Source organism: Bombina bombina, chromosome 1, assembly GCF_027579735.1.
Source record: "Bombina bombina isolate aBomBom1 chromosome 1, aBomBom1.pri, whole genome shotgun sequence".
NCBI lineage: Eukaryota > Metazoa > Chordata > Amphibia > Anura > Bombinatoridae > Bombina > Bombina bombina.
The window spans coordinates 160,447,198-160,519,286 of NC_069499.1; positions in this window are offsets into that span (position 1 = coordinate 160,447,198).

The window sequence follows — 72,089 nt, forward strand, 5'->3', positions numbered from 1 at the left end:
TGCCACATAATACATCCGTCCCAGTTTGTAAAGTGCCATTTGCAATCCTGCAGCCATCTTAAAAGGTACATTACAAGACATATGGTGAATCTCTACACATTCTTCCTGCTGATTGAAATCATATGGAATTCAGCTGGTCTATGAATAAAGAATTGGAATGAAATCTATCACTTCACAAATAACTGTGTGATTCACCCAGCATGTGCATTTGCACCCTTTGGATAAACTTTGGTTCTGTTTAAAATTTAGTTTGCAGAGATTCTATCTCAAAGTAGGTTCAGCTATCTCTAATTAGGTTCAGCTATCTCTAATTAGGTTCAGCTATCTCTAATTAGGTTCAGCTATCTCTAATTAGGCGATTCTGTTTAAAAGGGCATGCAAGTCAAAATTAAACTTTCATGATTCAGATAGGGCAAACAATTAAAAAAAACAACTTTCCAATTTACTTCTATTATCTAAATGTGCTGTGTTCACTTGCTACCCTTTGTTGAAAAGCATATTTTGGTTGGCTCAGGAGAAACCATGCAGTACTGGGAGCTGGATGCTAATTTGTGGCTACATGTATAAGCGTCCTGTCATTCGCTTACCCAATGTCTTCAGCTAGCTGGTAGCGCATTTTAAGTTTCATGTCTTTTTGAGAGACATGTGAAACTGCTTTTATATTGATTTGCTAAAAACACAAATTATTATACTTGTTATTCAGTATGGAACAGCAAAAATTTCTTTTTCAAATAAACAAACCAAGGCCTAGATTTGGAGTTTTGTCGGTAACGACCCGCGTAGCTAATGCTGGCTTTTTTCTGGCCGCACCATAAAAATAACTCTGGTATTGAGAGTCCACAAAAAGGCTGCGTTAGGCTCCAAAAAAGGAGCGTAGAGCATTTTTAACACAGCTTCAACTCTCAATACCAGAGTTGCTTACGCAAGCGGCCAGCCTTAAAAACATGCTCGTGCACGATTCCCCCATAGGAAACAATGGGGCTGTTTGAGCTGAAAAAAAACCTAACACCTGCAAAAAAGCCGCGTTCAGCTCTTAACGCAGCCCCATTGTTTGCTATGGGGAAACACTTCCTACATCTGCACCTAACACCCTAACATGTACCCCGAGTCTAAACACCCCTAGCCTTACACTTATTAACCCCTAATCTGCCGCCCCCGCTATCACTGACCCCTGCATATTATTTTTAACCCCTAATCTGCCGCTCCGTAAACCGCCGCTACTTACATTATCCTTATGTACCCCTAATCTGCTGCCCCTAACACCGCCGTCCCCTATTTTATATTTATTAACCCCTAATCTGCCCCCCACAACGTCGCCTCCACCTAACTACACTTATTAACCCCTAATCTGCCGAGCGGACCTGAGCGCTACTATAATAAAGTTATTAACCCCTAATCCGCCTCACTAACCCTATAATAAATAGTATTAACCCCTAATCTGCCCTCCCTAACATCGCCGACACCTAACTTCAAACATTAACCCCTAATCTGCCGACCGGAGCTCACCGCTACTATAATAAATGTATTAACCCCTAAAGCTAAGTCTAACCCTAACACTAACACCCCCCTAAGTTAAATATAATTTTTATCTAACGAAATTAATTAACTCTTATTAAATAAATTATTCCTATTTAAAGCTAAATACTTACCTGTAAAATAAATCCTAATATAGCTACAATATAAATTATAATTACATTGTAGCTATTTTAGGATTAATATTTATTTTACAGGCAACTTTGTAATTATTTTAACCAGGTACAATAGCTATTAAATAGTTAAGAACTATTTAATAGTTACCTAGTTAAAATAATTACAAAATTACCTGTAAAATAAATCCTAACCTAAGTTACAATTAAACCAAACACTATACTATCATTAAATTAATTAAATAAAATACCTACAATTACCTACAATTAAACCTAACACTACACTATCAATAAATAAATAAATTAAATACAATTCCTACAAATAACTACAATGAAATAAACTAACTAAAGTACAAAAAATAAAAAAGAACGAAGTTACAAAAATTAAAAAAATATTTACAAACATAAGAAAAATATTACAACAATTTTAAACTAATTACACCTACTCTAAGCCCCCTAATAAAATAACAAAGACCCCCAAAATAACAAAATGCCCTACCCTATTCTAAATTACTACATTTCAAAGCTCTTTTACCTTACCAGCCCTGAACAGGGCCCTTTGCGGGGCATGCCCCAAGAAATTCAGCTCTTTTGCCTGTAAAAAAAACCATACAATACCCCCCCCAACATTACAACCCACCACCCACATACCCCTAATCTAACCCAAACCCCCCTTAAATAAACCTAACACTAAGCCCCTGAAGATCTTCCTACCTTGTCTTCACCCTACCAGGTTCACCTATCCGTCCTGAAGAGCTCCTCCGATGTCCTGATCCAAGCCCAAGCGGGGGGCTGAAGATGTCCATGATCCGGCTGAAGTCTTCATCCAAGCGGAACTGAAGAGGTCCATGATCCGGCTGAAGTCTTCATCCAAGCGGGAGCTGAAGAGGTCCAAGTTCCGGATGAAGTCTTCTATCAACGGCATCTTCAATCTTCTTTCTTCCGGATCCATCTTGCAGACCTCCGACGCGGAACATCCTCTTCTCCCGACACCTACTAGCCGAATGACGGTTCCTTTAAGGGACGTCATCCAAGATGGTGTCCCTCGAATTCCGATTGGCTGATAGGATTCTATCAGCCAATCGGAATTAAGGTAGGAATATTCTGATTGGCTGATGGAATCAGCCAATCAGAATCAAGTTCAATCCGATTGGCTGATTCGATCGGCCAATCAGATTGAGCTTGCATTCTATTGGCTGTTCCGATCAGCCAATAGAATGCGAGCTCAATCTGATTGGCTGATTGGATCAGCCAATCGGATTGATCTTGATTCTGATTGGCTGATTCCATCAGCCAATCAGAATATTCCTACCTTAATTCCGATTGGCTGATAGAATCCTATCAGCCAATCGGAATTCGAGGGACGCCATCTTGGATGACGTCCCTTAAAGGAACCGTCATTCGGCTAGTAGGCGTCGGGAGAAGAGGATGTTCCGCGTCGGAGGTCTGCAAGATGGATCCGGAAGAAAGAAGATTGAAGATGCTGTTGATAGAAGACTTCATCCGGATCATGGACCTCTTCAGCTCCCGCTTGGATGAAGACTTCAGCCGGATCATGGACATCTTCAGCCCCCCGCTTGGGCTTGGATCAGGACATCGGAGGAGCTCTTCAGGACGGATCGGTGAACCTGGTAGGGTGAAGGCAAGGTAGGAAGATCTTCAGGGGCTTAGTGTTAGGTTTATTTAAGGGGGGTTTGGGTTAGATTAGGGGTATGTGGGTGGTGGGTTGTAATGTTGGGGGGGGGGTATTGTATGTTTTTTTTTACAGGCAAAAGAGCTGAATTTCTTGGGGCATGCCCCGCAAAGGGCCCTGTTCAGGGCTGGTAAGGTAAAAGAGCTTTGAAATGTAGTAATTTAGAATAGGGTAGGGCATTTTGTTATTTTGGGGGTCTTTGTTATTTTATTAGGGGGCTTAGAGTAGGTGTAATTAGTTTAAAATTGTTGTAATATTTTTCTTATGTTTGTAAATATTTTTTTATTTTTTGTAACTTAGTTCTTTTTTATTTTTTGTACTTTAGTTAGTTTATTTCATTGTAGTTATTTGTAGGAATTGTATTTAATTTATTTATTGATAGTGTAGTGTTAGGTTTAATTGTAGGTAATTGTAGGTATTTTATTTAATTAATTTAATGATAGTATAGTGTTAGGTTTAATTGTAACTTAGGTTAGGATTTATTTTACAGGTAATTTTGTTATTATTTTAACTAGGTAACTATTAAATAGTTCTTAACTATTTAATAGCTATTGTACCTGGTTAAAATAATTACAAAGTTGCCTGTAAAATAAATATTAATCCTAAAATAGCTACAATGTAATTATAATTTATATTGTAGCTATATTAGGATTTATTTTACAGGTAAGTATTTAGCTTTAAATAGGAATAATTTATTTAATAAGAGTTAATTAATTTCGTTAGATAAAAATTATACTTAACTTAGGGGGGTGTTAGTGTTAGGGTTAGACTTAGCTTTAGGGGTTAATACATTTATTATAGTAGCGGTGAGCTCCGGTCGGCAGATTAGGGGTTAATGTTTGAAGTTAGGGGTCGGCGATGTTAGGGAGGGCAGATTAGGGGTTAATACTATTTATTATAGGGTTAGTGATGCGGATTAGGGGTTAATAACTTTATAATAGTAGCGGTGCGGTCCGCTTGGCAGATTAGGGGTTAATAAGTGTAGGCAGGTGGAGGCGACGTTGTGGGGGGCAGATTAGGGGTTAATAAATATAATATAGGGGTCGGCGGTGTTAGGGGCAGCAGATTAGGGGTACATAGCTATAATGTAGGTGGCGGCGCTTTGCGGTCGGCAGATTAGGGGTTAATTATTGTAGGTAGCTGGCGGCGACGTTGTGGGGGGCAGGTTAGGGGTTAATAAATATAATACAGGGGTCGGCGGTGTTAGGGGCAGCAGATTAGGGGTACATAAGTATAACGTAGGTGGCGGTCGGCAGATTAGGGGTTAAAAAAATTTATTCGAGTGGCGGCGATGTGGGGGGGCCTCAGTTTAGGGGTACATAGGTAGTTTATGGGTGTTAGTGTATTTTAGAGTACAGTAGTTAAGAGCTTTATGAACCGGCGTTAGCCCAGAAAGCTCTTAACTACTGACTTTTTTCCTGCGGCTGGAGTTTTGTCGTTAGATTTCTAACGCTCACTTCAGCCACGACTCTAAATACCGGAGTTAGAAAGATCCCATTGAAAATATAGGATACGCAATTTACGTAAGTGGATCTGCGGTATGGAAAAGTCGCGGCTGAAAAGTGGGCGTTAGACCCTTTTTTGAGTGACTCCAAATACCGGAGTTAGCCTAAAACCAGCGTTAGGAGCCTCTAACGCTGGTTTTCACGGCTAACGCCAAACTCCAAATCTAGGTCCAAGAGAACAAAGCAAAAATTATAATTGGAGTAAATTACTGATTATCTTGTATCTAAGCCTCTGCAGACTGCCCCCTTATCTCAGTTCTTTTGATAGACTTACATTTTAGCCAATCAGCGCTGACTCATAAATAACCCCAGAGGAGTAAGCACAGTGTTATCTATAGGGCACACATGAACTAGCAGTGTCTAACTGTCAAAAAATGCCAAAATGTACTGAGAGAAGAGGCGGCCTTCAAGCAAATTAGCAAATGAGCTTTCATAGGTTTAGCTTTCAAAATAGAATACCAAGAGAACAAAGCAAATTTGATTATAGAAATCTCAAAAGGCAACCTCTCTCTGCTTATCCTCCTTGATCTGTCCGCAGCCTTTGATACTGTTGACAACCCTCTTTTGCTCCAAACTCTCCAATCCTTAAGCATTTGTGAAACAGCCCTCTCATGGTTCTCTTCCTACCTGTCAAACTGTACCTTTAGTGTAGCCTTCTCTGGGGCCTCCTCTGCCCCATCACCGCTTTCTGTCGGGGTACCGCAAGGTTCTGTCCTCTGTTATCATTAGGTTCTCTAATTAAGTCCCACGGTTTCCAATATCATTTGTATACAGACGACACCCAAATCTACTTCTCTGCACCAGATCTATCTCCTTCCTTGCTAACCCGTGTCACTAACTGTATTTCTCACATCTCTTCCTGGATGTCCTCTCACTACCTCAAGCTAAATCTCTCCAAAACTGAGCTCCTTATTTCCCCCTTCTTCCAAAATCTCCACCCCCAATCTCTCTATAATTGTTGAGAACTCCATCATTACCACTACCCCGCATGCCCGATGTCTTGGGGTCACATTTGACTCAGATCTTTGTTTCACTCCTCACAATCAGTCCTTGGCTAAAGCCTGCAGTTTCCATCTTTAAAACATCTCTAAAATTAGACATTTCCTTATACAAGACACAACTAAGATTTTAATCCACTCTCTCATCCTTTCCCGCCTTGATTACTGCAACTCTGTCCTCTCTGGTCTCCCCAGCTGCCGCCTAGCTCCTTTACAATCCATAATGAATGCCTCTGCCAGGCTCATATTCCTTCTCCTCTCTGCCAATCCCTTCACTGGCTTCCTCTTGCCTCTAGGATTAAACACAAAATTCTCACTCTTACATACAACATTAACTGCACTGCTCCCCCCTATCCAGATACTCCCCCCCCCCATCCCCTTCGCTCTGCTCATGACCTCCTACTCTCCTCCTCTCTTGTTACCTCCTCACACTCCCGTTTACAGGACTTCTCCAGACTGGCTCCAATCTTGTGAAACTCTCTGCCTCACTCCACAAGACTCTCCCCTAGTTTTGAAAGCTTCAAGTGCTCCTTAAAGACTCTACTGTTCAGGGATGCATACAACCTACACTAACCTTTCTTTATACCAGTTCCTCTCCTCCATTGCTATCCCCTGAACCCCCTTAGCATGTAAGCCTAAGAGTCCAGCTGTTTGTAGATCACCTTCTTAAGAGCTGACTACAACAGTGCGACTCTTGGCAGGACCCTCTACCCGTTTGATCCCTATAAATGTTTTGTTGTACTCCACATTCGTTTATAGTGCTGCGGAATCTGTTGGCACTCTACAAATAACCGATAATAATAATTGGAAAACTGTTGAATATTGCATGTCCTATCTAAATTATGGAAGGTTAATTTTGACTAGACTGTACCTTTAACCTTTCCGGGAGAAACTGTTACTATTTTAGAAGCCCTTTTGGGGCAGAGATTAGAAAATCCTGTGCCAACTTCCACCTAAAACTTTCTTTCAATGATGACCTTGCCCATTGAAAACGCAGAAGCAATGTTTCTTCTTACTATCTTGGCAATGATAAACCATTTTGCTGTTTTTATATAAATAGCTGCCCAGCAATTAAATTTTATTTTGGCTTTTAACACTACAAGTTATATAAAATGCAAAGGTGCCCTTTATCAAGCCTAGAATTGTACCTTGGATGTGTAACAATATAACTAAGACAATTCAGATAAAACAGTGGTTTTATACAATGACTTTAAAAATTCATTAATCTGGCACCATAAAGAATATAATATTGTAATTGTATAGACAAGTAAACTGACAAATTTTCTTATCCAGGCAAATTTCCTTCCTTATTCCAAGAATCGCATATGCATTTTATTAAAAATGAATACTGTTTATTTCTAGGTTAGTTTTTGGATGATTTCTGCTCAGCTTCACATGTGTCTAAATCCTGTTGTATAAATAGTTTCTTAAAGTGTTGGAATTTATCTTGGCAACAACAGAAGAGAAAGAGTTATTTAGTATGTCGTGGTCTATTAAGAATGTTTAATTCAGTACACATTATAAGAAAATTCTGGGAATGAAAAATATCATAGAAGCTGGTATACTTATAATTTTTTGCAATGTAAAAATCTTTTTTTTTTTTTTACATTGGGGTATGTTCTATTTCAGTTACAAAGCATACCAAATAGGTTATTATAGACTTTAATACTGTAATATAAAATGCTTAATCATGTGTATTAAAAAAAAAACTTTCATTATCTATTTTGACAGAGATTAGAAAATCAATACCTAGGTTTCAATATGGCAACACACATTACTTTATAGAAACTAAAACTTTACAATTTTTTTTTTCATCATTAAAATTCATTTGCATACTATTCTCAGGCTACTCTTTAATTTGAATACATTTTATCTAGCATGTATTTACTGTTTATTGCCCATTTAACGGTGACATTTGTAGCAAAGAGTTAAAGGATTACTTTCTGTTATAATTTTTAAGCCAAACAACTAACATATTAAAGTTAATAAACATTAATTAAAACCTACTGACCTATATTTTCTCCAAAACGGAGTTTCATAACGTTATAAAAGTTATATCTTTTATTCCCCGATGATGTCACGTTATCCTGCCCACTATTTTCAGCACTGCGTGTTCAAAATACTTAAACCAATGAAATTGTGTTTAAAGCGCCATTTTGAAACCTAGGTATTGTAAACGGATTGGTACAGAGCAAAGGATACCCACAGAGTGGGTTTGGAAAACAATTAAATTTGCAGACAAGATTTCTGATATACGGTAGAGATATGTTAATGAAATGCTATAGATAAAAAGCGTATTTGGGGTAGTTAGTTAGTAACAGGCATAGAAAATATTTACTTACAGTGGCCCTTTAAGCAAAGAAAAACCTTTCAGTTGATAGGTGGTAAAATATAAAACAAGAACCTATTTGGAACTCTTGAAAACCAATATTGCGGCTACAAACCTCCAGCAAAATATTCTTAACATGTTTTTTTTATTGGTATTTGAATAATTAAACTGCCTTTAATTTAAAAAAAAGGCAAATGGATACACTATGTACATGGTCTTGTGATCTCCAGCAGAGCTGTTCTCAGAAAAGCAAGTGCATAGCTCAGCTGTCTCCTAGACAACAAGCAAGCATCTTGGTAAGTCTCATAAGAGGAACATACGTCTGCTCTTTCCAAAACATTTGCAGTCCTGCAATTCAAAATGTTTTAGGTTCACATTTATTTAGCTTTTTGTTCAGTTTTGGGCATTGGCTAAACAATAAATTAAAACGAAAGAGGGAGCGAGTTCAGATTAAAAAACCATTTAATATAGTGGCCCCTACTGATAAGAAGCTACTCACAAGATAACATTCAAACAATAGCATATAACAATATGTGACTGTCAACACAATATATGTTGCAGAGCAAACCATGGAGAAGACTGCAAGCAGGAGCGTCTGGAACGTCTGGTGGAATCAGCTGTCTCCCTGTTCCTCTCTGTCTCTGGCTTGTCTTTATGCGAAAATGAGTGTCTGTGAGAATATTCCTTCCGTCAGTCCACAGTTTAAGGTCCGGTGATAGGTATTGTATAATGTCCGTGACTATATGCAGTGACACACAACGATGTTTGCTAGCAGCGTCCCTCGGCTCTCTCCTTACCCGCACACATGCAGACAGAATAAAAACAACAAAACACTCGACGTACGTTTCGTTCCTGTCTGTATGTTCTAGCATCATTTTCCCCAAACTTATTCCCTTCATTTAGAACTAGTGTATTAGGAATAATAGGGGAACCCATTCCTATTCGTTAAAAATAACCACACTAAATGTATAAAAGTATATATGTAACAGCTGAGGAGAAATACTTTTTTGCAGCTTTTGTATAAAGAAAAAACAAAAATGGAAAGAGTATAAACAAAAGAACATAAACACAGAGCTCTAAAGTTCCCTTTCAGCCAATGAATATAGGATAACCAAAATCAACATAAAAATTAAAATCACAAATGCGAAATTATACCAAAAGTATTGTAACTAGTAAGACCAAGATACTGTGAAATCAGGTTAAGAAACATATATATAGGGGCCAAATTATCAAGCTCCGAATGATGCAGTTATGATGCAGCAGTCTTAAGATGCTGCTCCATAACAGGTCAATCTGCTCTGAGGCTGCGGACATCAATCCGCCCTATACGATCAGGCTGATTGTCACCCCCTACTGTCGGCATTCATTGATATCTGTCGGACATAATCCGCTGGTCGGATCATGTCAGACAGATTGATGATAAATCAGCCCCATAGTGTCTCTATATACTTTCCTCCAGGGAATATAGATCGAAGCGTTCACTAGGATCCCATATGCTGGATTAAGTTATCATCTTTTCCTGATTTGGAGTCTTTTCATATAGAGATGTCTTATAGCGAGTTGAAGTTAGATCCTGCTCTCAAAAAAGAAGGTTCCATTCTTTTCCATTTAAATATAAAGATACACTATCACGTATACGGACAGGAACTCTCTGGGTTATCTTCATACAAGATTCCATTGGATACACCTGTTATGGATGTGGTACCTAACCGAGTGCATAAAAGACATCATATGGTCCACATATTCACTCTTGAAAAAGTTCCTAAGTACAGGAATGAAACGTACGTCGAGTGTTTTGTTGTTTTTATTCTGTCACTGGACCTTAAACTATGGACTGATGGAAGGGAAATTCTGTCTAACAGAGACTCATTTTAACATAAAGACGTGCCGGAGACCGAGAGGAACAGGGAGACAGCTAATTCCAGACGTTCCAGACGCTCCCACTTGCAGTCTTCTAAATGTTTTTTTCTGTCACATATGTTGTGTTGACAGTCACATACTGTTATATGCTATTGTTTGAATTTTATCTTGTGAGTAGCTTCTTATCAGTAGGGGCCATTATATTAAATAGTTTTTTAATCTGCACTTAGATGCACTGTGTTTTTTGCGCTCTCTCCCTCTTTCGTTTTAAGTTTTGTACAGATGGTCGAGTGGAACCTTCTTTTTTGAGAGCAGCATCTAACTTCAACTTGCTATAGGACATCAGGAAAAGACAATGTATTCTTTATATGAACTTTATCCCGCATATGAGATCCTAGTGGACGCTTCAATCTATTTTCCCTGGAGGAAAGTATATAGAGACACTATATATATATATATATATATATATATATATATATATATATACAGGGAGTGCAGAATTATTAGGCAAATGAGTATTTTGACCACATCATCCTCTTTATGCATGTTGTCTTACTCCAAGCTGTATAGGCTCGAAAGCCTACTACCAATTAAGCATATTAGGTGATGTGTATCTCTGTAATTAGAAGGGGTATGGTCTAATGACATCAACACCCTATATCAGGTGTGCATAATTATTAGGCAACTTCCTTTCCTTTGGCAAAATGGGTCAAAAGAAGGACTTGACAGGCTCAGAAAAGTCAAAAATAGTGAGATATCTTGCAGAGGGATGCAGCACTCTTAAAATTGCAAAGCTTCTGAAGCGTGATCATCGAACAATCAAGCGTTTCATTCAAAATAGTCAACAGGGTCGCAAGAAGCGTGTGGAAAAACCAAGGCACAAAATAACTGCCCATGAACTGAGAAAAGTCAAGCGTGCAGCTGCCAAGATGCCACTTGCCACCAGTTTGGCCATATTTCAGCATCACTGGAGTGCCCAAAAGCACAAGGTGTGCAATTCTCAGAGACATGGCCAAGGTAAGAAAGGCTGAAAGACGACCACCACTGAACAAGACACACAAACTGAAACGTCAAGACTGGGCCAAGAAATATCTCAAGACTGATTTTTCTAAGGTTTTATGGACTGATGAAATGAGAGTGAGTCTTGATGGGCCAGATGGATGGGCCCGTGGCTGGATTGGTAAAGGGCAGAGAGCCCCAGTCCGACTCAGAAAGCCAGCAAGGTGGAGGTGGAGTACTGGTTTGGGCTGGTATCATCAAAGATGAGCTTGTGGGGCCTTTTCGGGTTGAGGATGGAGTCAAGCTCAACTCCCAGTCCTACTGCCAGTTTCTGGAAGACACCTTCTTCAAGCAGTGGTACAGGAAGAAGTCTGCATCCTTCAAGAAAAACATGATTTTCATGCAGGACAATGCTCCATCACACGCGTCCAAGTACTCCACAGCGTGGCTGGCAAGAAAGGGTATAAAAGAAGAAAATCTAATGGCATTGCCTCCTTGTTCACCTGATCTGAACCCCATTGAGAACCTGTGGTCCATCATCAAATGTGAGATTTACAAGGAGGGAAAACAGTACACCTCTCTGAACAGTGTCTGGGAGGCTGTGGTTGCTGCTGCACGCAATGTTGATGGTGAACAGATCAAAACACTGACAGAATCCATGGATGGCAGGCTTTTGAGTGTCCTTGCAAAGAAAGGTGGCTATATTGGTCACTGATTTGTTTTTGTTTTGTTTTTGAATGTCAGAAATGTATATTTGTGAATGTTGAGATGTTATATTGGTTTCACTGGTAAAAATAAATAATTGAAATGGGTATATATTTGTTTTTTGTTAAGTTGCCTAATAATTATGCACAGTAATAGTCACCTGCACACACAGATATCCCCCTAAAATAGCTATAACTAAAAACAAACTAAAAACTACTTCCAAAACTATTCAGCTTTGATATTAATGAGTTTTTTGGGTTCATTGAGAACATGGTTGTTGTTCAATAATAAAATTAACCCTCAAAAATACAACTTGCCTAATAATTCTGCACTCCCTGTATATATATATATATATATATATATATATAAAGTATATGTTTCTTAACCTGATTTCACAGTATCTTAGTCTTAGTAGTTACAATACTTTTGGTATCATTTCGCATTTGGGATTTTGATTTTGATGTTGATTTTGGCTATCCTATATTCATTGGCTGAAAGGGGAATTTAGCACTCTGTGTTTATACTCTTTTGTTTATACTCTTTCCATTTTTGTTCTTTCTTTATACACAAGCTGAAAAAAAAACATTTTTTTTAAGAATTTTCTAAGGATTTCTCCTCAGCTGTTACATATATACTTTTATACATTTAGTGCAGTGGCGTATTTAGGTTTTGTGCTGCCCTGGGCACACAAAATTCTGCTGCCCCCAACCCCCCACCCCTCCCTAGGTTTTATTTTTTGGTCAGGGTATAATGTGACTTTCAATAAACCTGAATACACCCAGGTAATTTTATATATATGTATATATATATATATATATATATATATATATATATATATATATATATATATATATATATATATATATACACACACACACACACACATATATATATATATGTATATATATATATATATATATATATAATATTTAAAGCACTGGACCCAAAAATAGACCTGGGCATTTTAAGGCAAAGCACCCCACCCCCCATATACATGCACACACACACTGATATGCACACACACAAGCACACCACACTGCAAGCATTGACAAATACATACACACACACACACACAAAAACATCCAGTTATAGTTGTGAATGCTAGAAGACAAACATCTAAAGAAGTGAACGTTTTAAATATTATTTTCTTATTTAGCCAGAAGCAGTTTCTTTTGTTAGATTAGAATTATGGTGAAATTCTCTCCAAATGCTGTGTTATAGATCACCAAGTGCATGAGAGGAGGAAGAGTATGTTTGTTACTCTAGTAGTACTGAAAGAAGCATTTTGTAATACTTGTGTTATAGATCACCAAGTGCACAAGAGGAGGAAGAGTATGTTTGTTACTCTAGTAGTACTGAAAGAAGCATTTTGTAATACTTGTGTTATAGATCACCAAGTGCAGAGGAGGAAGAGTATGTTTGTTACTCTAGTAGTACTGAAAGAAGCATTTTGTAATACTTGTGTTATAGATCACCAAGTGCAGAGGAGGAAGAGTATGTTTGTTACTCTAGTAGTACTGAAAGAAGCATTTTGTAATACTTGTGTTATAGATCACCAAGTGCAGAGGAGGAAGAGTATGTTTGTTACGCTAGTAGTACTGAAAGAAGCATTTTGTAATACTTGTGTTATAGATCACCAAGTGCATGAGAGGAGGAAGAATATGTGTGTTACTCTAGCATTAGTGAAAGAAGCATTTTGTAATACTTGTGTTATAGATCACCAAGTGCAGAGGAGGAAGAGTATGTTTGTTACTCTAGTAGTACTGAAAGAAGCATTTTTTAATACTTGTGTTATAGATCACCAAGTGCATGAGAGGAGGAAGAGTATGTTTGTTACTCTAGCAGTACTGAAAGAAGCATTTTGTAATACTTGTGTTATAGATCACCAAGTGCATGAGAGGAGGAAGAGTATGTTTGTTACTCTAGTAGTACTGAAAGAAGCATTTTGTAATACTTGTGTTATAGATCATCAAGTGCATGAGAGGAGGGAGAGTATGTTTGTTACTCTAGAAGTACTGAAAGAAGCATTTTGTAATACTTGTGTTATAGATCACCAAGTGCATGAGAGGAGGAAGAGTATGTTTGTTACTCTAGTAGTACTGAAAGAAGCATTTTGTAATACTTGTGTTATAGATCACCAAGTGCATGAGAGGAGGAAGAGTATGTGTGTTACTCTAGCATTAGTGAAAGAAGCATTTTGTAATACTTGTGTTATAGATCACCAAGTGCATGAGAGGAGGAAGAGTATGTTTGTTACTCTAGTAGTACTGAAAGAAGCATTTTTTAATACTTGTGTTATAGATCACCAAGTGCATGAGAGGAGGAAGAGTATGTGTGTTACTCTAGCATTAGTGAAAGAAGCATTTTGTAATATACTTGTGTTATAGATTATCAAGTGCATGAGAGGAGGAAGAGTATGTTTGTTACTCTAGTAGTACTGAAAGAAGCATTTTGTAATACTTGTGTTATAGATCACCAAGTGCATGAGAGGAGGAAGAGTATGTTTGTTACTCTAGTAGTACTGAAAGAAGCATTTTTTAATACTTGTGTTATAGATCACCAAGTGCATGAGAGGAGGAAGAGTATGTGTGTTACTCTAGCATTAGTGAAAGAAGCATTTTGTAATATACTTGTGTTATAGATCACCAAGTGCATGAGAGGAGGAAGAGTATGTTTGCTACTCTAGTAGTACTGAAAGAAGCATTTTGTAATACTTGTGTTATAGATCACCAAGTGCATGAGAGGAGGAAGAGTATGTTTGTTACTCTAGTAGTACTGAAAGAAGCATTTTGTAATACTTGTGTTATAGATCACCAAGTGCAGAGGAGGAAGAGTATGTGTGTTACTCTAGCATTAGTGAAAACGCATTTTGTAATATACTTGTGTTATAGATTATCAAGTGCATGAGAGGAGGAAGAGTATGTTTGTTACTCTAGTAGTACTGAAAGAAGCATTTTGTAATACTTGTGTTATAGATCACCAAGTGCATGAGAGGAGGAAGAGTATGTGTGTTACTCTAGTAGTACTGAAAGAAGCATTTTGTAATACTTGTGTTATAGATCACCAAGTGCATGAGAGGAGGAAGAGTATGTGTGTTACTCTAGTAGTACTGAAAGAAGCATTTTGTAATACTTGTGTTATAGATCACCAAGTGCATGAGAGGAGGAAGAGTATGTTTGTTACTCTAGTAGTACTGAAAGAAGCATTTTGTAATACTTGTGTTATAGATCACCAAGTGCATGAGAGGAGGAAGAGTATGTTTGTTACTCTAGTAGTACTGAAAGAAGCATTTTGTAATACTTGTGTTATAGATCACCAAGTGCATGAGAGGAGGAAGAGTATGTGTGTTACTCTAGTAGTACTGAAAGAAGCATTTTGTAATACTTGTGTTATAGATCACCAAGTGCATGAGAGGAGGAAGAGTATGTGTGTTACTCTAGCATTAGTGAAAGAAGCATTTTGTAATACTTGTGTTATAGATCATCACGTGCATGAGAGGAGGAAGAATATGTGTGTTACTCTAGCATTAGTGAAAGAAGCATTTTGTAATACTTGTGTTATAGATCTCCAAGTGCAGAGGAGGAAGAGTATGTTTGTTACTCTAGTAGTACTGAAATAAGCATTTTGTAATACTTGTGTTATAGATCTCCAAGTGCAGAGGAAGAAGAGTATGTTTGTTACTCTAGTAGTACTGAAATAAGCATTTTGTAATACTTGTGTTATAGATCACCAAGTGCAGAGGAAGAAGAGTATGTTTGTTACTCTAGTAGTACTGAAAGAAGCATTTTTAAAACCCAAAATAATCAGACAAATGATTTAATGTTGTGTAAGAAGTATTAGTGTTACTGTACATTATATCCATCACTTATGCATTGTCCCTTATTGTGATCTAGATGTTTCATGTTGACATTCAATTCAGGACAAATATACAATTTTGCATTTTTTAATTTAATTTATTTTTTACTTTTTATTTAAAGACCGATTACAATTATGAGTTAAGTCTATGAATACAGAGCTAAGGTTAGAAGTACAGCGTTATTGCGGTTATACCCTCCCGAGTCCCTCCTGCTTACCTGGTGGCATCAGCCACATTCCTAACGAAGAGGGAAGAGTTGGGTGGACTGGCCGCAAATATCTAGACATGACACGGCAGGAGCCGGACAGCCATGAATCTCAGACAGGACTCAGTCTGAATCCCGCGGAGGTGTAAGAAGGCGTTGCGTCTGGCCTCAGGGAGGTGACGGTGGGTGTGAGATGAGGGCTCGGTAGCCATACTTGGTTTTGGCAAAGATTGAATTTTTTTTTTTTTTAATGACCGCATATTCAGTGCAGCCACGGCAAGTACTGCCCCCCAAAATCTGTCGCTCTAGGCACTGGCCTTGTTGGCCTATGCCTAAACACGCCCCTGATTTAGTGTGGTTATTTTTAACGAATAGGAATGGATTCCCCTATTATTCCTAATATACCAGTTCTTAATGAAGGGAATAAGTTTGGGGAAAATGATGCTAGAACATACATAAAACGTTCCTCTAATCTGTTAAGGGATAGTGTAAATTCTGGTCCCAATGATAACCCTATAGAACCTTTTAGAGATTTTGAGAAACTACTTCTAAAGGATGCAAAAGAGGGGCAGGATCTGGTCCTCTTGGATAACTATATTTTACATAATATAATACCAAGGGGGATACAAATTTTTACATTTCTGGCATTTGATCTTGATGAGGTAGAGTACCAAACTGAATGGGAACAGATTTTACATAAATGCTCAATCTCTCTGATTAAACTCTTGATCAAATACCGGGAATCTAAACTGGAACATCTAAAAACAGAGATAGATGAAGTTGTAGAAAAAATCCAACCTTATCAATCGATTGAGAAATGGAGGAAAAAATAACATAGAAAAAATAAGATAAACAATTTTTCAAAAGAATTAGAAATAAGTTAACTTAAAAAACATAAAAGAGATCTGGAAGATTTTAAATCTGACCAGGTATATACATATAGACAACAAAAAGAAAGGGGACCACAAAAAGAACAACCACAAGTTGATGAGATTAGACCGAGAACCATAGGAGATTATAAAAATGAGGATAACTCAAAACATATTAACAAACACCTAGACTACGAGTTTTGCATTCGTGCTTTAACCCGGAAAAAAATTACCATTTCAGCGTTAAAACAGCAACGCAGCCATTACGAGTCTTGTCGGTATAGCTCTACTGCAAGCATTTTAGCCTGTAACGCAACGTCAGTCTCGCACTAAATTTTTTAAATTTTTTTGCGTGGAATTTCCATAGCGCTGCCATTACAAGTTTTGCGGTGAGGCTGAAAAGCTTGCGTTACAGCCTATACCGACACGATCCGTTCCGCAAACTGAGACCACTAGTTATGAGTTTTGCGCAACAAAACTGTTACACAAAACTCATAACTAAACTGTTACAAAGTATACTAACACCCATAAACTATCTAGTAACCCCTAAACTGAGGTCCTCCCGCATCGCAAACACTATCATAAACTTATTAACCCCTAATCTGCTGCTCCCAACATCGCCACCACTAATACAATTTATTAACCCCTATTCCGCTGCTCCCTGACATCTTCACCCCTAATATAAAGTTATTAACCCCTATTCCCCTGCACCCTAACATCGCCCACACTATAATAAAGATATTAACCCCTATTCCGCTGCTCCCTGACATCGCCGCCACTAAATAAAGTTATTAACCCCTAAACCTCTGGCCTCCCACATCACTGCCACTAAATAAATCTATTAACCCCTAAACTGCCAGCCCCCCATATCACAAAAAACTAAATTAAACTATTAACCCCTAAACCTAACAACCCCCTAACTTTAAATTAAAATTATAAGATCCCTATCTTAAAATAAATAAAAACTTACCTGGAAAATTTAAAAAACCTAAGTTTAAACTATAAATAAAACTAACATTACTATTATACTAAAATTAAAATAACTATCAATTAAATAAATTAAATTACTCATTAAAAAACCTAACACTACTAAAAAAAAATGTACAGTTACAAAAAGTTAAAAATACTAAATTACAAAAAATAAAACGTTCCAGGGACTCTCCCGCTTGCAGTCTTCTCCATGGTTTGCTCTGCCACATAGGTTGTGTTGACAGTCACATACTGTTATATGCTATTCTTTGAATTTTATCTTGTGAGTAGCTTCTTATCAGTAGGGGCCACTATATTAAATTGTTTTTTAATCTGCACCTAGATGCACTTTGTGTTTTTTTGCACTCTCTCCCTCTTTTGTTTTAAGTTTTGTACAGATGGTCGAGCAGAACCTTCTTTCTTGAGAACAGCATCTAACTTCAACTTGCTATAGGACATCAGGAAAAGACAATTTATTCTTTATATGAACTTGATCCAGCATATGGGATCCCAGCGGACGCTTTGATCTACAGTACACATATTAACACATACATATATATGTATATAAGCATATATATTTATAAATGCTGCCATCGCTGCGCTACTTACCCCCTTTGCTGCGCTTAATGTCTGTGCCGTCTTTGACGGCATCAGAAAAATGTGGCTCCCATTGGAGCCTATTGAAGCTCTCTCGTGAGCACAATGCTTCACAGCAATGAAAACGCGAGCTTGCGTTCGCAGTTGCAGTCAAATTGTAATACCAGTGCACATTAGCGTGCGCTGGTATTACAAAGTGGAGCGCTAATATCGCTTTCATGAAAGCGATATTTAGCATTCCACTTGTAATCTGGCCCATAATAAATAGTATATATTTGCTACAGCACCATACAAAACAATATCTATAACAACTCCATAATCCCTGCTGCTATAAATCTACTGCACGTTTTAATTTATTTTTCTAGCTGACTTTACATTTTTATATATATACACACACACATACACATACATACTTTACACATATAGACACACATATACAAAAACATACACACATATACATACATATATAACCACACACATATACACACACAAATAAACACAGTGCATATACACTTTACACACATTCACACACCACACAACACAACTGCTGCTCACACACTACACACACACACTACACAAATACTGTTCTCGCTCTCTTAAACACACACAAACAGATCTGTATTTCTATTTACCCACGTAAAGTAAGTCAATATACACTAAACTCCTACATTGTAAGGGTAAAGTAATAAGAACAATGAGGCGTACTTAGCATCAGCAGTAACAATGTAATCTGATCAGCTCACTGCTGCTAAAGTAATCTTTCAGGTAGTGTCTGTGCACTGATCTTTAACCTCCAAGTAGGAAAAATATATGAAGCCCTCTGCAGCAGGACACTGGTGAGGCCCAGACAGTGACCAACTGTCTTATTCACAATGCAACACAGAAACCCAGGAGGTATCTTTAGCTTTTGTTCAAAAGGAGGTGAGAGCTCTGGTTATTTATGTGAATAGAAAGGAGATATCCCCCAGGAGAACCCTTCACATTGTAATGCAGAAAATTATATGTGAAGGGCTGATCCACCTTTTGCGCCCGGCTTTCCTGTCTACTAATTTACTTTCATAGACACTGCTTAAAACTTTGACATGCATCTATTATAAAAAAAAAAGTTTAATACCATCACTTTATTAGTAACTACTGTCTCTCAGGAGAATTATTCTAACCCTCCAATGTGTCTTTCATTACTTCAAAACACATTAAAATGACTGATACACATATTTGCTCCATTGTGCAATCAAACCTGACTTTGGCTACTGTTCATAAGCTTTACAACCATATCACACATTCAGTAGATACTTAACTTTACTTGTTCCAGGTTAAAAGAACTTAAAATCTTTGCATTGCAAATACCTTCAAACTGTAACATCTACAAAAATAAATAAACCAGTGCGCCACATGGCATAATATCTTCTAACGCAAATCACAAAGTTAAAAAAATGAAGGGCTCAATCATAAAATAATTGCACCTCCAGGTGCTATATACACAGGCTAGGGTTTTGCAGATGCTTAGCTTGACAGAGTATATAGATCCCTCAAGGGTCTCTCCGGTCTCACCGACACTCGAGTAAAACTGCTCCACTGGTGTAAATCCGAAACTCTCAAGGGCAGATTAGATAGCCACTCAGAGATTAGTGTTTAGTTATGGTTAATATATGGTTAATTAAATCATGATCCCTAGCATTATTGGGACTGTCTTGAGATATACTTACATCCAATGATTCTAGCAGAGGCCTAGTTGATGTTAAAGGGACACTGAACCCAAATAGTTTCTTTCCTGATTCAGATAGAGCATGACATTTTAAGCAAGTTGTTGTTTTTTTAATGGGCAGCATAAGAGCTGAATGCAGTTTTAAGGGCAATGCACATCCAAATGCCCTTTTCAGGTCACGATGTAGATTAGGTTTTTAGATAGTGTTTTTTTGTTTTGGGGGTGGGGTGTTAATGTTAGAATGTGTTTTTTTTTTAAAAAGAGCTGATTCGCTTTAGGGCAATGCCAAACTTTACTTTAATTACTTTGCGATGTGGGGGGATGGCGGTATAGGGGTTAATAGTATAGTTTAGGTATTGCGATGTGGGGGGATGGCAGTTTAGGGGATAATAGTTTATTTATATAGTTTGCAATGTGGGGGGATGGCGGTTTAGTGGTTATTAGTTTATTTAGATAGTTTGCAATGTGGAGGGATGGTGGTTTAGGCGTTAATAGTGTAGTTATGTCTGTTTCATCTGGACAATCTCTTTATGCGAACTTTGAAGTCTCGTAAAATGTTTGAGCGGTAAATGTAATTGCGCTTGCATGATTACATTTACTTTCAACTTATACTATGAGCACAAATTCGAAGTCACGCTATAGTGACGAAACGCGTCGGTGGGCGTGTCCTAGAGGCGCGCATGTTATGAACTAAACTAACGGCTTGTTAAACTTTAGCTCCTCAGATTTCCATATAGCCCAAATTATGCTTAATGATTTATCGGTTTGAACCTAATCGTAGCAAATACAGCATGTATATTGTAGATTCATTGCATATTTAAGAACACTTGACTAAGTCTATACCAGGCTATTTAAATATTGGTGTCTGTTGGCAACTATTGAACAAGAAACACTATAAGATACAAACTAAATGCTTACTAATGTGGGTGTCAGACAGTGATAACTGTTGACACATTGTATCTATACGTCAATTATACAAGCCTTTCAGAGCTTTTTGAGCATAATTTGTAACAATATAATGCTGCTAATATGCAGTATAACAGAGTGAATCCCTGTTATGTGTGTGACTTTTAGTGACAGGGAATTTATTTAGCAATCAGCTGACTGGGTTCAATCCCAGCAGTACGCAGGCAGGAGGACGCCTTTGAGCGCATAGTCTGTGAGATTTGTGTGATTGAATCTATCCCTGTATTCACTATAGCTCATTTTGCTCTTATTCACGTTCATTTACATCGCCACCTTAGGATACATAGTCCTTTTTAAATGTTTTTATTAATCTGTTGGATCAGTTACGCATGATTATAGATAAGTGGATGGTGATTCCCCACCTATACCTATCTGATCCAATTATAGATATAATTGTTTGTCTTTGCATAATTGTTAAATAAAGTGTATATTTTAATTAATCTTTCTAACAATAATAGTGTAGTTATGTCTGTTTCATCTGGACAATCTCTTTATGCGAACTTTGAAGTCTCGTAAAATGTTTGAGCGGTAAATGTAATTGCGCTTGCATGATTACATTTACTTTCAACTTATACTATGAGCACAAATTAGTGCTTTACGCTACCTATAGAAAATATGGAGAGCGTAAATTACCACGAGTTTGAACAAACAAATTTGCCGTCATTTTGATAACACATATATGTATTTAAATGTAAAGAATACTGCAACCTCGTGATCGAGTTTACTCTTCTAGCGCTAAGAATAGAGTGTTCTTGTAATTTAGCCCTTAATATTTATTCATACTTAGATTAAAATATTCCCTAGACAAACTGTTATAATGTTATATGAAGTTCTTATAACTTTGGGATATCGCCCTTAAAACATATAAAAAGCTATAAATGACAAATTCCAAAATTAATATAGTATAAGGTACCTTACTATTGTATAACAAAAATAGAAAAAAAGTGATTCCACAGTGATTTGGGAAAAAGAGAATATTTATCTTCTCCCGACTGACCTTGTTATCTAGATTGAAGAAAAAGGTAGCTGGTCAGGAGTGTGCTTAGATCATATTATTACATTAACATTAGAAAAATGGTCCTATTATTATATTAATTTAGGGGGTGTTAGGTTAGGGTGCTTAGTCATTAAATAATTTTTTTTGCGTTGTGGGGGTAGGTGGTTTAGGAGTTAATAGGTAAATTAGGTTTAATGCGTTGTGGTGGGGGGTTTGCAGATTAGGGGTTAATAGATGTATTAGGTAGTTTGCGATGTGTTTGGTGGATTTAGGGGTTAATAATTTTATTGGGTATTTTTTTTTCGTAATACTTTGTGCGGGTGATTAGTTTATTTTTTTCTTAATAGTACGTACAAGCGGTTGGTTTTTTTAAAAAAATACTTATTGCGGGCGGTTATTTTTTTTTATTATTACTTATTGCAGATGGTTATTTTTTTTTTTTATACTTATTGTGGGTGGTTATTTTTTTTTTTTTGTAATGCTCCGTTTGCCTTCGCTGCATCCCGGTGGTTTAAGAAAATGGCAGGGTGGTGAAAGAGTCCACCCTGCCATGTTTCGCTGCATCCAGGTAAATTCTATTGACTGCGCACGCATCCAACATTCCTTTGAGGATGCGGGCACAACTGCCGACGGCGACGGATGTGTTACAAACGCGATTATAGTATAGATATATAAATATACATATATATATGTAAATATGGGGAGCCCGACGAATGGTTTAGTAAGTGGCCCAAACATTTCTAGTGGTGTATCTGCCCTTGTCTGAATCCTTGAATAACACGCAGGAAATAGTGTCTGAAAAAATTAATTTGACCTTTATTTTGGAAGTTTAAAAAAAAAATTGTGCTATTTATAATTAATTCTGCAGTTACATTTTGTCTTCTTCTTAATTGGAAATCTATTAAATTAAATAAACAGAAAAACCTTAGATTTCACAAAAACAAATGCATTGTATATTGCTGGCAGAGACTGAGTCTGAATGAATAACCAGATATTAATGCACTTTCCACATTTCTGAGTGCTCAGTTTTCTTCTCTTAATACATTTTTGTGAAATTGCCTCTCAAATATTGTCTTAAAGAATTTCTAAAGGAGACAGGCAGGGGGTCATTGGAATGTGTGGAATGCAGGCTCTGTCAGGGAACAATGACTTCTACTAATATGAGTATGGGGACAGACCTCTGGTCAAAATAAGTGCAGCTTACACAGGGCTAAAAGACATTGTTGTGATTAATAGATATAATATTGACCATTAAGCACAAAGAAACTAATGCTGACATTATATAAAACTTTCTTTTATTTTGATTTCATGAAGACTTTCTACATTTTTTTTAAAAATAATCATTTACAAAATCTTAGCATATAGAATTATTGATGTTTATTTTAGTTTTCTCTGAAAAAAATGCTTTAAAGGGGCTGTGTGTTCAATCTAGAGACAATATCTATTCATTAGGTTAAGCACTTGATTTGCCCTCTGGCAAACAAAGCTTTTATTAGAACTGACTAGTCGAATCCAGAAAAAGATGACTCTTGCACAGTTGATTCTTTAGTCCTTGATACAAAACACTCAACCTACCCCCATTATAAAAAAAGAATAGAAAAGTGCTTGTGAAATAACCAAAAAATAAAACAAAACTCTTTAAATCAGTTAGTACATGCCCCCCAAAAAAGTAAGCACAAGTAGAGAGTGCATGTCTGTAAGTGAAGACCCCATAACTACCTCTTTTTTACAGTCCAATCTTCCATGAGGTTTCTCCTGTATTGGCCTATAAAAGTACCTCCTAAGCTAACAGACTACCTTGCTAAAAAAACTTTATCAAGTCTGTCCTCCACCAAACCCAAAGTCTTATGCAGTCGTTTCTTAAAAATCATGAAGCAGCTCAAGGTCTAGCTATTTAAAATAAATACAATATTGAGGGAAAATCTAATTTAACTCATCAAACCTTCAACACTTAATCACAGGACAGTTCCAAAATTGAAAAGCAGATTATTATTATTTATTTGCATAGCGCTGCAAGATTCTGTAATGCTGGGTACAAAAAAGGGGTATACAATTAAATGGATTTGTGATAAAATATAACAACTAAACAAATCTAGTACAGAAGGAAGAGGGCCCTGCTCCAGAGAGATTACAGTCTACAGGTTGAGGGTGTGGAGACATAAGGTTTGGGGTAGCTTGTTACATGGATTGTAGTTGCAGCAGTGAGTTATGGAGTTCAAGAATTACTTTGGTTCGGCTGAGAGATGGAGGAGATATGGTAAGCATCTCTGAATAGGTGTGTTTTCAAGGAGTGTCTGAAGCTATACAAGGTTGGAGACAGTCTTAAGGAGTGAGGTAGAGAGTTCCAGAGCCCAAGAGCAGCATGTGAGAAGTCTTGGAGGCGGGAGTGGGATGTAGAGATAATAGGAGTTGAGAGACATAAGTCAGAGGTTAATCTAAGAGGATGCGTCGGAGTGTATTTGGAGATGAGAGAGGAAATATAGTTGGGAGTGAGGTTGTTGAGTGCTTTGTAAGTTAGGGGTTAGTACTTTAAATTGTATTCTGGAGTGTATGGGGAGCCAGTGTAGAGACTGGCAGAGCTGAGCTGCTGAATGGCGACTTAGGTGGATGAGTCTAGCAGAAGCATTCATAATAGTGGGAGGAAAGGCAGTGTTTTGAAAGGCCATTTAGACGTATATTGCAATGGTCAATGAGTGACAAAATTAGGGAATTAATTAGTATTTTCGTAGTTTTTTTGAGTAATGAAGGGACGAATTCTGGAAATGTTGCGTAGGTGTGCATGGCAGCATTTGGTAAGTGCTTTTATATATGGGTTGAATGTGAGTTCTGAGTCAAGTGTGACCCCAAGACAGTGAACCTGGGGTGAGGTGTTGCGAATAGAGTCTCCGACCATCAGAGGAATGTCAGGTGTCGGATGTCTGGAAGAGGGGGGAATAAGAAGCAGCTCAGTTTTGGACAGATTTAGTTGGAGGTAGTGTGAGGACATCCAAGAGGAAATTGCAGAGAGACAGTTAGAAATCTGGTTGAGTAAAGAGGGAGAGATATTAGGGGAGGAAAGATAGATTTGGGTATCAGCAGCATATAAGTGGTACTGAAAACCAAAGGAGGCTATAAGTTTTCCAAGGGAGGATGTAAAGAGCGAGAAAAGCAAGGGACCCAAGACAGAGTCTTGTGGTACTCCAACTGAGAGAGACAAAAGATCAGAACATGTGTTGTTAAAGGAAACTGAAAACGAGAGGTTTGAGATATATGAAGCATACCAGGAGAGGACTGTGTCTCGGATGCCAAATGAATGTAGGATAGGTCAAGAAGAATTAGTAAGAAGTAGTGGCCCTTTGTTTTAGCTGATAACAGGTAATTTGTTTGTCTTTAGTAAGAGCAGTTTCTGTTGAGTGTTTAGGGCGGAAACAAGATTGTAGTAGATCAAGTAAGGTGTTAGTTGTGAGAAATTGAGTTATAGACCAGTCGTTCCAATAATTTGGAAGCAAAGGGAAGTAAGGAGACTGGTCGATAGTTAGAAGGGGTGGAGGGGTCAAGCAAAGGCTTTTTTGGATTGGTGTGATTGATGCATGCTTGAATGTATCAAGAATTGTGCCAGCAGCGAGAGACTGTTTAAAGAGGTGAGTTAGGATAGGGGTTAGTAAAGCAGAGAGAGAGGGAAGAAGTTGTGAAGGAATAGGATCAAGTGGGCAAATTGTGAGATGAGCTGAAGATAGGAGTTATAGTGAGCTATAACAAGGGAGGAGAAATATACTTGTTCGACCAGGCTGAGGGCAGAATTGTATGACATAAGGATGACTTAATAATGTAGGAAATCAGAACAGGTGTGTGATTTCTTCCACTGCTGTTTAGCAGTCCGTGAACATCGTTGAAGATATTGGGTCTGTTTGGTGTGCCCATGGTTGTCGTTGAATGATTGATTTACGGCAAACAGCGGGGGTGCAGCTTTGTCAAGTGTTGATTTTAGTGCTGAATTATACTGTAAGGCTACAAGGTTTGGACAAGAGAGGGATGAAATTTCAGAGATCAGAGAATACAGTTTAGTGGAGAAGTCTGTGAGATTCAAGTGATTTAAATTCCTTTAAGGTAGCAGTTTCCAAAAGATGCAGCAAGTAGAGTAAGAGAGAAAGTTAGTAGATGGTGGTCAGAGAGAGGAAAGGGGAAGTTAGAGAATTTGGAAACAGCACAGAGAATGGTGAAGACCAGGTCAATTGAGTTGCCTTCACAGTGGGTTAGAGATGTTGTCCACTGGGACAGGCAAAAATAGTTGGTAAGCCTGCAGGCATGTTAGGATTGTCAACAGGTATGTTGAAGTCAACTAAGATGAGAGAAGGGACGTTACAAGATAGAAAGTGTGGAAGACAGGCATCAAAGTGGTCCAGAAATTGTGATGCTGGGCCAGGAGGGCCCCATAGATAACAGCAACACGAAGAGCTACTGGGGAGAAGAGGCGAATAGCTTGAACTTCAAAAGATGAGAGAGTAAGAGATGGTGGTGAAGGAATGCAGTGGAAGGTACTGTGTGGAGGCAGGAGAATTCCTACTCCCCCACCTTGTTTGTCTCCTGGCCTGGGAGTGTGACTGAAGTGCAGGGCCGCCATAGAACAGAGAGGCTACAGCAGGAAAGCCAAGTTTCAGTGAGGGCTATCAGGTTAAGTGAACGTGAAATGAAAAGGTTGTGAATAGATGTAAGCTTATGCATGCAGAGTGTACATTCAAAGGGCACAAGAGAATTGTGTTGTACTAACAGAAGTTCAGTTAATGAGGTTGGAGAGGGTAACATGGAGAATGTTTATGAGGTGTCATTTGGGTTAGTGAAAAGTGGAAATCAGAGGGTGGACCTGGGTTAGGTGAGACATCCCCAGCTGCAAGGAGAAGAAAGAAGATGAGAGAAAGAAGATGTGAGTGTTTAAGTTTAGAATCAGTGAAGCATGGCTGGCTGAGGGATGTGAGATAGGAATAGAGTTCATGTGTGTTATAAAGGGGGGAAGGTAGAAGAGAAGGAGAAATATGAATTGTCTTAGTGTTGTTTGTAAAATGAAGAGTTGTGACTTTAAGGAGAAGGGAGGAGAAGGTAAATGCATATAGGAGAAAGTGTAGCATTGTAGCAGATCAGTTGAGGGAGTTTAGAAACAATTGTTTCTATGTTGTCCACTCCTTTGTCTAACTCCTTGTTATAACTCCCTACGCTTATAAACTAACAAACTTAGAGAACTACGCACATGATGAAATAATCTAACAGCTAGCTTGATGTAACAAGCTCAGGTTATTCAATTTATAAGTAATAACATTCACATGCTCCTCCTAATTAACAAAGGTCATAAATCACAGCAGGCTGAAACAAGGCATAAACAAACAATGCATATGACACTTTCTTATCAAAAGTGGAAGACAAAGAAAGTTATTAGGGTAATAAAAATTATACCATAAATGTAAGATTTGTTAAAAAGAAAAATAGTAATTATATTCTGTGGTACAGAAAGATAGACAGGGTTAAAGTTGATTTTGTCCTGTAGCACATACCATAAATGTAAGATTTGTTAAAAAAGAATGACTCAGAGGGGTCATCCCAAAAGAAAGAAAGCAAAAAAACAAATACCATTTAGTGTGGATAAAATGAACAACTTGTTTTTTCCTTTTACCACTTGCCAAATGTATCCACTTCCTCATCACCTAGCTAGCTGATTGTATTGTCCTTTTATTTGGTTTACAATCTATAGCTACCATAAGACTAAAACATGGCATTTGCAGCTGTCCCGGTAAAGAACCCAAACAATTGAAGAATTGTATGCTTCTGCTTGACCTGATGCCAAGCCTTCTTCTAAATTTGTACCCTCTGTATCAGGGGCGCATTATGGTCTAGGCCAAAAAGGCAGGTGCCTAGGGCAGCATAAAGTGCGATAAAGTGCAGGCTTTTACAGAGAAGGACAAGGCACATGTGCTGATTTAGGTTACAGTTGCTTCATTTAGAGCCGACAGCATTTTTGCAGTGGAAGCATTGTTAATGAGATAACTAGACCGGGGATATGCTAACAAGGGTGAGGCTGGAGGAGAAAACCTTGTGCAGATATACTGACTCCCCTTATCAGCTGTGGTGGGTATGCGAGCGCAGTGCTTATTGCAGGTCTTAGTTACTAACAGACTGGATGCGTCTGTGCACTGCTTAGATCAGCTTGTGATGTCTAATCGTAAACTCTCAGTGCTAATGTATGTTAAGCTACTAATAGTTAGGCTTTCTCTGCATTCATGTGATGGCTAATCATAAACTCTCAGTGCTAATGTATGTTAGCTACTAATAGCTAGCTTTCTCTGCATTCATGTGATGTCTAATCATAAACTCTCATTGCTAATGTATGTTAGCTACTAATAGCTCGCTTTCTCTGCATTCATGAACCCATGGAGTAAATAGGAACAGACACTTAAAAAGTTTCATTACTTGAATAATGGTAATAAATGTATGTTGTTGCATGTAAAGGGCAGTGATTGTTTAAAAGTGTTTCTTCTTTCCCTCCATTCCTCTCTCCCTTCTTTACCTTTCTCCATCCCTTCCTCCCTCAACTCACTCCCTCCCTTGACTCACTCCCTTCTTTACCTCCCTCCCTTCTTTCTCTCATCTCCCTCCCTTGCTCTCTTCTTTCACTCCTTTCTTTCCCTCACCACTTTTCTGTTCTCTCTCTCTCCCATCCCTTCCTGCTTTCCTTTCCCTCCCTTTGTACACTCCCCTTCTTTTCTCTCCCTTCTCTCAGGAAAAAAATAGTATGAAATGCATGCAATTCAACCCACCTGTATGCAAGTGTTTTGCTAGCCCATTTTCTTTTTATTTGTTATTAAAAATAATAATATAAAAAAACAGTATACACAATGACCCCAAAAAATATTTAGTTGAAAAAAGGCTAAAAACCTTTGGGGGGGGGAAGCAGAATTTTGAGTGCCTAGGGCAGCACAAAACATAAATACGCCACTGCTCTGTATCTAGTTACAGAGTCCTCATACTTAAGTCCCTACCAAGATGAGAGACCTAAAGATGCTGTTACTAGATTACACTACTATACTCTTCCTGAGAAACTATTGCGTGCCATCACTAGAGGGACGTCCAGGTGTGGAAGATACAACGGACCTCCAGGTCCTTTCCTGATTTGTTGCCTAATTCCCTATAATTAGGTAAAATTTATGCAGACTTTACTAGCTTTCTAGTAGAACAAGGACTAAAATAATGATGGGGCTTCCCCTTTCACTTTTTCATCACTAGGGAAAGTCAAACAATATGTAAAATTATCCCCTCAGCAAGTGAAAGAGCTGTCCAGAGGTGGGATCTCTTTCCAGAAGATATGGACCCTTTCCCCACACTTATATCACACTTTTTGCTGCTGCAAACTTTAGCTTCTGATCTAAGCAGGCAAAGAAGACCCCCCCCATTTTCTCCTGTAAATATAAAACCTAATTTTTCCATTGATGAGCTTGGTTCTCATCAGTTGCCTTCACTGATGGTTGAACCTAAAGGGGGATACCTATCAAGCCGTCAACTTTGTTGCATTCGCCGGCACCAATACGCTCTCCTTAGTTATGAAAAAAGCCAGCAAAAAGACACGCATCAAGTACGTCTATTCAGATTTTTCCAAACTTTATTTATTACCCTGTCGCTAAATGCCGCCACTATACTAAAATGTTTAACCCCTATCATTGCTGCTCCACGACCCCCGGGATAGGGATGTTGTAAATTTTAATTTAAAGTTAGTGGGTGGGTTGTTAGGTTTAGGAGTTAATAGCTTCATTTATTTTTTGGTGATGTGGGGGGGCTGACGGTTTAGGGGTTAATAGGTTTAGTTAGTGGTAGTGATGTGGGAGGCCAGAGGTGTTTAGGGGTTAATACATTTATTTAGGTTGAGGCGGGGTTGAGGAGCTGTGGGATGGGGTTAATACCTTTATTTATGTTGCGGCAGGGTCGGGGGAGCGGGCAGGATATGGGTTAATATGCTTATTTAGTTGGCAGCGGTGTCGGGGAGTGGCGGGATAGGGGTTAATAACATTATTTAGGTTGTGGCGGTGTCGGGGAGCGGCGGAATAGGGTTTAATGCATTTTATTTAGGTTGCAGCATTGTCAGGGTGGCAGATTAGGGGTGTTTAGACTCGGGGGTTTATGTTTGGATGTGATATAGGAATAGAGTTCATGTGTGTTATAAAGGGGGGAAGGTAGAAGAGAAGGAGAAATATGAATTGTCTTAGTGCTGTTTGTAAAATGAAGAGTTGTGACTTTAAAGGGACATTATACACTCATTTTTTCTTTGCATAAATGTTTTGTAGATGATCTATTTATATAGCCCATAAAGTTTTTCTTTTTTAATAAATGTATAGTTTTGCTTATTTTTAAATAACATTGCTCTGATTTTCAGACTCCTAACCAAGCCCCAAAGTTTTATGTGAATACCATCAGCTACCTTCTCCAGCTTGCTCCTGTTTGTGTAAAGGGTCTTTTCATATGCAAAAGAAGGGGGAGGGGTGTCTTATTTGCCACTTGCAGTGGGGCTTTCCAACTACCTTTTCAACAAAGCTAAACTGAGAGCTTCTAAGTAAGTTTTTAAACAGTTTATATACTGGATTTTTATATCAGTATCTGTGCATCTTATTCTTTATAGTAGTGTCTATTACATGCAGTTATATGAAAATGAGTGTATACTGTCCCCTTTAAGGAGAAGGGAGGAGAAGGTAAATGCATATAAGAGAAAGTGTAGCATTGTAGCAGATAGTTGAGGGAGTTTAGAAACAATTGTTTCTATGTTGTCCACTCCTTTGTCTAACTCCTTGTTATAACTCCCTACGCTTATAAACTAACAAACTTAGGCCTAGATTTAGAGTTGGGCGGTAGCCGTCAAAACCAGCGTTAGAGGGCTCCTAACGCTGGTTTTTACCGCCCTCTGGTATTTAGAGCCAGTCATTAAAGGGTCTAAAGCTCACTTTCCAGCCGCGACTTTTCCATACCGCAGATCCCCTTACGTCAATTGCGTATCCTATCTTTTCAATGGGATCTTTTCTAATGCCGGTATTTAGAGTCATGGCTGAAGTGAGCGGTTAGAAATCTAATGACAAAACTCCAGCCGCAGAAAAAGTCAGTAGTTAAGAGCTTCTGGGCTAACGCCGGTTTATAAAGCTCTTAACTACTGTGCTCTAAAGTACACTAACACCCATAAACTACCTATGTACCCCTAAACCGAGGTCCCCCCACATCGCCGCCACTCTATTAACATTTTTTAACCCCTAATCTGCCGAACCGCACGCCGCTGCCACCTACGTTATCCCTATGAACCCCCTAATCTGCTGCCCCTAACACCGCCGACCCCTATATTATATTTATTAACCCCTAATCTGCCCCCCTCAACCGTCTCCTCCACCTGCCTACACTTATTAACCCCTAATCTGCGACCGGGACCGCGCCGCTATTATAATAAAGTCCCTAACATCGCCGACACCCTAACCTTCAAACATTAACCCCTAATCTGCCCGACTGGAGCTCACGCTATTCTAATAAATGTATTAACCCCTAAAGCTAAGTCTAACCCTATCCCTAACACCCCCCTAAGTTAAATATAATTTTTATCTAACGAAATAAATTAACTCTTATTAAATAAATTATTCCTATTTAAATCTAAATACTTACTTGTAAAATACATCCTAATATAGCTACAATATAAATTATAATTATATCTTAGCTATTTTAGGATTAATATTTATTTTACAGGCAACTTTGTAAATTATTTTAACCAGGTACAATAGCTATTAAATAGTTAATAACTATTTAATAGCTACCTAGTTAAAATAATTACAAAATTACCTGTAAAATAATCCTAACCTAAGTATACAATTAATTAGTGTAATTAGTGTAATTAGTGTAATTAATTGTGTAATTAGTTTAAAATCGTTGTAATTTTTTTCTAATGTTTGTAAATATTTTTTTATTTTTTTGTAACTTAGTTCTTTTTATTTTTTGTACTTTAGTTAGTTTATTTAATTGTATTTATTTGTAGGAATTGTATTTAATTTATTTATTGATAGTGTAGTGTTAGGTTTTAATTGTAGATATACTGACTCCCCTTATCAGCTGTGGTGGGGTCTGCGAGCGCAGTGCTTATTGCAGGTCTTAGTTACTAACAGACTGGAATGCGTCTGTGCACTGCTTGTGATGTCTAATCGTAAACTCTCAGTGCTAATGTATGTTAGCTACTAATAGTTAGCTTTCTCTGCATTCATGTGATGGCTAATCATAAACTCTCAGTGCTAATGTATGTTAGCTACTAATAGCTAGCTTTCTCTGCATTCATGTGATGTCTAAATCTAAAACTCTCAGTGCTAATGTATGTTAGCTACTAATAGCTCGCTTTCTCTGCATTCATGACCCATGGAGTAAAAAGGAAACGGACACTTAAAAAGTTTCATTACTTGAATAATGGTAATAAATGTATGTGTTGCATGTAAAGGGCATTGATTGTTTAAAAGTGTATTCTCTTTCCCTCCATTCCTCTCTCCCTTCTTTACCTTTCCTCCATTCCCTTCTCCCTCAACTCACTTCCTCCCCTTGACTCACTCCCTTCTTTACCTCCCTCCCTTCTTTCTCTCATCTCCCTCCCTTGCTCTCTTCTTTCACTCCTTTCTTTCCCTCACCACTTTTCTGTTCTCTCTCTCTCCCCTCCCCTTCCTGCTTTCCTTTCCTCCCTTTTTACACTCCCCTTCTTTTCTCTCCCTTCTCTCAGGAGAAAATAGTATGAGATGCATGCAATTCAACCCACCTGTATGCAAGTGTTTTGCTAGCCCATTTCTTTTTATTTGTTATTAAAAATAATAATAAAAAAACAGTAAACACAATGGCCCCTCATTTTTAAAGGCCCAGGTGGAAGCCACAGCTCTAGTAGAATGAGCTGTAATCCTTTCAGGAGGCTGCTGTCCAGCCAGTCTCTTAGGTCTAAACGTTTTATGCTACGAAGCCAAAAAGAGAGAGAGGTAGCCAAAGCCTTTTGACCTCTCTCTGTCCAGAGTAAACGACAAACAGGGAAGAAGTTTGACGAAAATCTTTAGTTGCCTGTAAATAGAACTTCAGGGCACGGACTACGTCCAGATTATGCAAAAGTCGTTCCTTCTTTGAAGAAGGATTAGGACATAATGATGGAACAACAATCTCTTGATTGATATTCCTGTTATAAACCCAGGTTTAGTACGCAGAACTACCTTGTCTGAATGAAAAATCAGATAAGGAGAATCACAATGTAAGGCAGATAACTCAGAGACTCTTCGAGCCGAGGAAATAGCCATCAAAAACAGAACTTTCCAAGATAAGCTTGATATCAATGGAATGAAGGGGTTCAAACGGAACACCTTGAAGAACTTAAGAACTAAGTTTAAGCTCCACGGCGGAGCAACAGTCTTAAACACAGGCTTAATCCTAGTTAAAGCCTGACAAAAAGCCTGAACGTCTGGAACTTCAGCCAGACGTTTGTGCAAAGAATAGACAGAGCAGAAATCTGTCCCTTTAACGAACTAGCAGATAAGCCCTTTTCTAAACCCCTTGTAGAAAGGACAATATCCTAGGAATCCTAACCTTACTCCATGAGTAACTCTTGGATTCGCACCAATATAAATATTTACGCCATATCTTATGGTAAATTTTTCTGGTAACAGGCTTCCTAGCCTGTATTAAGGTATCAATAACCGACTCCGAGAAGCCACGCTTTGATAGAATCAAGCGTTCAATCTCCATGCAGTCAGCCTCAGAGAAATTAGATTTGGATGGTTGAAAGGACCCTGAATTAGAAGGTCCTGTCTCAGAGGCAGAGACCATGGTGGACAGGACGACATGTCCACTAGGTCTGCATACCAGGTCCTGCGTGGCCACGCAGGCGCTATCAGAATCACCGAAGCTCTCTCCTGTTTGATCTTGGCAATCAAACGAGGAAGCACGGGAAACGGTGGAAACACATAAGCCATGTTGAAGACCCAAGGGGCTGCAGAGCATCTATCAGCACCGCTCCCGGGTCCCTGGACCTGGATCCGTAACAAGGAAGCTTGGCGTTCTGGCGAGACGCCATGAGATCCAGATCTGGTTTGCCCCAACGATGAATCAGTTGAGCAAAGACCTCCGGATGAAGTTCCCACTCCCCCGGATGAAAAGTCTGGCGACTTAGAAAATCCGCCTCCCAGTTCTCCACGCCTGGGATGTAAATCGCTGACAGGTGGCAAGAGTGAGACTCTGCCCAGCGAATTATCTTTGAGACTTCCAACATCGCTAGGGAACTCCTGGTTCCCCCTTGATGGTTGATGTAAGCCACAGTCGTGATGTTGTCCGACTGAAATCTGATGAACCTCAGTGTTGCTAACTGAGGCCAAGCTAGAGAGCATTGAATATTGCTCTTAACTCCAGAATATTTATTGGGAGGAGTTTCTCCTCCTGAGTCCATATCCCTGAGCTTCAGGGAGTTCCAGACTGCGCCCCAGCCTAGAATGGAATGAAGGACACGGCAAGCATTTAGAAGTTTTAAACCTGGCCTCTGTCAGGTAAATTTTCATCTCTACAGAATCTATAAGAGTCCCTAGAAAGGGAACTCTTGTGAGTGGTAATAGAGAACTCTTTTCCACGTTCACCTTCCACCCATGCGACCTCAGAAATGCCAGAACTATCTCTGTATGAGACTTGGCAGTTTGAAAACTTGACGCTTGTATCAGAATGTCGTCTAGGTACGGAGCCACCGCTATGCCTCGCGGTCTTAGTACCGCCAGAAGTGAGCCCAGAACCTTTTGTAAAGATTCTTGGAGCCGTAGCTAACCGAAGGGAAGAGCTACAAACTGGTAATGCCTGTCTAGAAAGGCAAATCTTAGTACCGATAATGATCTTGTGAATCGGTATGTGAAGGTAGGCATCCTTTAAGTCCACTGTGGTCATGTATGACCCTCTTGGATCATGGGAATGGTTCGAATAGTTTCCATTTTGAATGATGGAACTCTTAGAATTTGTTTAGATTTTTAAGTCCAAGATTGGTCTGAAGGTTCCCTCTTTCTTGGGAACCACAAACAGATTTGAATAAATCCCTGCCCTTGTTCCGTCCGCGGAACTGGGTGGATCACCCCCATTAGTAGAGGTCTTGTACAAGCGTAGAAACGCCTCTTTCTTTATTTGGTTTGCTGATAACCTTGAAAGATGAAATCTCCCTTGTGGAGGAGAAGTTTGAAGTCCAGAGATATCCCTGAGATATGATCTCCAACGCCCAGGGATCCTGGACATCTCTTGCCCAAGCCTGGGCGAAGAGAGAAAGTCTGCCCCCCACTAGATCCGTTTCCGGATAGGGGGCCCTCTCTTCATGCTGTCTTGGGGCAGCAGCAGGTTTCTGGCCTGCTTGCCCTTGTTCCAGGACTGGTTAACTTTCCAGCCCTGTCTGTAACGAGCAACAGTCCTTCCTGTTTTGGAGCGGAGGAAGTTGATGCTGCTCCTGCCTTGAAGTTACGAAAGGCACGAAAATTAGACTTTTGGCCTTTGATTTGGCCTGTCCTGAGGTAGAGCATGGCCCTTACCTCCGTAATGTCAGCATAATTTCTTTCAAGCCGGGCCCGAATAAGGTCTGCCCTTTGAAAGGAATATTAAGCAATTTAGATTTAGAAGTCACGTCAGCTGACCAGGATTTAAGCCATAGCGCTCTGCGTGCTGGATGGCGAATCCGGAGTTCTTAGCCGTTAGTTTGGTTAAATGTACACGGCATCAGAAACAAATGCTTAGCTAGCTTAAGTGCTTTAAGCTTGTTCATAATTTCATCCAATGGAGCTGTGCGAATGGCCTCTTCCAGAGACTCAAACCAGAATGCCGCCGCAGCAGTGACAGGCGCAATGCATGCAAGGGGCTGTAAGATAAAACCTTGTTGAACAAACATTTTCTTAAGGTAACCTCTAATTTTTATCCATTGGATCTGAAAAGCACAACTATCCTCCACCGGGATAGTGGTACGCTTAGCTAAAGTAGAAACTGCTCCCTCCACCTTAGGGACCGTCTGCCATAAGTCTCGTGTGGTGGCGTCTATAGGAAACATTTTCCTAAATATGGAGGAGGGGAAAAGGCACACCGGTCTATCCCACTCCTTGCTAATAATCTCTGTAAGCCTTTTAGGTATAGGAAAAACGTCAGTACACACCGGTACCGCATAGTATCTATCCAGCCTACATAATTTTCTGGAATTGCAACCGTGTTACAATCATTCAGAGCCGCTAATACCTCCCCTAGCAATACGGAGGTTCTCAAGCTTAAATTTAAAATTAGAAATCTCTGAATCCTCTCCCTGGATCAGATCCGTCACCCACAGAATGAAGCTCTCCATCTTCATGTTCTGCAAACTGTGACGCAGTATCTGACATGGCTCTCACCTCATCCGCGCGCTCTATACTTAAACCAGAGCTATCGCGCTTGCCTCTTAATTCTGGCAATTTAGATAATACTTCTGTCATAACATAGCCATGTCTTGCAAAGTGATTTGTAAGGGCCTCCTGATGTACTTGGCGCCACAAAATCACGCACCTCCTGAGCGGGAGGCGAAGGTACTGACACGTGAGGAGAGTTAGTCGGCATAACTTCCCCCTCGTTGTCTGGTGATAATTTCTTTACATGTAAAGATTGACTTTATTTAAAGTAGCATCAATGCAATTAGTACACAAATTTCTATTGGGCTCCACATTGGCCTTTAAACATAGTGAACAAAGAGATTCATCTGTGTCAGACATGTTTAAACAGACTAGCAATAAGACTAGCAAGCTTGGAAATACTTTTCTAAATAAATTTACAAGCAATATAAAAAACGCTACTGTGCCTTTAAGAAGCACAAAAAGCTGTCACAGTTGAAATAACAATGAACCAAAATAGTTATAGCAACCAATTTTTCACAGTAAATGTATTAATTAGCAAGGATTGCACCCACCAGCAAATGGATGATTAACCCCTTAATACCCAAAAACGGATAACAATTTAATAATTAACGTTTTTCTCACAGTCAAACACACTGTCACAGGTCTGCTGTGACTGATTACCTCCCTCAAAATGAATTTTGAAGACCCCTGAGCTCTCTAGAGACGATCTGGATCATGGAGGATGAAGTAGACAGATTGTGACTGAATTTTTACTGCGCAAAAAAGCGCTAAAATAGGCCCCTCCCACTCATATTACAACAGTGGGGAAGCTCAGAAAACTGTTTCTATGCAGAAAACCAAGATGGCCATGTGGTAAAAATCATGCCCCAATAAGTTTTATCACCAAGTACCTCACAAAAAACGATTAACATGCCTGTAAACGTTTTAAACATACATTTGAAAAGTTATGAATTGTTATTAATAAGCCTGCTACCAGTCGCTTTTACTGCAGTTAAAGGGACATGCCACCCACATTTTTTCTTTTATGATTTAGAAAGAGAATGCAATTTTAAACATCTTTCTAATTTACTTATATTATCTAATTTGTTTTATTCTCTTGATATTCTTTGATGAAAAGCATATCTAGATATGCTCACTAGCTGCTGATTGGTTGCTGCACATAGAAGCCTCGTGTGATTGGCTCACCATGTGCATTGCTTTTTCTTCAACTAAGGATATCTAGAAAATGTAGCAAAATAAATAATGGAAGTAAATTGTAATGTTGTTTAAATTTCTATTCTCTATCTGAATCATGAAAGAAAGATTTTGGGTTTAGTGGCCCTTTAAGGCTCATACATTATTTCAGTATTAACAGTATTTTCAGAGTCAATTCCATTCCTTAGAAAAATACATTCAGTGTACACACACTCATCAGCCTAATACCAGTCGCTATCACTGCATTTAAGGCTGAACTTACTTTACATTGGTATCAGCAGTATTTTCTCAGTCAATTCCATTCCTCAGAAAAATAATTACTGCACATACCTCATTTGCAGGGGGGCCCTGCATGCTATTCCCCTTCTCTGAAGTTACCTCACTCCTCAGATGAGAACAGCCAGTGGATCTTAGTTACGTCTGCTAAGATCATAGAAAACGCAGGCAGATTCTTCTTCTAATGCTGCCTGAGAATAAACAGCACACTCCGGTGCCATTTAAAATAACAAACTTTTGATTGTAGAAATAAACTAAGTTAAAAAACACCACAGACCTCTCACAGCGACCTATCTTTAGTTAGGCTGCAAGAGAATGACTGAATATGACATGTGAGGGGAGGAGCTATATAGCAGCTCTGCTTGGGTGATCCTCTTGCAGCTTCCTGTTAGGAAGAGATATATTCCATAAGTAATGGATGACCCGTGGACTGACTACACTTAACAAGAGAAACATAAATACGCCACTGCTCTGTATCTAGTTACAGAGTCCTCATACTTAAGTCCCTACCAAATGAGAGGCCTAAAGATGCTGTTACCAGATTACACTACTATACTCTACATGAGAAACTATTGCGTGCCATCACTAGAGGGACGTCCAGGTGTGGAAGATACACGGACCTCCAGGTCTTTTCTGATTTGTTACCTAATTCCCTATAATTAGGTAAAGCTTATGCAGACTTTACTAGCATACTAGTAGAACAAGGACTAAAATAATGATGGGGCTTCCCCTTTCACTTTTTCATCACTAGGGAAAGTCAACAATATGTAAAATTATCCCCTCAGCAAGTGAAAGAGCTGTTCAGAGGTGGGATCTCTTTTCAGCAGATATGGACCCTTTCCCCACACTTACATCACACTTTTTGCTGCTGCAAACTTTAGTTTCTGATCTAAGCAGGCAAAGAAGACCCCCCATTTTCTCCTGTAAATCTAAAACCTAATTTTTCCATTGATGAGCTTGGTTCTCATCAGTTGCCTTCACTGATGGTTGACCTAAAGGGGGATATCTATCAAGCCATCAACTTTGTTGCATTCGCCGGCACCAAACGCTCGCCTAGCAACGCCTAACATCACGTCTGCGTATCTCAATACGCTCTCCTTAGTTATGAAAAAAGACAGCAAAAAGACGCGCACCAAGTACGTCTATTTGGCTTTTTCCAAACTTTATTTATACCCTGTCACTAAATGCCACCACTATACTAAAATGTTTAACCCCTATCTCGCTGCTCCCTGACCCCGGGATAGGGATGATGTAATTTTAATTTAAATTTAATTGGTTGTTAGGTTTAGGGGTTAATAGCTTAATTTATTTTTGGTGGGGGGGGCTGACGGTTTATGGGTTAATAGGTTTAGTTAGTGGTAGTGATGTGGAAGGCCAGAGGTTTAGGGGTTAATACTTTTATTTTGGTTGAGGCCGGGTCGAGGAGCGGTGGGATGGGGCTAATACATTTATTTATGTTGCGGCGGGGTCGGGGAACTGCGGGATAGGGGTTAATATGTTTATTTAGTGGCAGCGGTGTCGGGGAGTGGCGGGATAGGGGTTAATAACTTTATTTAGGTTGTGGCGGTGTTGGGGAGCGGCGGAATAGGGTTTAATACATTTTATTTAGGTTGCGGCAATGTTAGGGTGGCAGATTAGTGGTGTTTAGACTCGGGGGTTTATGTTAGGGTGTTAGGTGTAAACAAAACTTGTTTTCAACCATAGAAATCAATGGGATATCTGGCAGCATCGAACATAAGCTTTCGGTGCTTTCAGACTCCCATTGATTTCTATGGCATTTGCGGCCTTCAGGATGGCTGATTAAAAAAAAACAGGTACGCTGGGCCGGAATAGCCGCGAGCGTTCCTGTTAAAAGTTTGATAACTAGGAAAAAGTGTCAAATAGAGGCAAATGTGTATTCGGAACATCTGTAATGACGTAAGCAGCGATCTGCATTGGATCGAGACCGGCGGATCGTATGTTACGTCACAAATTTCAACATTTGTCGGTCTGTAGGCTTTGATAACTAGGTCGGATCAATCATGCAACAATTAGGATGCGGAATTCTGGCGTATTTGCGGTTGATGGCTTTATAGATATCCCCCTTAGTGTTATGGGATATGGGGCTTGTGGCCCCTTCCTTAGGACCCTAGAATAGAAGCAATACTTAATTATCTAATGGCTGGATTACGAGTTTTGCGTTATGAGGGGTGTGGTGCTAACTTGCAAGTTATTGTCACTGCTCACTTCCCTACAGCGGGGGTATTACAGGTTTACAAAAACCCGGCATTAACAGGCAAAAAGTGAGCGTAGAACAAAATTGAGCTCCATACCGCACTCCAATACCAGCGCTGCTGAAAGCTGCGGTGAGCTCGTTTTACGTGCTCGTGCATGATTTCCCCATAGACATCAATGGGGAGAGCCGGATGAAAAAAAGTCTAACACCTGCAAAAAAGCAGCGTAAAGCTCCGTAACGCAGCCCCATTGATTCCTATGGGGAAACAAAATTTATGTTTACACCTAACATCCTAACATCAGCCAATAGGATTTTTTCACCTTTAATTCTGATTGGCTGATAGAATTCTATCAGTCAATCGGAATTCAAGGGACGCCATCTTGGATGATGTCACTTAAAGGTACCTTCATTCCAGAAGAGTCATCATAAGAAGAGGATACTCCGCGCCGGATGTCTTGAAGATGGACCTGATCCACGCCGGATGAATGAAGATAGAAGATGCCAGCTTGGATAAAGACTTCTCCCGGCTTCGTTGAGGACTTCTTGCCGCTTGGATTAAGACTTCTCCCGGCTTCGTTGAGGATGGATGTACGGTCTTCAAAACTGTAAGTGGATCTTCGGTGGGGTTAGTGTTAGGTTTTTAAAGGGTTTATTGGGTGGGTTTTATTTTTAGATTAGGGTTTGGGAACTTGAAAGGGCAATGCCCATCCAAATGCCCTTTTCAGGGTAATAGGGATCTTAGGTTTTTTAGTTAGGATTTTATTTGGGGGGGTTGGTTGTGTGGGTGGTGGGTTTTACTGTTGGGGGGGGTGTTTGTATTTTTTTTACAGGTAAAAGAGCTAATTTCTTTGTGGCAATGCCCCACAAAAGGCTCTTTTAAGGACTATTGGTATTTTAGTTTAGGCTAGGGTTTTTTTTATTTTGGGGGGGCTTTTTTTATATTGATAGGGCTATTAGATTAGGTGTAATTAGTTTAAATATCTGATACTTTCTTTTTTATTATGTGTAATTTAGTGTTTGTTTTTTTCTTGTAATTTAGGTAATTGTAATTTAATTTAGGTAATTTATTTAATTGTAGTGTAAGGTTAGGTGTTAGTGTAACTCAGGTTAGGTTTTATTTTACAGGTAAATTTGTATTTATTTTAGCTAGGTAGTTGTTAAATAGTTAATAACTATTTACTAACTATTCTACCTAGTTAAAATAAATACAAACTTACCTGTAAAATAAAAATGAACCCTAAGATAGCTACAATGTAACTATTAGTTATATTGTAGCTAGCTTAGGGTTTATTTTATAGGTAAGTATTTAGTTTTAAATAGGAATTATTTAGGTAATGATAGTAAGTTTTATTTAGATTTATTTTAATTATATTTAAATTAGGGGATGTTAGGGTTAGGATTAGACTTAGGTTTAGGGGTTAATAAATTTAGTATAGTGGCGTTGACGTTGGGGGCGGCAGATTAGGGGTTAATAAGTATAATGTAGGTTGCAGCGATGTTAGGGACAGCTGATTAGGGTCAATAATATTTAACTAGTGTTTGCAATGCTGGAGTGCAGCAGTTTAGGGGTTAATATGTTTATTTTAGTGGTGGCGATGTCCAGAGCAGCAGATTGGGGGTTAATAATTTTATTTTAGTGTCTGCAATGTGGGAGGGCCTCAGTTTAGGGGTTAATAGGTAGTTTATGGGTGTTAGTGTACTTTTTAGCACTTTAGTTATGAGTTTTATGTTACAGCTTTGTAGCGTAAAACTCATAATTACTGACTTTCAGTTTACGGTATTGATCTTGGCGGTATAGGGTGTACCGCTCACTTTTTGGCCTCCCAGGCAGACTCGTAATACCGGCGCAAAGGAAGTCTCATTGAAAAATGACTTTTTGAAAGCTGTGGTAATTACGTTGCGTTACGGCCAAAAAAAGTGTGCGGTGCTCCTAAACCTGCAAGACTCGTAATACCAGCGGTAGTGAAAAAGAGCCTTACCGCTGCTTTTTCACTTATACCGCAAAACTCGTAATCTAGCCGTAAGTTGGGTAACTATAGTCTATGTTGCATTTCTATTTTTTTTTTTGTTTCTTATGTCTTTATTATGCTTCTAACAATGATGTTTATGTCACAAATTGGGACCAGAATCTTTTTAACTCTTTAGTACACCTGACTTGCCCATGGGCTCCCTTCTGTTGAGCACTTTTTTTATGTACCTGTCTTTAGATTTGCAGTTAAATATATTAAAATGTTAAGCTACAGTAACTGTTTATATTTTTAGGTTTTCTTGTGAGAATTTATGTATATATCCCCGCTACAGACTTTTTACTCAGATTGGTGAATACTATAATTCTTTAGATCAATAACATATACCTTATTCTGATGTTTGCTTCCAATGTGCACAGTGCTTTACTTCATGCCGAGATGTTTTTATCAGTTACTGTCTCCCTAGGGCCGATTTCTTATTGCAGGCCCCACCTCCCTTTTTTTTTTTTAATTTCTTTTTAGTTATTTCTTGGTCTTCATAGAATTCACATTTCCAGGGGCTGATACAATGATAGGTAGAAGAAGGTAGACCAAACATAAAGAAGTACATTACTCTCATGGACTCTGAGGTTCAAACTAATGCAACTATATATAACAACTTCTCTCTAGTCCCTCATCCTCCACACAGACTGGGTATAAAAAGGCATACAGTACTTGCTAATTGGGGGGACTTTAATTTAGTGTAGGACCCCTCAGAAGTAAAAAAAAAAAACTCCCATAACACAAATAAGTAGATTGAAGCTTGACCTACCAATCTAACCACCAGATTACGAGTTTTGCGTTATGAACTTTGCGGTGCTAACGAGCAGTTTTCTCTCACCGCTCACTCACTTACCTGCAGCGCTGGTATTACAGGTTTTTACAAACCCGGCGTTAAAAGGCAAGAAGTGAGCGTAGAGCAAAATTGTGCTCCATACCGCACTCTTATACCAGCGCTGCTTAAATCAGCGGTAAGCTGGTCGTATGTGCTCGTGCATGATTTCCCCATAGACATCAATGGGGAGAGCCGGCTGAGAAAAAGTCTAACACCTGCCAAAAAGCAGCGTAAAACTCAGTAACGCAGCCCCATTGATTCCTATGGGGAAACACATTTTAAGTTTACATATACACCCCAACATGAACCCCCGAGTCTAAACACCCCTAATCTTACACTTATTAACTCCTAATCTGCCGCCCCCAAAATCGCCGACACCAACATTATACTTATTAACCCCTAATCTGCCGCTCCAGACACCCCCACCACCTACATTATACTTATTAACCCCTAATCTGCTGCCCCCAACATCGCCGACACCTACATTATATTTATTAACCCCTAATCTGCCGCCCCCAAAATCGCTGACACCAACATTATAATTATTAACCCCTAATCTGCCGCTCCAGACACCCCCACCACCTACATTATACTTATTAACCCCTAATCTGCTGCCCCCATCATCACCGACACCTACATTATATTTATTAACCCCTAATCTCCTGTTCCCAATGTCGCCGCAACCTACCTACACTTATTATCCCCTAATCTGCCGCCCCCAACGTCGCCGCCACTATATTAAATGTATTAACCCCTAAATCTAAGTCTAACCCTAACCCTAACACCCCCTAACTTAAATATAATTTAAATATATCTAAAAAAAATTCCTATCATTACCTAAATTATTCCTTTTTAAAACTAAATACTTACCTGTAAAAGAAACCCTAAGATAGCTACAATATAACTAATAGTTACATTGTATCTAGCTAAGGATTTATTTTTATTTTACAGGGAAGTTTGTATTTATTTTAACTAGGTAGAATAGTTACTAAATAGTTATTAACTATTTAATAACTACCTAGCTAAAATAAATACAAATTTACCTGTAAAATAAAACCTAACCTAAGTTACAATAACACCTAACACTACACTACAATTAAATAAATTACCTACATTAAATACAATTAAATAAATTAAATTAAATTAGCTAAATCACAAAAAAACTAAGTTCCCCATTGCCCTGAAAAGGGCATTTGGATGGGCATTGCCCTTAAAAGGGCATTTAGCTCTATTGCTGCCCAAAGCCCTAACCTAAAAAATAAACCCACCCAATACACCCTTAAAAAAATCCAATCACTAACCCCCGAAGATTCACTTACCGGGAGAAGTCTTCATCCAAGCGGCAAGATGTACTCAACGAAGCCAGGAGAAGTGGTCCTCCAGACGGGCAGAAGTGGTCCTCCAGACGGGCAGAAGTCTTCATCCAGATGGCATCTTCTATCTTCATCCTTCCGACACGGAGCAGCTCCATCTTCAAGACATCTGGTGCAGAGCATCCTCTTCAAACAACGTCTTCATCCAAGATGGCACCCCTTAGATTCCGATTGGCTGATAGAATTCTATCAGCCAATCAGAATTAAGGTAGAAGAAATCCTATTGGCTGATGCAATCAGCCAATAGGATTGAACTTCAATCCTATTGGCTGATCCAATCAGCCAATAGGATTGAGCTCGCATTCTATTGGCTGATTGGAACATCACCGCAACCTAAATAAAGTTAATAACCCATATCCCGCCGCTCCCTGACATCGCCGCAATCTAAATAAAGTTATTAACCCCTATCCTGCCGCTCCCTGACATCACCGCAACCTAAATAAAGTTATTAACCCCTATCCTGCCGCTCCCCGCCACCACCGCCACTAAATAAACGCATTAACCCCTAAACCTCTGGCCTCCCACATCACTACCACTAACTAAACCTATTAACCCTAAACCGTCAGCCCCCCACATCACCAAAAACTAAATTAAGATATTAACCCCTAAACCTAACAACCCCCTAACTTTAAATTAAAATTACAACATCCCTATCTTAATATAAATTAAAACTTACCTGTAGAATTAAAATAAACTATTTTAAACTATTAATTAACCTACCCTAACTATTATACTGCAATTAAGTTAAACTACCAATTAAAGAAGCTAAATTACCTACCCTACTCAAATTATTTAAATATGCAATTAAACATTATTAAAAGTACTAAATTACAGAAAACAAACAAACACTACGTTACAAAAAAACAAACACTAAATAAAAAAACAAATGATCAAAAATAAAAAAGAATTATACCTTATCTAATAGCCCTATCAAAATAAAAAACACCCCCAACAGTTAAACCCCCCCACCCAACTAACCAACCAACCCCCTTAAATTAAAAAACAATCTAAAATAACCTAAGCTCCCCATTGCCCTGAAAAAGGGCATTTGTTTGAGCATTGCCCTTAAAAGGGCATTTAGCTCTTTTACATAGCCAGACCCTAATCTAAAAATAAAACCCACCCAAAAAACCCTTAAAAAACCTAACACTAACCCCCGATGATCCACTTGCAGTTCTTGAAGTCCCGCTTGAAGGATCCATCCAGCCAGAGAAGTCCTCATCCAGGCGGCAAGAAGTCTTCATCCAGACGTCATCTTCTATCTTCATCCATCTGGGGCGGAGCGGGTCCATCCTTAAGACATCCGGCGCGGATCATCCTCTTCATACAGTCGCCGCTGTAAACTGGAACTTCAATGCAAGTGATGCCATCTTGGATGGCGTCCCTTGCATTCCTATTGGCTGAAAGATTTCAATCAGCCAATAGGACTAGAGCTGCTAAAATCCTATTGGCCGTTCCAATCAGTCAATAGGATTGAGCTCTCAACCTATTGGCTGTTCCAATTAGCCAATAGAATAAGAGCTCAAATCCTATTGGCTGATTGGAACAGCCAATAGAATGAGAGCTGCTCAAATCCTATTAGCTGATTTGAACAGCCAATAGGATTTTAGCAGCTCTAATTCCTATTGGCGATTGAAATCTTTCAGCCAATAGGAATGCAAGGGACGCCATCTTGGATGTGCGACCGTATGAAGAGGATGCTTTGCGCTGGATGTCTTCAGGGTGGACCTGCTCCGCGCCGGGTGGATGAAGATGGAAAATGCCATCTGGATGAAGACTTCTTGCCGCCTGAATGAGGTCTTTTCTGGCTGGATGAAGATAGAAGAGGCTGCCCGGATGAAGACTTCTTGCTGCCTGGATGAGGACTTCTCCGGCTGGATGGATCCTTCAAGCAGGACTTCAAGAACTGTAAGTGGATCATCGGGGATTAGTGTTTTTTTAAGGGTTTTTTGGGTGGGTTTTATTTTTAGATTAGGGTCTGGGCATGTAAAAGAGCTAAATGCCCTTTTAAGGGCAATGCCCATACAAATGCCCTTTTCAGGGCAATGGGGAGCTTAGGTTATTTTAGATAGGTATTTTATTTAAGGGGGTTGGTTGGTTAGTTGGGTGGTGGGCTTAACTGTTGGGGGGGTGTTTGTATTTTTTCTGTAATTCAGTACTTTTAATAATGTTTAATTGTATATTTAAATACTTTGAGGAGGGTTAGGTTTCTTTAATATGTAATTTAGTTTATTTAATTGGTATTTTAATTTAATTGTAGTATAATAGTTAGGGTAGGTTAATTTATAGTTTAAAGTAGTTTATTTTATTTCTACAGGTAAGTTTTAATTTATATTAAGATAGGGATGTTGTAATTTTAATTTAAAGTTTTTGGCGATGTGAGGGGCTGACGGTTTAGGGGTCAATAGGTTTAGTTAGTGGTGGTGATGTGGGAGGCCAGAGGTTTAGGGGTTAATATGTTTATTTAGTGGCGGCGATGTCGGGGCGGCAGATTAGGGGTGTTTAGACTCAGGGTTTATGTTAGGGTGTTAGGTGTAAACGTTACTTGTTTTCTACTATAGAAATCAATGGGTTATATTTCTTTGTCTTGCAGCATCAAACATAAGCTTTTGCTGCTTACAGACTCCCATTGATTTATATGGCATCCGCGGCCTCCAGGGTGGTGGATTGAAAACCACGTACACTGTAAAAAGTTTGATAACTGGGAAAAAGTGTCAGATAAAGCCGAATGTGTATTCAGAACATCTGTAATGACGTAGGCATCGATCTGCGTCGGATTGAGATCACCGGTTTGTATTTTACGTCACAAATTTCTTTATTTGCTGGTCTGTGGGCTTTGATAACTGGGTCGGATCAATCTCGCAACAATTACGATGCGGAATTCCGGCATATTTGTGGTTGACACTTTGATAGATAGGCCCCTATGACTGTTCAACAGACAGAAAACAAATCTTGCTCCACAATTTAGTTTTTTATTTATCTTCTAACCACTGCTGTCAACTACTTCCCAACACCTGATGAGACTTGACAGCTGCTCCAGGATTTACAGAAAACTTGCTAAATCCCTTAAAATGACTTACAGTCTAAATAGAGCAGATCGGACAAACCTTATTCTAACCAGACCTTGACTGCCATGCAAGTTTGGCATCTAAACTGTATACATCCTATATATATATATATATATATATATATATATATATATATATATATATATATATATATACATATATATATATATATATATATATATATATATATATATATATATGTATCTATTTATTATACAGATATATAGTTGCACAGTTGGAACATAGCTGAGGCATTAGAACCATTGTTGGAGGCTGAAGCATTAGGATAACATAAGTCCCACATCTCAAGAGATGTTGTGGAGGGTTAAAGAGCTTTATTGCTTAGAGAAGCAACAGTTTTCCTTTAATGTTTGCTTGTTTGCAGGAAGAGACTTGAAACCTAACACGTTCCTTACATGATTCACATGCAGCATGCAATTTTAAGCAAATTTCCATTTTAATCCTGTTATCTAATTTGCTTCATTCTTTTGGTATTGATTGTTGAAAAGCATACCTAGGTATCAGAGGTCTATCTACAGGTGCCTTAGAGGTCTCACCTCTCGGGGGCCCACACTTCTCGGGGGGCATCTGGACTGCAATTACTGGTGGAGTCACTTATGGGGGAATAACCTTCTCCCACATTTATACAGTATAGTTGTGCAAGTGCATATCCACTGGAGGACACTAAAAAATAGGGAAAGATGATTCACAGTCACAGAGAAGAAGCATCTATTGATCTTATGCCGCTATTGGCTCAGCTTCTGTTGATTTAAAAAAGTCAGAAAGGACACTGTTAAAATGGGTGCATCACCTCAGCCTTTTCCTTTGGGCATTATGAGGTCTAGTTACAACCCTGCTCGGTAGGCTCCAAACTAGCAAAGCATTACTGTTTTTTTCCCAAAGAAATCCAATTGCTGGTAATTCTACCTTTCCGAGGTACAGAGACTCTAGAACTGGCCATAGCAAACAAAGAATTTCCAGAGCTATAAGTTGATCGATATTAGTTTGCTTACAGTGCGGGAGGAGGGAGGAAGTGAAGTGTGGTCATGATGTGTTTTTCTTTTCTTTCTTATTCTTTTTTTTTTTTTTTTTCGGTATAAAATGCGAAAATCCTAATACATCTTGTGACTAAGAATTTAAGATAACAATCAGTGAACAAAGTGTGAATATATATATTATTATTTAAGTGACTATAAGCCGTTTCGTAGGACGTGGCTTCCCTGTTTGTGCTATCGCATTTTGAAGTCATGCAGACTGCATATATTTTTTTTTCTTTTGTGTATTTGTGTACTTGTGTTGGACTTAAATAAATAAATTAAAAAAAAAGCAAAGCCTTACTGGGAACTAGCTGCTGAATGGTGGTTGCACATATACAGGGAGTGCAGAATTATTAGGCAAGTTGTATTTTTGAGGATTAATTTTATTATTGAACAACAACCATGTTCTCAATGAACCCAAAAAACTCATTAATATCAAAGCTGAATAGTTTTGGAAGTAGTTTTTAGTTTGTTTTTAGTTATAGCTATTTTAGGGGGATATCTGTGTGTGCAGGTGACTATTACTGTGCATAATTATTAGGCAACTTAACAAAAAACAAATATATACCCATTTCAATTATTTATTTTTACCAGTGAAACCAATATAACATCTCAACATTCACAAATATACATTTCTGACATTCAAAAACAAAACAAAAACAAATCAGTGACCAATATAGCCACCTTTCTTTGCAAGGACACTCAAAAGCCTGCCATCCATGGATTCTGTCAGTGTTTTGATCTGTTCACCATCAACATTGCGTGCAGCAGCAACCACAGCCTCCCAGACACTGTTCAGAGAGGTGTACTGTTTTCCCTCCTTGTGAATCTCACATTTGATGATGGACCACAGGTTCTCAATGGGGTTCAGATCAGGTGAACAAGGAGGCCATGTCATTAGATTTTCTTCTTTTATACCCTTTCTTGCCAGCCATGCTGTGGAGTACTTGGACGCGTGTGATGGAGCATTGTCCTGCATGAAAATCATGTTTTTCCTGAAGGATGCAGACCTCTTCCTGTACCACTGCTTGAAGAAGGTGTCTTCCAGAAACTGGCAGTAGGACTGGGAGTTGAGCTTGACTCCATCCTCAACCTGAAAAGGCCCCACAATCTTTGATGATACCAGCCCAAACCAGTACTCCACCTCCACCTTGCTGGCGTCTGAGTCGGACTGGAGCTCTCTGCCCTTTACCAATCCAGCCATGGGCCCATCCATCTGGCCCATCAAGACTCACTCTCATTTCATCAGTCCATAAAACCTTAGAAAAATCAGTCTTGAGATATTTCTTGGCCCAGTCTTGACGTTTCAGCTTGTGTTTCTTGTTCAGTGGTGGTCGTCTTTCAGCCTTTCTTACCTTGGCCATGTCTCTGAGTATTGCACACCTTGTGCTTTTGGGCACTCCAGTGATGTTGCAGCTCTGAAATATGGCCAAACTGGTGGCAAGTGGCATCTTGGCAGCTGCACGCTTGACTTTTCTCAGTTCATGGGCAGTTATTTTGCGCCTTGGTTTTTCCACACGCTTCTTGCGACCCTGTTGACTATTTTGAATGAAACGCTTGATTGTTCGATGATCACACTTCAGAAGCTTTGCAATTTTAAGAGTGCTGCATCCCTCTGCAAGATATCTCACTATTTTTTACTTTTCTGAGCCTGTCAAGTCCTTCTTTTGACCCATTTTGCCAAAGGAAAGGAAGTTGCCTAATAATTATGCACACCTGATATAGGGTGTTGATGTCATTAGACCACACCCCTTCTCATTACAGAGATGCACATCACCTAATATGCTTAATTGGTAGTAGGCTTTCGAGCCTATACAGCTTGGAGTAAGACAACATGCATAAAGAGGATGATGTGGTCAAAATACTAATTTGCCTAATAATTCTGCACTCCCTGTATGCCTCTTGTCATTGGCTCACTCGATGTGTTTAGATAGCTCCCAGGAGTGCACTGCTTCTCCTTTAACAAAGTATACCAAAACAATGAATCAAATTTGATAATAGAAGTAAATTTTAGTTATTTGAAAATATGTGCTGTATCTTAATCATAACAGGAACATTTTGTGTGTCATGTCCATTTAGTAGTCACCAATCTAAATTAAAAATATGTGCAGGCAATAGATACATAAATTCACACAAGACAACCTCAGCTAAACTTTTATATATAAACAGGTACTGTAGCCCAACATTTCAATAACATCTCTAACTGCAGGTCTAATAACCAAGTGAATTCAAACAGGCACATAAAAAGGGGCTCAATAGAAGAGAACCCATGAGCACATCAGATGTATTGGTATAATTAAAGGGGCATTAAACACTAAATACACGCTAGATAGAATGATGCATTCAAAGAAAAGATTAGTCCATGACTTACATGTAGATGTATTTTTAAAAGTTTCATTAGTTGTTTAAAAAGTGACATAATAAGTGTAAAGTTTTATTGTCTATAAAACACTGGGAGCTGCCATGTTGTAACTTGTGTTACCTTCTCTGCTTTGGCCAATTAGGGACAATTATACATAGGTCAATAGAGTGTGCAGCCAATGGTTGTGCTGGATTTAACAGTGTTCTGCACTTCCATTTCTAACAGGAACTGAAAAGCTCACAATTTCAGAATGGATTTATAGGCAAATAGGAAAAAATAAATAATTAAAGTATAATGCAGAGTTGTTTTATATATACAATTTATAATTTTATATTATCATCTCAAAGTGTTTAATGTCCCTTTAAATAGATTAGCCCAATGTGTGACATAAACACCGTTATTAGAAGCATAATAAAGATATAAGAAACAAAAAATAAAGCAAAAAACAATTATTATTATTATTATGTTATTTGTAGAGCGCCAACAGATTACACAGGGCTATAAACATAGGTATTATATGCAAGTATACATTTATAGGAGATAAATGGGTAGAGGGCCCTGCCAAGAGTTGCACTGTTGTAAATCAGCGCTCATGAAGGTGATCTACAACACATTGTGGCTTGTAGGTTTTCATGCTATGTGGGTTCAAGGGGACGACAAAGGGAGGAAAGTAACTGAGGTAAGAGAACGTTAGCATATATTGTATGCATCTCTAAACAGTATAATCTTTAAGGAGAGTCTTGTGGAGAGAGACAGAGAGTTCCACAAGATATGAGACATTCTAGAAAAGTCCTGTAGATGGGAATGTGAGAAGGTAAGAAGAGCAGGAGGTCATGAGCAGAGCGAAGTGGACTGAAGGGAGAGTATCTGGAGACAAGGTACAAGATATAGTGGGGGGGAAATGTTATTGAGGGCATTGAATGTCAGTTTCATGATTTTGTGTTTAATTCTGGAGGCTAGAGGAAGTCAGTAAAGGGACTGTCAGAGCGGTGCAAAAGATTAAGAGCGATATGTAAGGAAGATCATCCTGCAGAGGCATTCAATATGGATTGTAAAGGAAATAGATGGCGGCTAGGGAAACCTGAGCTATGAATTATGAGAGAGTGGATTAAAATCTTAGTTGTGTCTTGTGTGAGAAATTGGTGAATTTGGAGTGTTTTTAAGGTGGAAACGGAAGGAATTAGCCAATGATTCTGAGGTCTGAGTCAAGTGTGACCCCAAGACATTGGGCATATGAGGTTGGGGGTAATGAGGTTATTATCAACAGTTATAGAAAATTGGGGATTAGAGCTTTTGGAAGAAGGGAGAGCAAAGTTTTGGAGAGATTTAGCTTAAAGTAGTCAGATGACATCAAGAATGATATATTAGAGACAACGTTAGTGGCACAAGCTAGTAAAGAAGGGGATAGGTCCGGAGCAGAGAGGTAAATTTGGGTGTCATCAGCATACAAATGATATTGAAACCCGGGGGAATTTATTAAGGAACCTAATGATGACACCTCTATGCTGATGAAACCCAGATATACCTATCCACCCCTGCACTCTCTCCTTCTGTCAATTCTCACATCAGTGACTGCTTATCTGGCATTTCCTCCTGGATTGCCCCTCACCACCTAAAAATAAACATGTCCAAGACCGAACTACTTCTAATCCCCCCTCTAATTCTACTCCAGTTTCTAATTTTTCTATCACTGAAGGCGGCACCACTATCTCCCCATCTCCCCAAGTCCGCTGCCTTGCTGACTTAAATCTGTCCTTCAATCCCCACATCCAATTGCTCTCTTCATCCTGCCGCAACCACCTACGCAATATCTCCAAAATTAATCCATTTCTGAGTGCTGAAACTACTAAACAGCTAATCCACTCCCTGGTAATTTGCCGACTTGACTATTGTAATAACCTTCTAACTGGCCTCCCTCTCTCCCGCCTCACCCCCTTTCAATCCATCCTAAATGCTTCTGCCAGGCTAATCCACCTCTCCCGATGCTCTGTATCCGCTGTACCCTTAAAAGGGCATTTTACATGCCCAGACCCTAATCTAAAAATAAAGGTGAGTTAAATTCTAAATTCTAACCCTGACCTACAAAGCACTCACCAATGCTGCCCCACCCTACCTGTCCTCTCTCTTCAACAAATATACTCCAGCCTCCCCCCTAAGATCCAACAATGACCTGCTCCTTGCCTCCTCTACCATCACCTCCTCCCATGCTAGACTATAAGACACCAACTCTCTGGAACACTCTTCCTAGAGCTGTCAGACTTTCCCCTAACCTGTCCTCCTTTAAACACTCCCTAAAGACCTTTTTGTTCAGGGAAGCTTATCATCCAACTCACTAACAAATGAATTTCCCATAACCAAGTTACCCTAATCTAACTTCTCACTAACATCATTCTCCCCTTTGCAGTACCCACCTCCTGTTTCCCATCCTCCTACCCATCTAGATTGTAAGTTTCCATTGGAATAGGGCCCTCAATTCGCCGTTGTACTTATATCTTCGTACCCATGGACAGCGCTGTGGAATCTGTTTGAGCTTTATAAATAAAGAATAATGATAATAATATTGACATATAGATGAGAAGAGAAGGGGACAGAGCCTTGTGGTTCCCCAAAAGAAAGTTTTAAAGGGGCAGATGAAGCACCATAGAAAGACTACACTAAAAGTATGGTTAGACAGGTAGGAGGAGAACAACTAAAGGGTTGTTTCGCAAACGCTGTAGGATTGAAGGGTTTGGAGCAAGATAAAGTGGTCAACAGTAAAGGCTGCAGACAGATCAAGAAGGATAAGCAGAGAGAAGTGGCCTTTTGACCTTAATTATTTCTGTGTCTCTGGAGTGTTGGGGGCAAATCTAGATTGCAAGGGGTCAAGGATTGAGTTTAATGTAAACATGTACATACTAGCCTTTCCAGGAGTTTTGAGACAAGGGGAGTAGGGAAATAGGGCGGTAGTTGCATGAGGAGGTTGGATTGAGAGTTTTTTTAGGATAGGTGTGACCAGTGCATGTTTAAAAGATGAGGGAATGTACCAGTGCTGATGTAAAGGATGAAAATATGTGGAGTAAGCGTAGGTTAGAGCAAACTTGTAAATTAATTATGCATACATTTGAGCTGGGGCATTAAGGGTATACAGTACATGTGAGTGTGATGTGTTCACTGTCAACGTCAAAGGTATCTTGAGGAGTAGAAGAGAGCACACAAGCACTCCCATAATTTCCTCATACAACAATGTCCAACAGTTTATTGCATATGCAGTTTCATATTAGGCTCATCAATTACACCTACCATTACAGCCTTATATCAAGGGAGCCAAAAAAGATATGCAGCTATAGAGAGGAGAAGGAAAGTAAAGTAACAGGAAAAGCAGAATGCATTGGGAAGAGAAGACAATAAAAGAAGGGAGTAGAGAAGGGGGCATAGAAGACCGTCTGCTATGACAGGTCACAAAAAGTACTATTTCACCCGAAAAGTGATGCAGTCTGTTCTAAAAACATCCCATAACATCCTGTCCCATAGAACAACAGCATAGTTTGATATATGTTGTGCTGTCGTCTTGTAAAATTGTATGTCTTGAAAAGTATTCATCTTATTTAACCTAGAATAGCGATATTCCTCAAAGGTAAAATATTTGGAGATGTTGTCTAACCACTCCTGCACTGTTGGGAAATAACATTTCTTCCATTGACACAATATAAAAATTCTGGATTTTTAAACAAATTTGTGAGCCTGAGATGCAATCTTCAAGGGAATTTAGGTTATAAGTTTTAAAAGGTCATGTCAAGGTGTAGAATGAAAATAGGGCCTAGCAATACAGGTAAAATTTATTTTTTACAATAGTGGGCTTTTAAAAGGCCAGTAAATACAGTGGATTTGCAAATTGAACAAATGCATGATAAAAAGACAATGCAATAGCACTTAGAAAACAAATGCTAAAAACTGAACATGATTCAATACCCTAAAAAAAAAATATATCCAATTTCCTACAGAGATGTAGAAACTTGCTGTACAAATGAACACTTCCTAAATATGTTTTATTGTGTGGGATTAGACAAAGATATCTTCAGGTAAATTCTCTGTAATAATCGCTACTGGGCTAAAACCATACCTCCCAAATATTGTGTCAAGGCATTATGGACACAGAAGCTTTAGGATGCCATTGTTGTGTTTGTGAGGGGGCAATGTCAGGAGGGGATGAGGTCATATGTGGATGGTGGGCGTGATCATGGGAATGTCTTGATGTGTTTGGGAAGTTTATGAGTGTCTCTGGGTGGTCTGTAGATGGGGTTAAGGGAAATTCTTCAAATAGGGACACGTGGTTGTCTCAGAGGGACAGCAAGGCAGAGCTTAGGGACTGTTCCTCTCAAATACAGAGGTCTGTAAAAGAGGATGCTCTCAGGTGGTGACCCGCCAAAGAACAAGCTACAAAGCTGCTGTGCGTTTGTTGTTGAATGCTTCTCTTTCTGTGTACATTTGCATTACAAACTTGGGGAAAAAATCCCTTAGGGCACTGGTTTTCAAACCTGTCCTCAGCCCTCCCTAACAGGTCAGATTTTCTATATTACCTTGTGTGAGAGCAGGTAAAAAGAAACATGTTTACTAATCAGCTGAGTATTTCACCCATGCTCTAGTTCAGATATCCTCACAATCTGGCCTGTTAGGGAGGCCTACGGACAGGTCTGAAAAAAGGTGCCTTAGGGTGATGGGACAAACCAGACGTGGTCTCCTAGCCTAATGTGCATAGAGGGATATGGATGCACTCTCAGTGATGAGGCCCACACAAAGCCGAAAACATTTGTCTTGGGTACTTGTCATGTTCCTCGTTCAGGAGAGGATATTTCGGGGTTTAAATTTTGATATACCTCAGAAAAGTTCTTTAAAAGGTCTTTAAAGATAGAGATACATACCTATACATGTCTAAATATGTGTATATATATAAATATATGTGTGTGTGTGTTCACATACAGCTATGTATTTATGTATTTATATGTGTATATGCGTATTTTTGCAATCAAGTAGATGAAAACATGTAAAAGCATATTTATAAAATATTCATATTTAATAAAGATTTTAACTATGTATTTACTGTAAATATTTCACATTCCAATGTTCTGCACATAGCAGAATATGTTCTATGTATTTATAAATAGATATTCCTATTTATATATCTGTATTTATTTATACCTATAGATAATCATATACTGTATATATAGGTATAGATATATGTTGTACCAAAATGCTATCAGATCAATGTAAAAATATCTATTTATGAATACACAAAACATATTCTGCTATGTGAAGAATATTGGAATGTGAAATATTCATATTTTCATGTCAGGTTAGCACACTTGAGAATATGCGTTAGGGTTAGCATGCGAGTAGGGTGTTAGTTTTTTTGCCACTTTTTTGCTCCATTGACTGCTATGAGGTAATAGGTTAACGTGTGCTCAATATTGAAAGGTCGGCTTGTTTGTGAGCGATCGATAACATTTTACTTTCAATTTGTAATATGTGCACTACCTGACGCGCAAAAAGCTTACTTCTAGCGGAGTTAACGCTCCACTCGTAATCTAGTAATAAATTGGGCTAAAAAAGTCTGCTCCTAGGTGGTCATACACCAAAGAGCAAGTTATAGAGCTGTTGTTTGTTCTTGGTTAAGTGCTGTGTATATTTGAACAGAATTCCTATTTCCAACAGAGATATAGCAACTTACTGAACAAATAATCACTTCCTAAATTTTTCAAATTAAAATAAAAACATTTCTACATTTTTTGAGATTCTCAGTAACACGGATTATAAATGCTGCTTATAATTTTTTAACACTCTAAATAAAACTATAGGGGTTTCAGAAAGATAAACTCAAGGAATTGTAAAACAACATGGTCACCTTAGCTTAACGTTTTCCTGGTTTATCGACCTAAGATGACTTTTTAGAAGTTTAAATAATCCTGTATTTAGGTAACTTCAGCATTACTGATTTTACACAGGAGGCAAATCATTCATGTTTTAACATGAGTAAAAAAAAATATGCGCACATAAAATATTTTTCTTTTTACTTTAGTTTGTTCTAGAACATATTTTTCCAAAACATGTTCTTTAACACACCTTTGCTTACTATTTTACCCTCTGGTCATCAGATTGAAGCCCAGGGGACAGCATGTGGCCCTGCAGTGTTTTTTTTTTAAATCTGTTCCTCCTCCATTAACTATTAGCAATAAACCGAGAGTTTGATTTTTTTTTATTTACAACTGACTTATAGTTGTCCTTTCATTCTTTGCACATTTGTACATATATATATATATATATATATATATATATATATATATATATATATATATATATATATATATATATATATATATATATATATATGCATATGCTTATATACATATATATTTATGTGTTTATATGTGGATATACACATATAAACACATAAATGTATATGTATATAAGCATATGCATATATATTTATAGAGAACACACAGTTAACCATTGATATCCATGTAAAGGCACTTTCAGTGCCATTTTTTGCTAACATCCCATATCCATTCACGTTAACCCCTTATAACTGTTTTGTGCAGTTTTAAAAAATACAAATAAAGATGTTTATATTTTTATTTTATCTTGCTGTACAGTCCATTTTATTTTGGTGGCAATTGGGGCAACCTTTTTTTCATTAACCAGAGATCTGATCTCTAATGATTTCAAGAGCTAAGTAAAAGTGAGCTCACTGTAGCATTAACCAGCCACTTGTAATGGCTGGTTATTTAACATTCGCTGGTAGGGACAAATTTTCCTCTTTACCAGTGAACTTTAAGATAGCGCTTCACTTGTAATCTTGCCCATTATGAGTTAAAAGTAAACTTTTTTTCACTTTCTCGCCAACCCGATGTGCATAAAAAGTCAAACTTAGAATATTGCGCACGTGATAACATATTCCCCCATAGAAGTCAATGGAGCTAAAAAGTTGAATTAAACACCCTACACTTGCGCAAAGATGTTCGCATCTTCTCAAATGAGCTAACCCAACATGAAAATATGAATATTTCACATTCCAATGTTCTTCACATAGCAGAATATGTTCTATTTGTTCATAAATACACATTTCTATATATATCTGATGGTATTTTGCATATATATATATATATATATATATATATATATATATATATATATATACAGTATATATACAGTATATACGTGGTTATGTATAGTTCTAGATATATACAGATATATATATATATATATATATATATATATATATATATATATATATATATAAGAATATATATTTATAAATACATAGAACATATTCTGCTATGTGCAGAACATTCGAAATATACAGTATAAAATAAATATACAGTATAACACTTTAATAAATATTAATATTGGATTGATATGTTTTTACATGTTGTCATCTACTTAACTGCAAAGGGCTCCAATGCACATATATATGTCATTATATGTATACATTTGTATTTATGTGTATGTTTATATGTGTATGTTTATATGTGTATGTTTATATGTGTATGTTAATATGTGTATATATGTCTGTAAATACATGAATATATATGTACAAACAAATACATATGTACAAACACACACCCATACATACAGTATATATATATATATATATATATATATACAGGGAGTGCAGAATTATTAGGCAAATGAGTATTTTGACCACATCATCCTCTTTATGCATGTTGTCTTACTCCAAGCTGTATAGGCTCGAAAGCCTACTACCAATTAAGCATATTAGGTGATGTGCATCTCTGTAATGAGAAGGGGTGTGGTCTAATGACATCAACACCCTATATCAGGTGTGCATAATTATTAGGCAACTTCCTTTCCTTTGGCAAAATGGGTCAAAAGAAGGACTTGACAGACTCAGAAAAGTCAAAAATAGTGAGATATCTTGCAGAGGGATGCAGCACTCTTAAAATTGCAAAGCTTCTGAAGCGTGATCATCGAACAATCAAGCGTTTCATTCAAAATAGTCAACAGGGTCGCAAGAAGCATGTGGAAAAACCAAGGCGCAAAATAGCTGCCCATGAACTGAGAAAAGTCAAGCGTGCAGCTGCCAAGATGCCACTTGCCACCAGTTTGGCCATATTTCAGAGCTGCAACATCACTGGAGTGCCCAAAAGCACAAGGTGTGCAATACTCAGAGACATGGCCAAGGTAAGAAAGGCTGAAAGACGACCACCACTGAACAAGACACACAAGCTGAAACGTCAAGACTGGGCCAAGAAATATCTCAAGACTGATTTTTCTAAGGTTTTATGGACTGATGAAATGAGAGTGAGTCTTGATGGGCCAGATGGATGGGCCCGTGGCTGGATTGGTATAGGGCAGAGAGCTCCAGTCCGACTCAGACGCCAGCAAGGTGGAGGTGGAGTACTGGTTTGGGCTGGTATCATCAAAGATGAGCTTGTGGGGCCTTTTCGGGTTGAGGATGGAGTCAAGCTCAACTCCCAGTCCTACTGCCAGTTTCTGGAAGTCACCTTCTTCAAGAAGTGGTACAGGAAGAAGTCTGCATCCTTCAAGAAAAACATGATTTTCATGCAGGACAATGCTCCATCACACGCGTCCAAGTACTCCACAGCGTGGCTGGCAAGAAAGGGTATAAAAGAAGAAAATCTAATGACATGGCCTCCTTGTTCACCTGATCTGAACCCCATTGAGAACCTGTGGTCCATCATCAAATGTGAGATTTACAAGGAGGGAAAACAGTACACCTCTCTGAACAGTGTCTGGGAGGCTGTGGTTGCTGCTGCACGCAATGTTGATGGTGAACAGATCAAAACACTGACAGAATCCAAGTAATAGTCACCTGCACACACAGATATTCCCCTAAAATAGCTATAACTAAAAACAAACTAAAAACTACTTCCAAAACTATTCAGCTTTGATATTAATGAGTTTTTTGGGTTCATTGAGAACATGGTTGTTGTTCAATAATAAAATTAATCCTCAAAAATACAACTTGCCTAATAATTCTGCACTCCCTGTATATATATATATATATATACATATCCATCTTTAGCATTGTATATGTATGTATCTTAATGTTAAAGCCATTTTCTTTTTTCTAACTTTTTTTGTGAAATCATTTTTTAAAATAATTTTTATCAGACGGTGTTTTGAGTGTAAGTGCACTTTACAATAAATATACCGAATATCACAAAGAAAAAAAAAGTGAAATAAATGTGATAACAAAAATCATAAACGGAAAACCAAATAAAGTTCTGAATCAAGGATATGTCTGTGTCCTCTGGATGAGTTTTTCAGCTTGTTAGCATTCCTCAGTGAGATCCCATAAAAATGGAAACAGAAAATAGCAACATAGCGTGAATCTGTAACGGCACTTTGAGGAAGTAGTTGTTTTGTAACAAATGACTACTCACATTTGTTGGAGCTTTCCACTAAGCTCAAGGATATGCGCACTCCCACTTTATACTGATGGGAAAACAGTACACTAGGCAAAACTTGGATACAAATTTATTTTAAAATATATAAAAGCGTCACATAAGCCTTGATAACACCACAATGTAAGGGTACAAAAGCAGATATGCTGTAACAAATGCTTCAAATCGCCAAACTTGCAAAGAGGTAAATGGATCAGCAGGAGTGTGACCGCTGAAACCAAAACCTTTTTAGTAGCAAGACAATAGCGCTAAGCCCCCAGGTGTCCTGGCTAGTGTAGAGACGCAATAAAACTCAATATAGAACAGTTCAGTTCCGATGTACGTTTCGCTGGTATGCTTTGTCAAGGAGTAAGTGCACTTTGTAATGTATTTTTGATGTGTTTTGTGACACCTTTTTGTTTTGCAGAACAGTTAACCAGAGCTCTGAGGATGTGCTAACCTGCCGTACAATCGTGTTTACTTTCAACATGTAATACGAGTGGAAAACCCGACGCGAACACCCGCGATAAACCCTTTATCACTCACACATAACTGTTAGCGCTCCACTCCTAAATGTTTACATATCATTGCTGTAAAATATGTAACTCGTTTCCAAAAGCTGCAAGAGTTGAAACAGAAAATTCCTTTTTTATGCGTTGTATAAATGCCTCCCTAGACCACCCACACGTGCACTCTGCATTCTACTCTGCTTCAAAGCAATCATGTAGCGCATGCACATTTGAATCCATCGCACCAAGTGTTCGCTCTGACAGGCAGTTGGGCGGGAAGACAACAAAAATTGTGGGATGAACAGTCAGCTTACAAAATGCTGCAGCACAGGGGCCACCAGAGCAGGACATGTTATACACGCTAACAAAATAAAGATCTACATCAAAGATATAAATAAGTATTATAGTTATTTCAAACTATGGCCAATGTTTTTAGCCATGAAACCCCCCCCCCCCAATTTTTTTAAATTATAAAAAGAGGTAAACTTAAAGGGACACTGAACCCAAATTTTTTCTTTCGTGATTCAGATAGAGCATGCAATTTTAAGCAACTTTCTAATGAACTCCTATTATCAATTTCTCTTTGTTTTCTTGCTATCTTTATTTGAAAAAGAAGGCATCTAAGGTTTTTTTTTTTGTATCAGTACTCTGGACAGCACTTTTTTATTGGTGGATGCATTTATCCACCAATCAGCAAGGACAGCCCAGGTTGTTCACCAAAAATGGGCCGGCATCTAAACTTACAATCTTGCAGTTCAAATAAAGATACCAAGAGAATGAAGACAATTTGATAATAGGAGTAAATTAGAAAGTTGCTTAAAATGTCATGCTCTATCTGAATCACAAAAGAAAAAATTTGGGTACAGTGTCCCTTTAACTTGGGCCTGGTTTAAGCTGCTTGAGAAGGCAATGACTGCCAATACCATAAATACATTTAAAAATGGCTTAGTTACATTTCTGGCTTAAAAGGAATTCATGGATTTGATTTATTGTGTTAAAGTCAGCTTTCTAATGAGTTAATGTAAATAATTATCAGCTTCTTTATTGTAAATCAGTTAGAATCTGTATAGGTTGAAGTCTATGGACTTTTGTGCTAATTTAACCTAATTTACTATGTTATGTTACTATGTATATAAACAAACAAGGAAGTGCCTTCTAGAGTAACAACAATGATTTGACAAGGATCAACAAGTAACAGAGAAATGGCAACTCACAAGTTTTCATGCAGTACTTGTAGTGCTCGTGTGGCAGACTGGGATGTAGTAAGTACCCCAACTAGACGATACTCCAGTAAAGGTTCTGTCTTTTGTAGTGTAAGTCATGTGACCCCTATATGTAGTTTATAACTATATGATACTATGTAGATGCTTTAGTGCATTATAATAATGATAATACTTACCTGGATACAATGTTTAAATAATAACAAATATACATTCCCCACAGAGGTGAATACAGTATTTCAGGTGTTATTAAAGTAGTGCGGTATTATTATAATAAATTACCACAAAATACATAGTATAATGCAATCACATGATGGTATATGACAAGATGTTAAACTGGGAAAAGCTCAAATATGTCTATGTATGTGTGTGTATGTATATGTACTGTGTATATGCACATATGTACACACATATACACATTTGCACATATATAAATACACACATATACACATTTGCACATATATACATACACACATATACACATTTGCACATATATACATACACACATATACACATTTGCACATATATACATACACACATATACACATTTGCACATATATAAATACACACATATACACATTTGCACATATATACATACACACATATACACATTTGCACATATATACATACACACATATACACATTTGCACATATATAAATACACACATATACACATTTGCACATATATACATACACACATATACACATTTGCACATATATACATACACACATATACACATTTGCACATATATACATACACACATATACACATTTGCACATATATACATACACACATATACACATTTGCACATATATACATACACACATATACACATTTGCACATATATACATACACACATATACACATTTGCACATATATACATACACACATATACACATTTGCACATATATACATACACACATATACACATTTGCACATATATACATACACACATATACACATTTGCACATATATACATACACACATACAAATCTACACACACATCACACACACTTTGCGGCCTTCCCAGTCTAACACCTTGCAAGACAAAATAGTGAAAATAACACCTGCCAATTTAAGAGATACTAAACACTTCCTGAGGCTCCTAGATAATGTCCCAATTGAAGAGGATGGTGACATATTACTAATGATAGATGTCACCTCTCTCTATTCATGCATTCCCCATGATAAGGGCATAAAGTCTTTGGAGTTTATGCTGAGACTGTATACAGACTTTGATGATGCTCACATCAAAGATTTAAATAAGTATTATAGTTATTTCAAACTATGGGCAATGTATTTAGCTATGAAAACCCCCCAATCATTTTAAATGATAAAAAGAGGTAAACTTAACTTTGGCCTGGTTTAAGGCGCTTGAGAAGGCAATGACTGCCAATACCTTAAATCAATTTAAAAATGGCTTAGTTACATTTTTTGCTAAAAAGGAATTCAGGGATTTGATTTATTATGTTAAAGTCAGCTTTCTAATGAGTTAAAGGGACAGTCAACCCAAATTTTCAAATATGTTATTTCTATAACTTTGCTAATGATATTTAGTTTGCACTGTAGCCTAATTCATTACCCTAAATCGTTTCTGAGCATTACTACTTACTTGTTTGGTCTTTGCAGTTTAAAATGCCCGCCTGCCCCCTCCCCTATTTCGTCATCAAGATCCTAAGTTTGTTCATTCCCAACTCTATGTCGGCTACTTCTCGTGAATGCACGCTCCTGGTTTTTTAACGCATGCGCATTGCGCTGCTAACACTAGGGGGAAGGAACTAAAAATACTTTTTCAAGTTCTGACACGTCTGATATTTCAGACGTACCAGTGTGCTGCCTGTCATTGTAGTTAACTGTGATGAACCGGCATTTTTAACTTGCTCCTGAAACTCATATAAACATACAATCAAAATCATAGTTACTACATAAGTATTGAAGTAACACAGTTTGAAAATACTGTTTTAAAATACCATCTTATTGCTGTCACAGAAATAAGCCATTTGCCCAGGAGGAGACGGGCTTGATCGTACTGCCCAGAATAATTTATGAATCTTACTAATCTGAACACAACCTTTTTTTTTTTTTGTGTTCAGATTAGTAAGATTCATTTAACAACAAAGTCTCAAAATCAGGCTGCGTTTTACATAGGACAAACAGGACTGCAGATCATAAGGACAATCAAAACTTTACATGGAACTGCCTGCCCCTGGGAGGAAAAGTCTTGAATTCTATTTTGCAACCCTGAGATACTATGTCCACAGCCAAAGGGTCTGGGGCATAGCGTATCCAAGTTTGTTAAACCAGGAAAGTCTGCCCCCTACCTGATCCAGTACCGGACCATTAGTGTCTCTGAATAAAGGGAATAAAGAAAACAATGAGAAATCATCAGTACAGCGCGTGTATCTCAGAAAACGCACACAGAACCTGACCTTGATGGACACCTATTTATTTTTTCAGCCTAATTTGCAATATTACTAAGTCACTTCCTAATTTATCCATTTATAAACAGAACCTAATTAGTGAGACACTACAAAAGGATGGGTATTCGTTAAAATCTATCTTCCCAAGTTTTATTTCAACAACAATTAATCCTGGCTCAGTCTGATTTACGTAACAATTTCCTCGCAGTGTAGATGTCTAGAATTATTTTCTTTGAAGATGAAACAAACAGAACAGGGGAGGAAAAAGTATTGTCATCCAGTCTAGAAACCGGAGTTGCTTCAGTGTCTAGAATGTTTGCTAAGCCCAGATGAAATTAAAACACATAAGTCTTCCTAGTCAAAATAACCAACACAAAGGTCTGACATTAAATATTTTAGGACATGGCGATAATCATTTTTTGAAAAACTTGATAATTATGCATAAATTTCAGCAAAAAATATTTAAATTTACAAAGAATGAAAAAAAGGCAATAATTGGCTTTTTGTACAGTATAACAGCATACAAATAACTGTGATGAACCGGCATTTTTAACTTGCTCCTGAAACTCATATAAACATACAATCAAAATCATAGTTACTTCATAAGTATTGAAGTAACACAGTTTGAAATACCATCTTATTGCTGTCACAGAAATAAGCCGTTTCCCCAGGAGGAGACGGACTTGATCGTTATAAGTATGTTGCTATAAATTATTCTGGGCAGTACTATCAAGTCCGTCTCCTCCTGGGCAAATAACTTATTTCTGTGACAGCAATAAGATGGTATTTTAAAACAGTATTTTCAAACTGTGTTACTTCAATACTTATGTAGTAACTATGATTTTGATTGTATGTTTATATGAGTTTCAGGAGCAAGTTAAAAATGCCGGTTCATCACAGTTAACTACAATGACAGGGAGCACACTGGTACGTCTGAAATATCAGACGTGTCAGAACTTGAGAAAGTATTTTTAGTTCCTTCCCCCTAATGTTAGCAGCGCAATGCGCATGCGTTAAAAAACCAGGAGCGTGCATTCACGAGAAGTAGCCGACATAGAGCTGGGGACTGAACAAACTTAGGATCTTGATGACGAAATAGGGGAGGGGGCAGGCGGGCATTTTAAACTGCAAAGATCAAACAAGTAAGTAGTAATACTCAGAAACGATTTAGGGTAATGAATTAGGCTACAGTGCAAACTAAATATCGTTAGCAACATTATAGAAATAACATATTTGAAAATTTGGGTTGACTGTCCATTTAATGTAAATAATTATCAGCTTCTTTATTGTAAATCAGTTAGAATCTGTATTGGTTGAAGTCGCTGGACTTCTGTGCTAATTTAACCTCATTTACTATGTTATGTTACTATGTATATAAACAAACAAGGAGTAACAACAAGGATCTGACAAGGATCAAAGAGTAACAGACAAAGGGCAACTTACAAGTTTTTATGCACTACTTGTAGTGCTCGTGTGGCAGACTGGGATTTAGTAAGTCCCACAGCTAGACGATACTCTGGTAAAGGCTCTGTCTTTCACAGTGTAAGTCATGTGACCCCTATATATGGTTAAGAACTATATGATACTATGTAGATGCTTTAGTGCATTATAATAATGATAATACTTACCTGGATACAATGTTTAAATAATAACAAATATACATTCCCCACAGAGGTGAATACAGTATTTCAGGTGTTATTAAAGTAGTGTTGTATTATTATAAAAAATGACCACAAAGTACAAAGTAGTATAATCCAATCACATGATGGTATATGACAAGATGTTGAACTAGGAAAAGCTCAAAGATGTATATGTATGTACACACATACACACATTTGCACATATATACATACACACATACAAATCTACACCAGAACACACACACTCTGCGGTCTGCCCAGTCTAACACCTTGCAAGACAAAACAAGAGGTGTTGGAACCCTTGGCGAGGAATAAGGATCTCTTATAGATGATAACTTACAGCCTATAGTAAAAATAACACCTGCCTATTTAAGAGATATTAAACACCTCTTAAGGCTCCTAGATAATGTCCCAATTGAAAATGGTGACATATTACTAACAATAGATATCACCGCTCTCTATTCATGCATCCCCCATGATAAGGGCATAAAGTATTTGGAGTTTATACTGAGAGTGTATACAAACTTTGATGATGCTTACATAAGGTTTATGTGTGATGGGGTGAAATTTTTGCTTACCCATATTTTTTTCACATTTGATGGTGCCTATTATGTACAAAACTAAGGCACCGTAATGGGTGCAAAGTTCGCCCCATCATATGCTAACTTTTTACTTCCGTTTTTTTTAATTTGAAAAGATGTTTTGCCGATCAAATCAACATAAATCTAGCATCAAATTCTACTGCAGATTTATTGATGATTTAATAGTAATTTGGAAGGGTAGCACTGCAGAAGCAGTGGAATTTGTAAACTACCTTAACCATAATGATAAGAACTTAGAATTTACATACACGGCATCATCTGAACAGATACATTTTCTAGATGTTAATAAAGTCTTGAACCAAGACTTGAATAAACTACAGAAACATTTAGGAAATCTACTTCAGGAAACACCATTTTAAGAGCTGACTCTAACCATCCAGTCCATCTTAAAAAAGCTCTCCTAAAGGGACAATACATGAGATTGAGACGTAATTGCACTGATATAGACACATATTGCAAACAGGCCAATCTCTTAACTGGACACCTTCAAATTAGAGGTTATAATGTAACTCTACTTGAAAAGGTTAAAAATTAAGTTATAAATATTAACAGGGAAGATTTACTTGTTGACAAACCAAGCAAACAAAGGAAAGGTGATCCCCCTTTAACCGTTGTAACCACATATAGTAAAAAATGTGGTCAAATCAGTAACATCATTCGAAAGTATGTACCTATTTTGGAAAGAGAACATCTCTTAAATAGAACTGTAAGTAAAGATGGGGTGATATGTGTGTCTAAAAAAGCAAGAACAATTGAAAATTACCTGCATAGAGATTTTTCTAGGAGAAATGCTAATTCTTGGCTCCAACCGACCAAAGGTTTCTTCAAATGGTGGAGAAATCCATGTAAGAGCTGTGACTATGCTACCACAGGTATTAATTTGATGTCTACTGCAACAGGAAAATCCTATGATATTAGATACTGATTAACTTGTATTTCAAATTTTGTAGTTTATCTTATCAGGTCAGATTTTTAACAAACAATATGTAGGTAGGACTACAAAGGTCCTTAAAGAGCTTATCAGAGAGCATCTATTATCTATTACTCACAATCCTCAGCAAACTCAAGTTGTGAAACACTTTGCCTCACACAATCTACCTCTTGATGATCAGAGTCTTTGCATCATGTTTAGTTTTCAATGCATAGAAGCAGTTTACAAAAATATTAAAGGGGGAGATAGATTAGCAGCTCTTAATAGAAAAGAAGTATTCTGGATTTTCACTTTGTCTACAGGTAGCCCCATAGGGATCAATGAAATTAAAGATTTAAGATATTTTGTAGATTAACACTGTCCATCTACTTATATATGTACTTTTTAATTTTTTTATTTTTTTCTTACCTCCACAATATGGAAGGAACGTGATGTTTGTAGATATTTAGGGCAGTACTATGACTGCATAGTTTCAGTTTATATTTGTTCAATTTTGATTGTAGGATAAGTTCACTTCACAGTTATCACACTTTCCACTTAGGTTTGTTGAGGTCCTTATTAAAATGTTGTTTTATTTTTGATGTTTTATTTTTCACACATTATTTATAAGATCAACCTACTCAGTTTTAGCTTAGTTCAAGTGATCTTTTTTCACTATGATACATTTAGCACCACATAAACACATTTTAATGTATTATTAGAGACACTGCATATACTAGTAACTATATAATGTACATTATACACATTTTGGTCACTCACTTAGTGGTTATGCACGGTCAACACATCACTTTCACAACTATCATTTATATTTTATTCCATCATTAATTACATATTGAACAAGTTGTCTTACTGAGTGATTTGTATTGCCTTTTCAATTACTTTTCAATTATTTATATCAGTCTTGTTATGTTAAAGGGACACTGAACTCAAAATTTTTCTTTTGTGATTCAGATAGAGCATGCATTTTTAAGCAACTTTCTAATTTACTCCTATTATCAAACTTTATTCTCTTGGTATCTTTATTTGAAATGCAAGAATCTAAGTTTAAATGCCTGGGTTGTCCTTGCTGGGTTGTCCTTGCTGATTGGTGGAAAAAATCCATCCACCAATCAAAAAGTGCTGTCCAGAGTTCTTAACCCAAAAAAGCTTAGATGGCTTTTATTTCAAATAAAGATAGCAAGAGAACGAAGAAAAATTCATAATAGGAGTAAATTAGAAAGTTGCTTAAAAATGCTCTATCTGAATCACAAAAGAAAAAAATTGGGTTCAGTGTCCCTTTAATGTATGATAACTATGTTTACTTATACACTTTTATGTACTTCGATCCTCCATTATGTTTCGTCATGTAATATTCTTGCTCCAAAATTTAGTTACAATAATTTTATAACTAGCGGCAGTATGTGACTCATGTACTCTCTGTGGTCTCAGGTGACAGTTATTATTATTATCGGTTATTTGTAGAGCGCCAACAGATTCCGAGGCTTTTCCTCAAGCACTATCATTTTACTTTCCATTTGTAAATATGGAAGTACATATGTTTAACTTGTACTCTAACCCTGTACCCAAGTTTTATTTTATTGTACCCATATGATAATAATGTACCTTGTAGAGTGCTGTGTAAACTGTTGGCACTTTAATAACAATTATGAAAATATATCAAAAGTATTATCATATACTTCTCACTGTGTACGGATTGTAGACAGTAGATTTATGGGACTCATTTACTTTGTCCGTTGCAATGATTTTTGGATTATCTTCATGTGTGTTTCATCCCTTGCATCCACTCTGGGACTTATTTACTAAATTAACCACCCCTGCAGAATGTGATGTTGTCCTATTTTATCAACTCAGAAGGCATCAGGAGTCACACAAGCCTCTGAAAATGTGCTGGCTTTATATTCTGGTCTATTCTCACTGAACAGTTGTTTTTGGAATCTCTTGTAAATTTTTGATTTGTGTCCAGATTTGCTTCTATCAAAACAACAATTTATTTTCAAGTCCAAACTTTTACGAAAAGTAGCCAGCAAAAGCTTTCCTAAGGCCTACTCAGCATTATACTGCACAATGAAGTGATATCATATCTGGAAAATTCATATTGCTTCTGTTTCCAATTTTTTTCTTTCATGATTCAGATAGAACGTGTGATTTTCAACAACTTTCCAATTAATTTATGATTATTTTTTCTGTTCTTTTGATATCCTTTGTTGAAAAGGATACCTAGGTAGGCTCAGGAGCTGCTGACTGTTGGCTGCACATATATGCCTAATGTTATTGGCTCACCCAGTGCGTTCATCTAGCTACCAGTAGTGCATTGCTACTTCTATAACAAAGAATACAAAAAGAAAGAAGCAAATTAGATAGAAGTGAATTGGAAAGTTGTTTAAAATTGTATTCTCTATCTGAATCATGAATGAAAAAATTTGCGGTTTCATGTCCCTTTAACTTATTTAACTTGGAGTTCTAATTACAGCAGCAATTTATTGTCATTCAACATAAATAATGAAGTAACATTCCTCTCTGTTTTTTTTAAATTGCTCTCCACTGATAATTATTTATGATACCAACCTAATAGCTCTAGTTTATTCACTACATTCCTGGCATATAGCCAGGGTAGTGAGTAGCGTTCTCTACTATTAGTATAACGTTGTGGTATATGTTTATGCAATTTATTGGTGGACTTAACTCAATTTGGGCATCCTATATAGCGGTTTAACTTCACCTTAAAAATATACTTTTGGGGGCAATACTAACACGCATAACATATCTGTCAAACACCGTTGATTTTCACAGCAGTTCAATAAATCTATATTACTTATACCTGCAATACTATTAAGTATCTATCTATAAGCAGTGCTTCACCAGCAGGTTCTAAATATTATTAACCTTCTAAGATATTGAACATGTGTCCATAGTAAACACAGGTGCATTGTATGTCGTTTTCATCTAGCTGCTCTGCGCTAAGCGTGAAATAACGATACTACCGCAAGAATAGGCTGCCATTGAGGCAAACACCCTCCTAAGGTTATATCCTCTGAGATATAACGCTACTCACATATTCTCACTTATACACTTTAGCTACATAGGTTCAATTACCAGTATCAGTAGTGTAGTGTTTATAATTTTGTTGGGCAGCAAACAGTGTATCTGTTTTTTTCCTTTGCTGTCATTTTAGTAACAATAATACAAGTTACATTTTAATAATATATTTACTATATCTGTTATCACCTCAAGGCCCAGTAAGTTTTAGCCGGACCTGTCCAGGGCCCGGTAAGCATCGGGAGTGGGTTGGAAGAAATAAATATATATATATATATCATATCCATATATCTATATATCTCTGTCTCTCTTTCTCTCTCTCTCTCTCTCTCTATATATATATATATATATATATATATATATATATCTATAGCTACACACACACATAGCTATAGTACACACACACACACACACACACACACACATATATATATATATGTACAGTCATATATATATATACATATATATATATAGATATATATATTCTTCACTGTGTTAAATGGCACAGCCAATAAAAACACTGTATGTTCTCAAAAGCTGTTAAAAAGGCCAATACAAAGTGGTTGAGGTCCTACCCATGAGGTACTATCTAGAGCGTATGGCACTTTTATAAATGTTGTTCCTCAACATAGGACTCATCAACTTGTGGTAAACATAACTTCACATACAGGGTTGAAGAATTCTTTGGCAGTCTACAAATAAATGATGATGATAATAATAATAATAATAGTGTTCTGGCCCCTGCATGATAATGTGAAGGAATATTAAAACCATGGAGAGTTATATATTATTTGCTGTGAGCAGATGGTATTTTTGGTGAGTTAAAAGATTCTTTAACCTTTAAAAGTACCCATATTGGGCTAGATTACAAGGGGAGTGCTATTTAGCGCTTTTGCTCGAGCGTTAACATGACCAGAAGTAACCTTTTAGAGCGCACAGGTTAGTAACGTATTACAAGTTGAAAGTAAAACCTGACATGCGATAAGCAGAGGACTTTGGATATTGTGACTGCGCTAACTTATTCTACCTATAGAGTTCAATGGAGAGCACAAAAGAAAAAAACTAACACCTATAAACTATGCGCTAACCCGACAGGAGTTATTAATATTTCTCATTCCAATGTTCTTCACTACAGCAAAATTATATTTTTATTTTGAATATGTATATATATATATATATATATATATATATATATAGCTATATATACCTATACCTACTGTATGTATAGATATATATTTTACAGTGGCGTGCTAACTGTTGCGTGCAAGCAATAAGTGGTATTTAGCTTCTCTCTGCGCGCTTCAGAAGAAAGTAACATGTATGTTTGAGCGCATCTAAATTAAATGTGTGTCAGATTAGCGTGATTTTAGAGCTCTGGTTAACTGTTATGCGAGACAAAAAAGTTGCACAAAAAATACATTTAACAGTACAGTTATGCTAAAAATAACACTGTCTGATAAAATTATTTTAAAAATTGCATTAAAAAGTTATAAGGGCTTCAAGACATGAAGGGGCCTATTTATTATGGTGCGAGTGGACATGATCCGATATTGCGGATCATGTCCGCTGCACATCGATAAATGCAGACAGCATATGCTGTCGGCATTTATCATTGAACCAGCAGTTCTGGTGAATGCCGCCCCCTGCAGATTCGCCGCTAGCAGGGGGAATGTCAATCAA